Source organism: Electrona antarctica (assembly GCF_951216825.1).
Source record: "Electrona antarctica genome assembly, chromosome: 3".
NCBI lineage: Eukaryota > Metazoa > Chordata > Actinopteri > Myctophiformes > Myctophidae > Electrona > Electrona antarctica.
Window position 1 is genome coordinate 40,452,511 of NC_136808.1, and position 72,089 is coordinate 40,524,599.

The 72,089-nt window shown below is 42.0% G+C and overlaps 3 protein-coding genes across 6 annotated transcripts in view; all 3 read left to right on the forward strand.

Annotated features, from left to right (window-relative positions):
- The window catches only part of ap3s2 (adaptor related protein complex 3 subunit sigma 2), a 9,966-nt gene extending 5,649 nt beyond the window's left edge, over window positions 1-4,317 (forward strand). Inside the window, exons 5-6 of the mRNA XM_079497675.1 lie at window positions 2,146-2,253; window positions 3,505-4,317. Of these exons, the coding sequence (XP_079353801.1) occupies window positions 2,146-2,253; window positions 3,505-3,630 (234 nt within the window). The 3' untranslated portion in view covers window positions 3,631-4,317. The remainder of the gene's footprint in view (window positions 1-2,145; window positions 2,254-3,504) is intronic.
- A 14,346-nt stretch (window positions 4,318-18,663) lies between these two features.
- On the forward strand, window positions 18,664-50,313 carry LOC306920827 (aminopeptidase N-like). Of its 4 annotated transcripts, none has more exons than XM_079497743.1 (21): window positions 18,664-18,772; window positions 30,969-31,879; window positions 33,142-33,284; window positions 34,572-34,711; window positions 35,622-35,748; window positions 36,092-36,246; window positions 36,888-37,001; window positions 37,715-37,858; window positions 39,102-39,167; window positions 39,734-39,799; window positions 40,081-40,262; window positions 40,618-40,697; window positions 42,959-43,095; window positions 44,689-44,744; window positions 45,032-45,179; window positions 45,687-45,778; window positions 45,976-46,086; window positions 47,020-47,187; window positions 47,363-47,503; window positions 48,366-48,447; window positions 48,617-50,313. In XM_079497743.1, the coding sequence occupies exons 2-21, from the start codon at window positions 31,263-31,265 to the stop codon at window positions 48,767-48,769; spliced, it is 2,922 nt and encodes a 973-aa protein (XP_079353869.1). In that variant the 5' UTR covers window positions 18,664-18,772; window positions 30,969-31,262; the 3' UTR covers window positions 48,770-50,313. The 4 variants fall into 4 exon arrangements, with proteins under 4 accessions (XP_079353869.1, XP_079353868.1, XP_079353870.1 ...); XM_079497742.1 differs by lacking the exon at window positions 18,664-18,772 and adding an exon at window positions 28,405-28,592; XM_079497744.1 differs by lacking the exon at window positions 18,664-18,772 and adding an exon at window positions 28,644-28,784.
- Window positions 50,314-57,536: 7,223 nt separating this feature from the next.
- LOC306920491 (aminopeptidase N-like) overlaps window positions 57,537-72,089 on the forward strand; it is a gene marked incomplete at its 5' end in the record, with an annotated part of 25,586 nt that continues 11,033 nt past the window's right edge. Inside the window, 11 exons of the mRNA XM_079497281.1 lie at window positions 57,537-58,207; window positions 61,425-61,567; window positions 61,777-61,916; window positions 62,628-62,754; window positions 62,983-63,137; window positions 63,550-63,663; window positions 63,914-64,057; window positions 64,610-64,675; window positions 65,815-65,880; window positions 66,753-66,931; window positions 67,494-67,573. Coding sequence (XP_079353407.1) covers window positions 57,537-58,207; window positions 61,425-61,567; window positions 61,777-61,916; window positions 62,628-62,754; window positions 62,983-63,137; window positions 63,550-63,663; window positions 63,914-64,057; window positions 64,610-64,675; window positions 65,815-65,880; window positions 66,753-66,931; window positions 67,494-67,573 — 1,885 coding nt within the window. The remainder of the gene's footprint in view (window positions 58,208-61,424; window positions 61,568-61,776; window positions 61,917-62,627; window positions 62,755-62,982; window positions 63,138-63,549; window positions 63,664-63,913; window positions 64,058-64,609; window positions 64,676-65,814; window positions 65,881-66,752; window positions 66,932-67,493; window positions 67,574-72,089) is intronic.

Below are 72,089 nucleotides of genomic sequence, written 5' to 3' on the forward strand. Positions count from 1 at the left end.
GAGCTCAGCTGGCATCAAACTAAGCCTTGAGAGGTAAATTGTGTCCTAGCCGTCCGTATGAAGGCTACAGTATACGTCCACGACGTCAGATAGGGGTCAAATGTCCCATTTAAACTTTGACAATATGAAATGGAAGCATCATATTGTTGCTGTCAGGCAGAAACCTCTTATCTCCATATTGTTTTTGGTAAAAAGGGTAATGCAAAAGATCCACAAGCTTGAAACGTGGCGCAAAGCAACGCTTGTAGATCTGCTACTTTTGAATTTTAATCCTGTAAAGTAACAGTTTTGTTGTTTCCACCCGACAGAGACGATATTAGTGGCATGCTTCCACATCCCCATCTCTCTACAAAACTGACCTAGATGTGTGGTTGGAAGGGGATGAATTAGACGTGTGTGTGTGTGTGTGTGTGTGTGTGTGTGTGTCACACACACACACACACACACACACCATCTTGATTCAATTTCCCTGACAGGAAATTGTTCTCACATGGAGCAATTCAAGCAAGGAGGATTAGAGAGGAGAGCAGTGTGGAAGTTAACACACTGACATTCAGAGAGAGGACAGATACCCTGTTGGTCCTCTTCCAAAGAGAGACATGCACACATGGATTAAACAAGAATCAACTCTACCAGATGGACAAAGTCCACCTTTGCTACTACTGTTTGCCGCTGCCTTTCATTGAGTTACTGTTCTTTTTCTTTCTTCTCTGTTTTTTTTACTTTTGTATGTCATTGTATAATTGTGTTTCCTTTCTTGGTGTTCTGTGCAAAGCACGTTGAAATGTGAAATGCCTTGCCGTGCCTTACTGTAGGTGTTTTTGTAGTTTTAGCATTGCAGACAAAGTGTTTAGCATAGCGACAGGTGGACTGAAGTATTTATTTCAGTCCAACATTTGTATATCAGCTAATCTTCAAGGAACCTCAGTCCTCAGGAACCTGGCCACTGTCCAGTACAACCACTGACCGCTGTCTTCCGCTTACCACTGGGAGCTGCCCAGTACAGACACAGTCTTCCACTGACCACTGGGAGCTGCCCAGTACAGTCCCAGTCTTACACTGGCCACTGGGAGCTGCCCAGTACAGTCCCAGTCTTACACTGGCCACTGGGAGCTGCCCAGTACAGTCCCAGTCTTACACTGGCCACTGGGAGCTGCCCAGTACAGCCACAGTCTTCCACTGGCCACTGGGAGCTGCCCAGTACAGCCACAGTCTTCCACTGGCCACTTAGGAGCTGCCCAGTACAGCCACGGTCATCCACTGGCCACTGGGAGCTGCCCAGTACAGCCACAGTCATCCACTGGCCACTGGGAGCTGCCCAGTACAGCCACAGTCATCCACTGGCCACTGGGAGCTGCCCAGTACAGCCACAGTCATCCACTGGCCACTGGGAGCTGCCCAGTACAGCCACAGTCTTCCACTGGCCACTGGGAGCTGCCCAGTACAGCCACAGTCATCCACTGGCCACTGGGAGCTGCCCAGTACAGCCACAGTCATCCACTGGCCACTGGGAGCTGCCCAGTACAGCCACAGTCATCCACTGGCCACTGGGAGCTGCCCAGTACAGCCACAGTCTTCCACTGGCCACTGGGAGCTGCCCAGTACAGCCACAGTCATCCACTGTTGGGCACTGAACAGCTCCACTGGAGGAACTGGCGGTTCCAGTGCCTTATGCAAGGAGACTAGTAGTGACTAAAATGCATTTTCTGTTTGCTAAGGAGATGGGAAGACCCCTGTTACTGAACACATACTCTAGTCTATAACAATGATTGATATAGAGCTCTTTAACACTTAATTTAACCAAAATGTATAACTTAGCCACATTTAAATATTGTTCTTCTATCCATGATCATGCCAGAATGTCTTGCAACCTACACTCTGGTTTCTCATTACAGGAGTCGGTATGTGTGTACAGTATATTCCTGCACTATACCTGTATCCATTGATCGTTGTACATTGAAATTGATCTATTGAACATTCTGACTTTCAAATGTACATAATTTTGGTTTTGATTGTATTGCTGTATTATTGTATTGTGCTTTCTGCTTTGGCAATGTAAACGTATGTTTTCTCATGCCAATAAAGCCCTTTGAATTGAATTGAATTGTATGTATGTACTGTAACTGTACTGTATTGCTGTCTCAGGTCCATTACATCCTCCAGGAGGTGGTGATGGGTGGGATGGTTCTGGAGACCAACATGAATGAGATCGTGGCCCAGGTGGAGCTGCAGAACCGCATGGAGAAGTCTGAGGTAGGACTCCACTGACAATGCCACACTTGGAGTGTCACAAGCTTTACAATGAACTAAAATAACTTTAAACAGGGCCTTTAAAACAAAGAAAGCACCACACAGTGGTGACTGACTAGAGCAGTGGTTCCCAAACTGTGGTGTGCGAGCGCCTTCTAGGGGGTGCGCGGCATGAAAAGGCTAATGGTGGTGCTATGGTTTTATTTTAAATATATATTAACATATATATGGCAAGTATATGCCGAATATTGCCTATGCTGCATACTGTATATATATATATATATATATATAGGTTCATATATGTGGATAAATAGGAAATATATGTGTCTATATAGCTTATGCAATTTGTATTTCCATGTGGGGGGGTGCGTCAGCTAGGTCAGGAGGTAACGGGGTGCATGGCCAAAAAGGTTTGGGAACTGCTGGACTAGAGGATCGGCTGTGGAGTGGAGACACCAAAATCAGTAGGGTTTAAATCCTCTATCCAGCTACTATATTTTCACATATCAAGTTTATTTTGGGCTGAGTTTTTGAACTCCCAAATGATCTGGCAGGCCAGATTGGCAGATCTTTTTTTGAACTTTGAATCCTGAAAAGTAATAGTTTTGGAAATATGAGGTTTACACCCGGCTGCAACGATAAAAAAAAAGAAAAGAAAAAAGCAAACGGGGCATGAGAAGCATAAAAGCAAACCATAAAAGCCACAACAAACTGAGTAAAAATAAGTATAGCATTGGCTGCCATATCATGTTTACACCAAAGGCTTGTTTATTGCAACCACATTCTCACTCAATGCCGACTCAGTGGATGAGGTGATAAATAAATGAGACTGAAATCATTCTGGCTTTTCTATGTGAGGAGCCTCTGACTGCACAGCACAATGCAGTAAGAACTTGTGATTCCCGGGGGGCACGGTGGCGGAGTCGGCAGCGCTGTCGCCTCACATCTAGAAGATCCCGGGTTTGTTTTCCGCTGGGGATGCTGTGGGCACTGGGGGCGTGTTCTCTCCTCGTGTCCCCTAGGGTTAGGGTAGGTAACCTCATAAAAAACATGCAGTAATCCTCCTGTTACTGTTTATAAACTGCCTCCCCCTGATCAGCCGGGGTGCCTGATGGAGGGGAAAGGAACTACGTTACTGCGCTACGTCCTACCGGGGGGGATACTTTACAGGGAAAATGAAGAAAAGTGTGAAGAGGTCAGGTATGTTATGATGTGTGTTTTTATTTTATTTTCTCTTCTCTCATGCATCTTCAGGGCGGCCTGTCTGCAGCCCCAGCGAGGGCCGTCTCCGCTGTGAAGAACATGAACCTTCCAGAGATGCCTCGTAACATCAACATAGGAGACCTCAATATCAAAATGACCAGCCTCTCCCCTTTCTGACCAGTGGGCGGGGGGGGGGGGGTCTATGTCTGGGGCCAACTGGGGCTCATACAGGGGGGAAATGGGAGCCAATTAGAGCGGGAGGATCTTGCTGTATATTAGTGCTGGAAGGCTGAAATTCTACTGAGATTATGTTCTGTCCTCAAATACAGACAGCAGTAACAACGTCGGTTTTGTTGAACTGCTATTCTCATGATGTCACTTAGACTAGAGCACCTTTACAGTGTTTCAATTGGATAAGTCCCTGGAAGCAAACATGAATAAATACATAATATATAGCCTATATCGAATCAAAATGGACCAGGAGACAGTCTAAACTCTTTCTTGGTTTCACTCCTCTTTACGTCGTTACTGCTCTCTGTCTTTGCGGGACAATGACAACCGGGCAGAGAGACCAGCCCAGGTGTACCATTATAAATAGGTCCAGTTTAATGTTTTTAAGTTTGTTTTGTGTATGTATACTTTTGAACCACAACAGCTTACTTCTCTCAGCCATGCATTCATTCCGTCCCATATGCTGACATGTTTGTTTGTTTGTTTGTTTTTGTATTCCTATGGGAGATGAGCTGTGTGTATGTCAATTTTGAGTTCTGCTGTATGAAAGTTACAGGATTACTCCAGTTTTGGGATTTGCACAACGTTGTAAAGGTTTTTGCTGTAGCAGCATAAAACAAGAGTAATAATATATATCCATGTGTATTCCTTTTATTTGGACGATGTGTTTGCATTTTCCGTTAGCACTTCTGTAGTGTTGGTGTTTGGTTATTTATGGCGGTCCATCATTAATCGATGATGACTTCATATATCTCTGAGGTTGTATAGAGCATAGCAGTGGTGGCCATTTTGTTTACCGGTGCTGGTTCCACAGATTGAAAGCCCATTCATTCAGCCCATGGAGAATTCTAAAAAATATTTCTATTCATTATTTTAAGCATGGAACCAAAGGCTCCTGTGTAATCATGACCATAACGCATTTGATTCTGTGTCAAAAGATATTTGAAAATCGAAAAGCAATGTTAAAAGTTTTAAATTAGCCTTTTTTTGCTGCCACTTCTGTGCTCTATAAGGGTTTTCAGAGCCTGTTGCCCTCATGCCACCTCATGTGGCTGACACTGTAGATAGAGCTATTCACACCTTTCCACATGAGGGCCAGGTGTGTGGACAGACAGTCCTTGTGCATGCATTATCGTCTGCATTTCTCTATTATAGGCTACTGCCTACAATTGTGTTCTCTTAAGGGCAATACCACTTTGGTAGAGATTTGGGTTGTGTAGTTACCTTGCCATGAAGTAACTCTAAAGGTGGACAAGAAATAATAAATAATCGTTCCATTGATTAGAAATGATGGATTATTCAATATGCTCCTCATTGACGTTGTACGGTGACACTGTTTCTTAACCCATTCAGGACGGGAACCCCTCTTGGTGTTATTACCCTTCAGGACGGCAACCCCTTTTGGGGTTCTTGTTGCCATGTACAGTATATAGATAACATTTTTGTAATTTCTTAATAAATATTTGATGTTTTTCAGAAAACTTCAGGATTTAGCAGGCGTTTTTAGAATCGGCCTCAGTCCTAAATGGGTTTAAAAATAAAAATGTCAACTTGAAGATCCGGATCCCCAGATCCAGTTTTCCTCCTAATAAAAATAGCTTAATCAACAGGAGTGAAATTTTGTATTAAAACAATAACAAACGGTGCTGGGTTTTCTGATGTTAATTCTATATTGTCTGAATCAACTTTGGGGAACTGTTTCACTGTACAATGTAAGTCAATGAGGAGCATTTTTTGATTAATCAATCAATCAAGCAATTCTTTTAGATTTTCCATCTTGGAGTTACATAGTGGCAAGGTACCTACACAACCCACACCTCTACCAAAGTGGTGTATTGCCCTTTAAGTGTAGGGTTAAAACCATTGATTATTTTCTTAGCGATTATTTTCCTATTTCATCCCACGTGGGGATTTCCGTTTCCAGCTTCACCCAGCTGAGGAGCATGGGGGTTCAGTGTGTCTTGTTCAGGGACACTTTGACACATGTTAATAACAGATTAAACCAAAGGAACGCATCTCGATCATTTGTTAATGGAAAAATAGAATAATCGCTAATAAGATAACTGATAGTTGCAGCCCAAAATTAGATTATTTAAAAATATGTGTGCTTTGAAATCAAAATGCATTATGACCACATGTAATAAAACAAATTGTAGCACAAATCCTCGTGTGATCAACTCAACTGAAAGTCCAGAACTAATCATTCGGATTATGAGGGAAATGTTCCTTTAAAAAATATTACATTTTCCTTTACTCCCAGAATCGATTTTCTGAGTTGTCTCTGAAACCTAATTTTGGTTATTTCCACTCAATCTATTTTAACATTACCTCCCTTTGTCTCTGGAAGGATTCCTTGGAATGTAAAAATTCATCCTGACAAGTTTCCTGTCATACAGTAGGCTTAATTGTCCTTATACTGTGGGTGTTTTGATTGATTGATTGATTGAAGAATGTATTAACAGTTTGCAGAATTACAGTACATTTCAAGCACAAACTCAATACAAAGGCTGTTAACTGTGAGTGGACGACCCAATTAAGCATTACACTTGTTTCCAATAGGGTCCACCATGTTCAAATCATCAAAACATTTAGAGACGTACAAATAGACACTTCTATAGACAGAACAGGAATTCATCATAAAGGAGGTAAAAAGGGAAATAGAAACATATACAGTGAGGGGGGAAAAAAGGGGTGGGCGGTGGGGGGGATTCACGTTCAGCTCCGTTAATTTGTTTGTTTTCCTTGGAGGAGCTGCGTTGGGTCCCCAAGTCGGCTCCGTGGCCGTACCTTGAGTTGGCTGTGTGGCCGTGACCGTCTCTTGTGTTGTCCTTGCGTTGGGTCCCCAAGTTGGCTCAGTGGCCATACCTTGAGTTGGCTGTGTGGCCGCGACCGTCTCTTGTGTTGTCCTTGCGTTCGTGTTTGAGGGATTCCGATTTTACAGTGGCCAGTTTCGAATTGCAGCCGTCCGTAGGTTTGATTGATTGATTGATTGAAGAATGTATTAACAGTTTGCAGAATTACAGTACATTTCAAGCACAAACTCAATACAAAGGCTGTTAACTGTGAGTGGACGACCCAATTAAGCATTACACTTGTTTCCAATAGGGTCCACCATGTTCAAATCATCAAAACATTTAGAGACGTACAAATAGACACTTCTATAGACAGAACAGGAATTCATCATAAAGGAGGTAAAAAGGGAAATAGAAACATATACAGTGAGGGGGAAAAAAAGGGGTGGGCGGTGGGGGGGATTCACGTTCAGCTCCGTTAATTTGTTTGTTTTCCTTGGAGGAGCTGCGTTGGGTCCCCAAGTCGGCTCCGTGGCCGTACCTTGAGTTGGCTGTGTGGCCGTGACCGTCTCTTGTGTTGTCCTTGCGTTGGGTCCCCAAGTTGGCTCAGTGGCCATACCTTGAGTGGTAACAAGACAACTCACCCCTAAATTCACTTTTGGTGAGTTGTCCAGACAACTCACCCCTAAACGTGAAGACATCTCACCCCTGCTTTTTTAGGGGTGAGATGTCTTCACTTTCCGGGGTGAGATGTCTTCACTTTTGGCCACTTTCGGGGTGAGATGTCTTCACGTTTAGGGGTGAGTTGTCAGGACAACTCACCAAAAGTCTGACTGAATATGTAGCCTTTGAGCTATACTTTACTGAATATTTCACAAGAATATAACACAAGAGTCAAATGTACGGTCAAATGTCACCGGGGTGAGATGTCTCGTATTCTTCAACTCAGCCTCATAGTGGCGCTATAACTGGCCGAAAAGTGTTTTTACATCTATCTGCACGGATCTGTGGATAACTTTGTATGCCAACTCCCTAGAGGCCAAGGAAAAACCTTTGCCTGGAATTTTTCACATCTGCTCTTTATAGCGCCACCAGGAGGCCGACATATGTAAAACACATTTTCTAATATTACTCCTTCAGATTTTATCCAAATTTCATGCAAATCAGTACACATGCTCTCCATAGTCATGTGATCAAGAGAGGTTTGTTTGATTTCTCATAATCCACCCTCATTGGCTACGATTGGCTTCTAAACCTTTCAGGAGTAGCCCGCTTTGTACCCGTTTTGTACAAATCGCCACAACTACTCAACGCAGCGTCCGATTGTGGTGAAACTGTGCATACATATTCCCACTAGGCTTTGGAAGAAATGCCACTTGACAGTTTTCAAATCAGCCTCATGGTGGCGCTACAACAGGCCAAGCCGCGTCACACACACACACGCGCACACACACACACACACACACACACACACACACACACACACACACACAGACACACACACACACACACACACACACACACACACACACGTTTATATTGCTCCTAAACATTTTGCCAAACATCACACACACACTCCTATCCTCCTGGTGGAGACCTGTGCCCAGAAGGGCACTTTTTCTAGTGTTTTTCCTTTATTTTACATAACTAGATCAGTATCATAACTCTTGACATAGAGTTGTGACACTGATCTAGTTATGAAACTATGAAACCACTTTATAGCTACGATCAACAAAAGGAGAAAGTGGAACAGGATAGACCACACCCTTAAAGTAAGGACACAAATAACATCACGAGACACCGCGGAAGCTGAAATAGGGTAGGAAGAGGAACACCTGGGAGACGTCCCACATACCTGGCAGGAAGCAAAAGTCCAGGCCCAGAAGAGAGTGCGATAAAGAGCTGACTTCAAACCTCAAATCCATATATGGAGCTGGCCTATTCTGACATTCCATATGTTCCATCAAACCCTGTACACTCAAGACACGCACCATATATGGCCAGCACAGAATTCATTCCATATGTTGATCTGACCCCCCATGCCAAACGCCAGCGCTCGCCCAACAGTCTGCTGTCACCCAGGCGGATGCGTGCACGCGACCTCGCCCTTTAGGGCGAGGTTGCTTCTCGCCCTCAGGCGTCTTACTGGTGTACAGCACTCGAGTATAGCTACTTTAGTTACTGTCCACCACTGCCAGGCATGTAGGTGATGTAGGGATGGCGATAATGTAGGCATGGGGGTAGTGTAGACATGGTGTATGTATGTAGTCTAGACATGAAGGTATGTACGTACATCCAACTAGTAGTGCCCTGGTGCTTCACCAAATCTCACACAATCATCAGCTGTCTCCACGTGGTTTACTTTAAACGCTTAAACCTGCTATGCAAATGGACATTAGTTGCAACTGTACTTAGTTGCTATGATTCTTTTCACTATAGTCTACACCAAACCAAATCTCTTCGTCTGGCGAATGTTCCGCCCCGGAATAGTGTGTTTGAAGATGTTAATCAGCTGTATTTTGAACTCTGGGTGGGTCCTCAGACTTCTTTTTACAGATGTGAACAAGGACGACATTGGCTTAAAAAACAAACAAAAACAAAACAACAACAGCAGTTAATGAGGGTGAATAACTGTTAACCTGAACTCCTTACTGACAGGCATCACTTTGTTTTAAGATCTTTTTTATGGCTTTTTTGCCTTTATTTGATAGGTTACACTTACAGTAATGTGACAGAAAAGGGGGAGAGAGATGGGGGGAAGACATGCGGTGAGAGGCCGACGGGCTCGGGACTCGAACCCGTGGCACACCGTCAGGCTGGACTGCCTGCCTGGTGCCTGGACCACTCAGCCACGCGCGGCCCAGGCTGGCATCACAATTTCTAATCTGCTGGTGTCATACTGTCCAGCTACCCCGGCTTCTCCCATTCTCTGTAAATATGACGTATATTTTGTTGTGACTGGAGCTTTTACCGTTATGTAATATGCATGCATTTACGGTAAACGGGGGTGGGGGGGGGGGGGGGGGTGTGTCTACTTGTCTTTGTTTGTAATGTGAAAAAAGAACCAAAAAACTAAACAAAGAGCAACTTTGTATAACTCTTTGAATAAAGACGGTTAGAGGAAGTAGATGACATACATTATATGCGGCATACATTTTGAGCCGCATATAAAGGCTGGAAGCAGTGTGGTTTGCCTCACATCTCTGCAGACAATACAGACGGCAAGATCTGAAAGGTGAGAGAAGAAACACTATCATGTCTTGTCATATTATTATCAATCATATGTAGTTTAATTGTATATGGTTTGAAATTGCTCATATTTTCTTTTTTATTGTATCATACTGTACTTTTTAAATTTTCTATTCTACTCCACTCTATTTATATTCTATTCTTTTATAAAGAATGACTAATTATTACTTAAAAGAAAACTTTTATGGTCAATTGCTTTGTAATACGAGGTGTAAAGATAGAATTGAAACAGCTTTTAGCCATAGAACAGTTTCTTCTATAGAACCCTTTAAAGCCAAAACATTTTGCTTTAGTTTTTATCAGTTTTTACTTTTTGAAAATGCTAATTGTTTTAGTTTGTTTTTATTAGTTTTAGTCTTAGTTGGTTAGTTTTTTATACTTTGGATTATTTGTCAGGTGCAGCGTTGAAAAGATAAGTATTGTGTAGCCTATATATACTCTGTCTGTCCCCCCCCCCCCCCCTCCACACACACACACACACACACACACACACACACACACACACACACACACACACACACACACACACACACACACACACACACACACACAGGACATTGAAGATGAAGCCAGCTGTGTGTTTGCCTCTCCTGCTGCTGCTGTTCTTCTTCCTCCTCCAGGAGTGTGTGCTCGAGCCACAAGGTGGACTGAACGTGTACGTGGCTTACGGTCAGAACCTCCGTAGGTCGAAAAAAATAAGCAGTGCAACTGATGCCTACGTTTTACTGTTAAATAAATAAATAATTAGCCGTGACTGCGCACGTCTGTAGGAACCGATAGTTAGATCCGAAATTGAATTATGCCTACTGTAATGGGTGCCACGGAAAGTACAGACAACTCACCCCGCAATGTCAGAAAGTGAAGACAGCTCACCCCGGAAAGTAAAGACATCTCACCGGGGTGAGATGTCTTCACTTTCCGGGGTGAGCTGTCTTCACTTTCCGGGGTGAGCTGTCCGGGGTGAGCTGTCCGGACAACTCACCCCGACATGTCAAAAAGTGAAGACAACTCACCGGGGTGAGATGTCTCGTATTCCCTTGAGTTGGCTGTGTGGCCGCGACCGTCTCTTGTGTTGTCCTTGCGTTCGTGTTTGAGGGATTCCGATTTTACAGGGGCCAGTTTCGAATTGCAGCCGTCCGTAGGTTTGATTGATTGATTGATTGAAGAATTTATTAACAGTTTGCAGAATTACAGTACATTTCAAGCACAAACTCAATACAAAGGCTGTTAACTGTGAGTGGACGACCCAATTAAGCATTACACTTGTTTCCAATAGGGTCCACCATGTTCAAATCATCAAAACATTTAGAGACGTACAAATAGACACTTCTATAGACAGAACAGGAATTCATCATAAAGGAGGTAAAAAGGGAAAAGAAACATATACAGTGAGGGGGAAAAAAAGGGGTGGGCGGTGGGGGGGATTCACGTTCAGCTCCGTTAATTTGTTTGTTTTCCTTGGAGGAGCTGCGTTGGGTCCCCAAGTCGGCTCCGTGGCCGTACCTTGAGTTGGCTGTGTGGCCGTGACCGTCTCTTGTGTTGTCCTTGCGTTGGGTCCCCAAGTTGGCTCAGTGGCCATACCTTGAGTTGGCTGTGTGGCCGCGACCGTCTCTTGTGTTGTCCTTGCGTTCGTGTTTGAGGGATTCCGATTTTACAGGGGCCAGTTTCGAATTGCAGCCGTCCGTAGGTGCCCTTTGAGAGCGGTTTTGAAAGAGTCAAGGGATTCGCATGTCTTAATGACAGTTGGTAGGGCGTTCCACATTTTGGTGGCATAGGAGCGAAAAGAATTTAGTCCCTTGTTTGTGCCGAATCTGGGTTGTACATGGTTCGTTGCACTCCCTCTGGTGTTGTGGGTGTGGACTTCGTTAACATTAAGGAAGTATCTAGACAGGTACATGGGTATCTTGGTGGTGTATCGAATCTTGTGGACCAGACCCATTGCAAGATGCTGTACTCTGTCGTCGACCCTAAGCCATTCCAGCCTGTCGAAGTGGGCAGGGGTGAGGTGGGTTCGGGGGGCTAGGTCAAGTAGGAGCCTGACCAGTTTTTTTTGGGAAGTCTGGAGCCTGGTTTTAAGGGCCTTTGAGGTGCTGTGGTACCAGGAGGTGCATGCATAGTCAAAGAAACCCTGTACAAGGGCTCCTGTTAAGGTCTTCAAGGTGTTTTTGTTGACCAGTGAGGAGATCCTGTAAAGGAATCTTGTTCTATGGTTGACCTTTTTGATTACGTTGGTGGCCATTTTATCACCGGAAAGATTAGCCTCCAGGATGGAACCTAGGTAGGTAATTTCATCTTTACGTGTGATAACATTGTCACCCACTCTAACCAAGAAGCCATTTGCCTTGCTGAGATTACTATTAGAGCCAAAGAGAATGGATTCAGTTTTTCCCAGGTGTAAGGATAGTTTGTTATCAGCGAGCCAGGTGCAGATTCTACCGAGTTCAGAGCTGAGGGCATTTTCAACCTGCAGTTTGTCCCTGTCCGAGACCAGCAGTGCTGAGTCATCTGCGAACAGGAACAAGTTGCAGTCACAAGCTGAAGTCATGTCGTTTACATATATTAGGAACAGTAGAGCCCCTAGTATGCTTCCTTGTGGAGCGCCACAGCTCACTGTTCTCTCTTCAACTCGTATTTAGGTATAGAGAAATCTGCCCGTTTAATATTACTATGTTCTTTGTAGACAATTCAATTCAAAGGAGCTTCATTGGTAGGCCTATGAGAAAACATTTGTTTACATTGCCAATTCAGGTGTCACAACATAATTTGTATTCTAGCCAAGAAGAGACGTGTCCATGTCCATTAAGCCAAGATCGAGACCCTGTCTAGCATTTTTCAATTTCTTTCAAAAATAGCAGATGTACAAGCTTGCGGCACATGAACTTAAAGGGACACTTCACCCTTTTTGCAACCAATGTTATATGTTAATAACATATGTTAATGACGTTTAGAAGATTTAGAACACTTTCCTGGGGTCTTTGTGTGTAATATGGAAGACTCACTTCCATTCATATTATCGGATCTGGGAGAGTGTTTGGTGGATATTTAGTCTCCATACATGGGGATATTCGACTAGGACGTTGAGCTATATGAAATATCCGACTAGCACATTGGGTTATGGGATATCTTTAGTATGACAATTTTTGTCAAAGTTTTTTAATGATTTTACAATAAAGCATACAAAATACACATGACTTACAAAAAAGAAAAAGACAAGAAAAAAACAAACAAAACAAAACTAGCAGTCAAAAAAAAAAAACCCCAATGGACAACACCCCTCCACATTCTGTATTACCAATTACAAATTGTTAATGCAACCATCTTTTAATATACAAATAAAAGTAGTCCCATATTTCATGGAACTTAACTTTGACATTGTTCCTCCTGGCAATTGAGTATTCGAAAGATGCAGTTTCAGTCATAAGTTGGGTCCAGTCTGTGATCCCTGGCATAGCAGAGCTCTTCCAGTTTCTCAGTATCAACCTGGCTGCAGTGATAAGACCTGCAGTCACTAATGTTTAGTATGACAATAATTGACAATCCCTATTTGGTCCGGGTGGACTTAGTGCTGATATTAGATCGATGTGATAGAACCCATATATGGATAGATCCTATTGGCTTAGTCATCATGACAAAGCATAGTCAGATACTATAATAGAGGTCTGCTCAAGGTTAAGGGCAGAAGGCGAAGCATCTTGGTTTAAGTTCTAGTTGGACACCACTGCGGCAGGTTCTAACCTAAGCAACCAGCAATAGAGCTTTGAGCTATTTTATAATGTGATTTTAGATTTTAGCAGTGTCCATGCATGATGTCATGGACACTGGGCTCACTTCCTTCCTGTACTACAATTCCCATAATGCTTTGGTGCACTGCTCCTCCTTGTGGATAGAGACACACGGAGGACACACGTGGATAGAGACACGACTACAAATTTCACGCCCCCAAATGAGACAGCGGCCCCACATCTGGTCCGTTGAAATTCAACTGTAGTTAGCCTACTTTTAAAATAATACGAAATGAACTGAAGACTATACGGATGACGGATAATTATTTACAACAGATGTCTCTGAATAACTGAGTGACTTACATTTACAAGGTGATGAATGAATAAACAAAAGGAAGGCGACGTTTAATAGATAAAAATAAATGATATCTATTTTGTAATGCTAATTAGAAAGGACTGTAAATATATACCTTCAATAACCCAGCAGGGAGACCAAATACCGTGCTGTATAGGAGTTTCAGGTTTTAACTGTAATTCTTAGTAGGTAATAAAGTCAATTTACATAGAGAATGTGCTACATGGTTCAGATAATAATAATAATAGTAGTACAATACATCAATATAAGTATTCAATTGTTCAAAATATGGATCCGAACTGAACCCAACTCTTCACAGTATGTTACTGGCATTAATAGTGCATCTGACGTCAGTTGTTGATAAAACGTTCATTGGCTTGAGATAGTTCATTTCCGCAATATCCCACGGTGGTGCTGGTTGTCGAGCACTCATTGGACCAGCACATGGATGATGAGACTGGTATCATTGATGTCGCCTCAAACCGGGAGAGCGTGGACGCTGGCGTTGCCAGGCAAACTGTTGATAACTTTCCCTGCACTGTGAACTCTTAACAGAGAAATGCATGGCTATCTACTTTCTCACTGGGCACCAAGGTCAAATACATGTAGTCTCAAATCAAAATAGACCTTTCAGTATGCGAGTTAACTTGACTGGGGAAAGTCTAATAGAGACAGTAAATCTGAACTTGGCGTCAGGAAACCTATGTAAGTATGATAAAATAATATAAAGGATAATATAGGGCTGAGATGATTAGGCACGTGGATGGTGACATGACATAAATAGGATAAGGAGAACAACCCGGAGTAAACAGGCAGTAGGCTAAGAGTAAAATGATGATAAAAGGGCAAGATGACAAAATATGACCTATATGGAACACGGTCTGGGCCAAAGTTCTATCTGTGTTGAACAACAGAATATGATGGAGTGGCCAACTTGACATGACGTGTAAACAACATGTCAGAATTTATCTAACAACGTTGACAACAAGACTAACTCAAATCCCTAACCAATATCAGAGACAAAACTACAGCTGTGAACCTATAACACGTTGTCAACGAGAGCTAAACAGAACTGAAAACTAAACAAGACTAATCCTTCCCGGAGGGAGTAAACTAAAGACGAGCAGAACGAGAACACAAACTAACGAAATGAACATGACATGACGAAAATAACAAAACATAGGCGGCTGGAGGGAAGACCACGCAAAGCAGTGTTTCCTCGTTGAAGCGCTGACAGACTCAGCTTTGTAGCCAGGTAGCCAAGACTCTGAGGTGCCACATGACCGGTTAGCCGATCAGGTTCCAAGCATTGGTTAGCCAGGCCCCCCTCAAGATGGCAACTCATTAGGGACACATCACTCATCATCTGCAGGGACGACAGGAACAACAAGCAGCACCAGACATAATAGGCGTATTAGGCGACCCTAACCCAGTAGCCTATACAGCTAGACAAGCCTACTAATAAAATAGATATAGATATTATATAATAATAATATATATAGATATAATAGCACTATTAATCGAACATAATAATACATACAGCCACATGCTGTTACAAGATCATTATGTCCAAAACAGCTATGGTACTTTTCAGGATTCGAAATTCAAAAACAGCTAAAGTAGCAGATCGACGAGCTCAAAACATGTCGCTTTGCGCCACGTTTCGAACTTTTGAATGTGGATTTGTATGTGGATTTGCTACTTTTTATGTTTTTGTGTGGCGCTGTAGTCTGATCCAGTTAAAATACGGAGGTAAGAGGTTTCTGCCCAACAGCAACAACATATTCCAATTGTGTTACAGATGTCCAGCTTTGTGAATAAACCTGGCATGGAATTTAATTCCCCCTGGGTTCAGAATGCCATGGTTCAGCACAAATATGTAAATGTTCTTTTTAGGACCGGCCAAGTCCCTGCTGTGTCCTCTATCCTACAACTCTTGCCAACATCTGTTCTCTACAGTCAGATACACAGTCTGACCATGTTTGGACCTCTGAATGTTAATATAAGGTGTGTGCAGCTCACAACTCGTCGCTTCGTGAAACGTTGTGAGCTTGTAGATAGTCAATTTTCAAATAACCAAAGTATGTATAGGGCTGAAGTGGTTAATGTGTGTTTTGTAATAATAATCTGAATCTACAAAGTAACTGAAGTTTTCAAATAATTGCAGTGGTGTAAAAAGTACAATATTTGCCTCCGATTAAATGGAGCAGAAGTACATAATTAGCTAGCATATTGAAAATTCGAAGAATCAGAATCACAATACTCTCAGTAAGCTAAAAAAATACCTCAAAATTGTACAGTACAGTACTTGAGTAGATGTACTTAGTTACTTACCACCAGCGGACTGAGCGGGTGTGTCGTGTGTGCTTGTATAAGTAGAAATGCAATGCTTATTGTATCTCGTGGTGGACAGTAATGGCACGAAACAAATGTTATTCTCCTGTGGTTCGCGGTCCGCCGGTTCGCCTCCAAAATCAAACTTTAATGGTCAGAAATTAGAATCAAAGTGAATTGACTATAGACAGTTTTTAGATTTTCTGGTGATTTGATACTGTACATTTGTAGCTGAAAGAGTTTATGTTGGGAGTACAACGATTGGAACAGACCTGTGGGAGTAGGAGGAAGGAAGGCAGGCACTCAGACAGTTTAAGCCCTTATTTTATTCACAGGGTGCAAGTAAAAATTTACAACGTTTCGATGTATCGGTCACATCTTTGTCAGGTCATGGACCTGTGGGAGTATTGGAAAGCTTATATTCAATCCCTGAGACAGAATGTTCTCAAATGTATTATAGATGACATTGACCCAAAAATAATGAGACTGACCTTTTGCTGACTAGCTTTGGAGGATTTGTGGCCATTATCAACTCTTCTCTGCTCTTTGACCAGTGGTTAACTACTGCATGGGTTTTCAACAGGTGGTCCGTGGACTGATTTGTTGATTTGTTTTAAATGTTCTTTCCACTAGTTGAGAAACCGTGAACTGCATGACCTGTTGACCTACAGTATGATGAGCCCATCCATGTAGTCATTTACTGACAAGTTGGAGTTCAAGAAATTCAACAGAAAAAGGGAGTTAGATTCTCAAGAAGGGGGAAGTGCACCGGATTGTCTGGTTGAGTCATTATTATTAGGACATTTTACCAGTAGTAGTCAATGTTAGAACCGGCGAGAAGATACCAATTTGTAAATTGAAAGGATTACATATTTAATAATGATAATAAGGACTGTATTACTACTTTACTTCGATAACAGAGCTGAAACTCCGGAACTATAAAAATACTTTTGAAAGTAATCAGAGTACAAATAAATACTAGGCAGAGAGCACTCAGAGAGCACCACAAATCTAGGCAGAGAGCCTTTAAAATGGTTTTAAACCTTTTAGATTATAAAGTTAATAATTAGCTTTAACAGGAATACTTTTGGAGAAAGGAGAAAGATCAATATCAAAATGTTACCTTAAGCAGGAAATACTCTTAGAAAAATACCTTTAAATACCCAATAGAATAAAAAAGAAGTGAGGTCCAGTCAGGAGTATATATATGATTTTCGCCAATTCATTTTAGTTCGGAGAGTACAGAACAGATCCACATACAGCCAATTACAAAATGTCTCTCTCCGTCTCGCAAAATGGAGACGGCATATATATAATTTTAATCAAGATTGAGAAGGCACAGAAAGCAATGTGTCAAATAACCAGGGAAGTTCGTACAATCACATCCTGTCAAAACCAGGAAGCATAATGCATGGGATATGTAGTTTAAGGGTGACTTTGTAGTCCATAACTTGGTTCTAGTCAAGTTAGTTGGAGACTAGTAAAGTTAAAGGGAGACTGCTTGTCTGCTACGGGAGCATACAAACTCAAGGGCAAAAACATGTTTTCCAACAGGGAGGAGATAAACGGGAAACAACAATTCTATATCTTACCCGCAGGCTTAAAATCAGTAGGACACAGGGCATGAAGATACAAAGGCCTAGGGCACATGTACCGATTCATAATTATTGCAGGGCATGGGGCATAAGATTTAAGTCATTGGGAACATGTAAACAAATCCACAAACAATTAAATCTTAATAATTCCAAATTATCCATCAGTCAACGGTTGAGAAACAATGGGATGCATAGCAAGTGTTAACTTACAAAACGCACGCACGCAGGCACGCACACACATACACACACACACACACACACACACACACATGGTTTTAACCGGTTAAGCAAAAACAAATGTAACACTTGTGAGCAGGACTCCTTGTGGTGTCGGCTGATGTTTGGTCATGCTTTGTTTTCCGGTAAGGTAACATTATATTTACAAAAAGTTAGTGATGTGACTGGCCTCAGCCCTGAGTCACTTGGCCACCGCCGGTCAGCCGGTCATTCTCTGTGAAACCCTGTGTACTGTATTGTCATATTTAATATGTAGGTGTCCGTCTGACCGACCTGATCCTTCTGTACATTCTGTACCATTAAGCATCTTCTCCTGTAAGCTCTCCCTAAAGCTTCACTCACAATGAGTTCACTGCTGTTGTTGATACAGCCACATTCTTTCAGTGACCCCTAACACACACATGCACACGCACGCACACACAGACACACTCCCCCAATACAGCTGAAGTTCAGGGAAGGTTTATTTTGTGTGAAATACAGAAATATTATTCACTCCCCATTGTCAGATCCTTCACTCATCCACTGCTCACTCCCTCCCTCCATCGGGAGAAACCTGCGGTATAGCCACTCTCCTCCACCCTTCATCTCCTTCTCTCTACCCCTCCCTCCTCCTTGCAGATGGAAAACTGTGTTTCACATCAGCTGGGATCATTATACAGATCAGAACCCAAGCCCACTCTGCTCACACAGACACACACACACACACACACACACACACACACACACACACACACACACTCTCAGTCATACACACGCCTTTGTACAAACCACTGCCTGCATCGGACTGCCATCTCCAAAGACTCGGTATGTACTCTTTCTTTCACGACGTTCACGTGTTTGAAAATAAGAAAATAAGAAAAAGATGTTTGTCCAGGGGAGAATGAAAAAGAAAACCCCCTCATCACAGGCAAAGTTGAAGGGAAGCTGAAGCTGAGTTGAAGGGAAGCTCAGTCAGCCTGCTAACATTTAGCTTGAGTATAGAAAATATAACAGTTTACCAAGTTAACACAAGCATAATTATTGCTTGTGTTCATGTGTTAACTCCACTGTGTCACCGGCCACAATGTTTCTTTTTAGTAGTCTTCTCTCTATGGCATATTGGACCAGTGGTGGAAAGTAATGGGTAAAAAGTTCTGGTAGATTTCAGATTTTCGACACTTTTACTGCTACTACATCTCTGAGGCAAATATTGTACTTTTTACTCCACTACAATTATTTGAAAACTTACTATACTTTGTAGATTTGGATTATTATTACAAAACACACATGAACCACTTCAGCCCTAGTTAAACTTTGGCTATTTGAAAATAGATAGTAAATACAAGCACACAACGTGTCCCAATGTGATGTGTTGTGAGCTTGTAGATCTGCAATTTTCAAAGGATTTTCATACATTCTGCATTACGAGTACTTTTACATTTGGTACTTTTAGTATATTTTTTCCACCACTGCATTTGACTATGTGGGAATCTATACGGTAGGTAGGGTATGAATGAACTGCCAAGTTGCACGCTTCTTTTGTTGTGCAGTTTGTGGTTTCCTGCTGAGAGTTTGAGTCAGTCAGCCAGCTTTTAAAGGTTTGGTATGTTGAGTGGGTCTCTTTATGTTTGTTTGTTTTTTATTTTACCATGAAAGGGAAAATGGCATCACTGGCAAGTTGCATGAGTCAAGTTGAAGGACGTCCTGATGTACACAGATGATGTGACATCTGCTGAGGTTTTGGTATGTCGTCTTTTTTCTTGACCGACTACTGTATTAGTCAGAAATAGATTAACAACATATGGTACAGCCAGACATTAAAGGATAACACAAAAAAGCCCTGGGGATTGTAGTCCTATGTATTCAATGTATGATATTGTATGTGAAAAGTAATGGCATTTGTTCAAGAAGAGGCTGAACAAACACCTCCTCATAATGTGACTGTAATCCCATAAAGCTCAAGGACTTTTAATCATCCATCATTCAGTTTATATATACCCCTGACTTTGGCATTAAGAGTGGAACTGATGTGTGCCAGACTGCTGCTGCAAAAGGTTCAGTTTGTAACCATTTCCTGAGTATAAGTAGTAAGTCGTCAGGGTAGTGGAAAGTAACTACAATTACATTTACTCAACTGTACTTACGTACACTTTTGAGGCAGTTTTACTTTACTAGATTATTTACAAATTTCAATACTTTTATTTCTACTTCCATTACATTTCAGAGTCAAATATTGTATTGTAAGTCTCTAGTTACTTTGATTATTATTACATACGTCAACAAGCCCACAATGTGTCACTGTGGGCTTGTAGATCGCTAATTTAAAAATATTTGTATGCATTTTTAAAACTTGTGAAATGGCTACACTGAGTACTTTTACTTTTTGATGCTAATATGGATGGATGTGAGTCCATCAGCCAGGCAGCTGCAGATGAGTGCCATGTGAACATCCCTTATATTTGATTAGGAGTTACTTGCCAAGACACATGCCTGCATGTTGCAGTTCCTTTGTCCCCTCAGAGCAGTCTTTTGTGATCAGTTGTTTTCCTTTGACATTCAGCATGCAAACTGGATTGACTGGATTTGTTTAACAGCTAGTCATTGCAAATTTTGCATTTCAGTTTTGTCACATTGAGTTAAGCTCTGAAGTGTATGTCAGTCTCGCTGTGCTATTAACTCATTTTGGACAGAAGACATTTTTCTGCTTTGCTGAACAATGGCTCCTGCGGCTGCCAAATAGCCTCTGTCCCTGTAGGAATTAGTCACAATTAATAACAGTGTCCATAAGGGGAAAATGTTATGATTTGACCTGCTTAACCTTATCTGTTTGACTAGGCCTACATACTACGTACTGATTCTACATAGTAAAACGTCATGATCGGCTCAATCTTTATATCTGCTTCAGTGGTGCGCTGCGTCATGATTCAACATACAAAATGCTCAACAGATCAAGATCATAACGGTTACAAAAAGGAAGAAAGGAATGGGAAAACAGTGAGATAGAGCAAATCACACACAAAAACAGCCATCCCACTTAAAATCCCTGCCACAAACCCTGCCTGGGATCCAGGCCCACTACCTGACAGCAATAATTCTAAAAGGCATTTAAGGTTAACAGCGACAGAATTCCACTCTATCATTGACTCCTTCACATGGCTGTGGAGGTCTGGGTGTGGGTGCGTTTCACACAGTACACCATGGCACCGAGGAACCCCCCCCCCCCCCCTCCCCGTCAGGTGATAAGAAGCGGCCTGCTCACTCCTCATGCATTGAAGGAAGCATGAGCTCAGCTCAGCGCCCAGGATTACATCTTTTAGGCAATTGGCACCGGGTGAAAAATGGGTTACAAAATCGTGGGATAAAAAAAGAAGAAAAGAAAAGTTTGAGTAAAAGTACTGGTATCAACATTTACCAAAAGTAGAACGTACTCATTATGCAGAATGTCCATCTCATACGTTTTCAAATGTCTGAAAATCTTTTGAAAATAGCAGATCTACAAGATCACAGTGTCTGTGTGAGCTTGTAGATCAGCTATTTTCAATTGGCCGAAATGGGGAAGTAAGTTTAACCTCGGGCCTAAGCCATTGATTAGATGGTGGACCAGAACACAAATGTATCTAATTTAGGAACTGTAACAAGCGACAAATCACCTTATATAAAATAATTGCTGTATTGCTATTAAACCAATTAATAAAGGTGTGTGGTTTAACTACAGATAGAAATGTGTGTTTCATCAAATGTTACAGGTGCAGATAGACATGCTTGTGTAATCATTGTGTTCAGGTCCCATTGAATGTGGCACTCAGAGCATATTTATTTCATTAAAATGTTCAAAAAGAAAATTGTATCTGGAGACAGACTCTTCTTAGAACAAAGGGAAACCGTGTCTTGTTTAAAGTATGTAAAAGACAGTTGTGGTTTGTTTGTTTTTTGAAAACAAAAGGTTTTCATCTAAGATTCTAAAGGAGAAAGTTGACAGTGAAAACATTCATAGAAGAATGGAAGATACAGTAACTACTGTGTGTATGCTCATTCTACCGGTCTCATCAATGTAAAGCCATTGTCCATTATCCCATTGTGTGCCCTTGCATTCTTTCAGAATAGCGACGTGGAGTACCCATCCGATTTCGCACAAAAAAATAATAATACAAAAATATATATTCTTTTATTATTATTATTTATTTATTTATTATTATTATTATTTTTCCAAGACGTCTCCAGACATCTTGGGCACACCATGCGATAATTCTAAAGACGCCTGGAGACGTCTTGGGCACAAAATGTGTTTTAAATAATCACACTCGTTTGAAGTGAGGGGAGCTCTTATCATTCATACATCATCATACATCATCATCCATCACATTCTGTGCTCATACAATCAAATCATCACAAATGTAATTCCGGCCAATCAATTTTGGCATCTTCACTTTTCTGCCCTCACTTTTATCTTCAATATGTACTTTGCTCAGCCAATCAAATCATCAAGGGTAGAGTGTTGAAGTGTCCTTGAGCAAGACACTGAACCCCTAATTGCTCCTGATGTTCTGTTTGGTGCCTTGCATGGTTTCCGCCGCCATCGGTGTGTGAATGGGTGAATGTAATGCACAATCTATGTGACCAGTCTAGACCAGTAGTTCTCAACCGGATGACAGTAAAGTGACAATTTTAGGACTTAAGACCTATATAGCAGATCTCTGTGTCGCAAACTTGTAAATCTGCTATTTTCAAATAGCCAAAAATTATAAGTGGTTAATGTATGTTTAGTAAGTAAAGTTTTCAAATAATTATAGTGGAGTAAAAAGTACAATATTCGTCTGTAATTCGATTCGATGTAATGGAGTAGAAGTAAAATTATTTAAAATGGGAAATACTCTAGTCTAAAGTAAAAACATACCTCAAAATTGTAGGCCTACTTAAATACAATACTTGAGTAAATGTACAGTATTTACTTACTTTACACCACTGGTGACAGCTTGTGTGTCATTCATTTTACTACAAGTTGTTGAATGAATGTTGGCAAACATGTATTCTACATCTGTTGTTAACCATTCCCCAAAGTATTTTATTTATCTTTTATCTTCTGGAGAGACATAATTTCTCAGAACTTGTGTGTATGTGACAGATTCATGGCTGTGTGTATTTGGTGAGTTGCCTAGCAAAGGGATGCGGTGTAGTCACATTTATTTCTGTTACAGAACATCAGTTCATCCTGGACACACCAGGTGTTATTGCTTAGAAAACAGTTCCGTTCTGAAAGCTCGCCCCAAAGAACACTCGCCCCCATTTTTTGCACAGACCGTTCGCCTCCAGCGGTTCTTCTATAGACAAATCCACAGAGTGCTGCCCTTCGTTGCTCTCTCAGTATTGCAGTTTAACTGAGGTTACGTTTAGGAATAACTTTGAGGTTAAGCATGGTTTTACTGAGGTTACGTTTAGGAATAAGGCTAAATTTAGGCATAGTTTTAGTGAGGTTACGTTTAGGAAGGTTAGATTCTGGCATAGTTTCACAGAGGTTACGTTTAGGAATAAGGTTAGGTTTAGGCATAGTTTCACTGAGGTTACATTCAGGAATACCTGGTGGCGACATACCGAGACCGCCGGATTTGACCCGGGGCGAGCGTGTTTTGTGGCGAGCGTTCTTTTACTCCCTAGATACTAGATAGAACAACCACAGAGTCAGGGCCAAACATTTCCCCCTGTCCAACTGTTTAGCAGTCCTTAATCAAGGGGTTCCAACAACCTGTGAGATCTATTACATAGCCGAAGCCAAGCCCAGCGAGGGGCAGCAACAGGTGTCCAAACAATACATAAAATACTGTATAAGTAACTAAATTGGCTCTAACAGAGGTGGCCTTTTCTCATGGGTGGGGAAATCGATGTGTTGAGTGAAGTTGAACAAATCCAGAATTTCCAGGAATTCTGATTCAGTTGTGCAGACAGAAGAGTCAATGTGGATGTTGAAGTCACCAAGAAGTGTGACAGCTAGATGGGGATATGACACAGAGCTGTGTGAGGAATTCTGACTGGTCGGAAAGAAAGATGTGATTCGGTTTGAGTCGACAAATGACTGCAATGACCAGGCCGGGTTTGGGGCCGGACAATATCACCAGTTCCAAAGTTCCACTCCTCTCTCCCCTCCCTCTCTTCTCCCCTCACACTCTCTCCTCTCCTCCTCATAAAAGTTGTCATTCCTTCACTTCTATCTCTTTTCTTTGCTCTGTCTGTCTGTCTGTCACACCAATTTCTACCTCTGTTCTACAGTACATGATCTTTCCCCTTAATTTGTTTTGTCCCCTTACTGTCCATCCCCTCCCCCTCACACCTTTCACTCCCCTCCTACTCCTTTCTCTCCCTGTTTCCCTCCATCTTCCTCTTCTATCTTCCCTCCCTCCTCTCCTCTCCTCTCCTCTCCTCTCCTCTCCTCTCGCCTCCATATGTTTTAATACAGTATATCATCCAGTAAAGTAGAAATACCTCCCCAAGAGCATGGAAAGAATCGCTAGTAATCACTTCTATCCGTGGCATATGGATACTGCATCAGTGCGATGAATGTGGGAGCACGGAACGGAAGAAATTACTCCTGTTCTCAACTCCCAGTTTGACCGTTACTGAGTTCCTGGCTCTCCACGGTCCATTAATATGTCATTCTTATTCCTCCACATTCATCGGGCGTGGGACACTTTTCTCCCCCTTGCAGAGACGAAGAGCTGACATATACTCTGTGTGCGAGTTAAAAAGACGCCAAATGGACGAGACGCAAAAAATGAGCCAAAGGCTTGTTTCCATTGTGGTCCATTAAACATTCAACACTCAAACGAGACAAAATGAAAATGTCAAAATATACAGTTTTAAGCAATTCACAATAATAACATAGAAAGGGGGCGGCCAGAGATAGGAGTCTGAGATCCAGATAGGAGTCATGCTGCCCAGTCCCATGTGGATTCCACAATTCCTATTTATTTATTTTTATTGACAAAAATTACCCATACATGATTCTGAATAATGTATCATCTATGGCAGTACTAGCAACACATTTTGCCAGATACATTTAAGATACATACACACATTTATTCAGATAAGCGCTACATTGAATCAGTTTGAAGCCATTTGTGTCAATATACAGTTCTGCTTTTGTATGTTTTGAAGGTCAAGGTATAGGGCAGAGGGCAAAGAAAGGTCATCAGAATTCATAACATGGAGGGGCATGGCATACAGTACCAGTAGCTGACTGGATAAATACAGTCCATAACAGTCACAATGTAGGTAGTCGTTTTACCGTATGTCACACTTTGCCCTATAGTGTGGGTAGTGTTTGCCGAAAATATAAAGCACATGTAGGAAGAACAGCCAAACGTTGGAGAAAACTGTCAGACAGAGACCTTGGATGCAGAGAAGTCTGTTCTTTATTCACCTTTTCACAGACCATCAAAACTGAACGAAGGTATTTACATAGCAACTGGGCAGGTTGGCCCTAGGTCCTCACACCTCTGCAGTCCTGCATTGACTGACTGGCAGTGGGAAGTCTCCCTACTTATATAGGCTAAGCTCCTCCCACGGACCATACCAACCCTAAATTGATTCCACAATTTCCCCAGTTACTCAATGTCCAGAGACATCACATTTCATATACACACATTTAAAGTGTTACATAATATTCCACACATTATATACACAACGATAAACTCTAAACAAACCCTCATACTGTTGGTATGTTCACCACACCCCACAGCTGATAGTTGCTCCCTGCAATGGAGTCAACCAATTATCAATCAACTTGAATCAAGCATCAAATAATATATATATAAAGTTCAATTCAGTGTCAGTGGCACAGTGAACTGCCACACCGTAAAATGATGATAATATATCCAATAACCAGTGGAAGAGGCGTAAATATATCATCACAATAATTATTAATTAAAAACCAGGCTTTCCTCAGTGAAAGCATGGTTACGCCAGGTTAGGTCCAATCTGGTGCATATGGTTGTGATTGTGACATTAAAAAAAGTTTTTGTCAGCTCAATTGCACCCAAAAAACCTGAACTTTTAACATTCAGTAGATTTTCTGTGGTCTGGGGTTTTCTAGCTCAAATAAGTGCTCTGATTTTCCTGCTGTTTGTGATGTCACATCATGCAAATCCCATATATGTCTATGGGATTTGCCAGCAGATGTCACTGTTATCACTGTTTTCATTGCAGCTCAAAAGGCTTCCAAACCCCAGAGAAAACTGCAGACCACAGAAAATCCACTGAATGTTCAAAGTTCAGGTTTTTTGGGTGTAATTGAGGTCAAAGTCTCTTTAACATGCACAGTGTTGTGCTGGTTACAGAAGAGCTGTGATAGTGAAGTTCACAGATAGCGGTTCTTGTACGGGGAACAGGTTCATATTCCTCATGTTTACGACGGCACGTGTGATTATTACACACACAAACCCCAAGGCCTTTCACACAGTGATCGTTATCCTGTGACAGATTCAGAATGACGTGTTCCTAAGTCTGCCACTACATTTCATACAAGACATATAGTCTGGGGCCTGGGCCATGCTCAGTGGTCCAGGCACCTTGGCTGGTAATCCAGTCTGGCAGTGTGCCGCGGGTTCGACTCCCGATCCCGACGGCCCTTACTGCATGTCTTCCCCCCATCTCTCTCCCCATTTCCTGTCAGCCTACTGTCTGTCCCTCCATAAAAAATATAAAATAAAGGCGAAAGCCACAAAAAAACAAACGTAAAAGACATTAGTCCGGAGAATCTTACAGTGACTACAACTGTAGAATGGGCTTTTAACACAACGCCATTAAAACTGGGAAAGCGTCTGTGCAGTTTCTTCAAAATTTTCAACAATATTCTCTTCTGGGGATCGCTGCTACAAAACCTTTTCAGATGGGGGTCCACGGCACAAAGGTTAATTTGACAACTACAACTACTATGCATTTGCACTTTTGCAGAATCTGCCTCATGCAGGTCTTTATGGGTTAGAAGGATATATTAAAAGAACCAATATTAAACTGCCACGTGTACGCCATTTGGTGTTTTCAGTGTCTACGGTAGAGGGTGCTCTTCTGCAACCTATGAGTGATCCTAGGACTTCCGAAGAAGAAAACAACCGGAAATAACGTGATCTAAAAAAGTCTAATATATATCTTCTTTCTTTTGAAATATTTGGTGTTTACATTAAAAAAGGATTGGTAAGAATGCTCAAAAACACTGGCATTGGCTGCAGTGTTCTAGAGAAACTTTGGCAGTGAATGAGTTTAAGGAATTATTAGAGTCAGAGCCATTGTGCACATGCAGACATTCCTGTGATCCTACAAGGATCATGAAGTTAAATAGTTATAATTGAGACCCTGGGCAGTAATTCCACCAGAGCCTTCTCTTGTTCACGGCTTCCCTCTGAATGAAATAAAGATGCTCACCCACTCTCGTTTCTTTTGAACACAAAAACATTCTCCGTACAGCAGGGAAATTAAGTCACCTGGGATCCCCTTGGTGTAATCTTCTCTACCAGAAATATGTGACTTGTGCCCCCCACCCCCAAGAATAACATAGTCCCACACAGAAGTTGATCTGGCTTTCCACTGCCGCAGCACAGACTGCTCTGTTGTATTGTGTTGTCTTGCCTCTGTCCTGTCATGTCATCACAAATGGTCATGACAGCCATTCCTTGCAGTACTTGATAATAGTTGAGTATATGTTCTTTATATGTGACTGGTGCAACTGTGGATCTTTCACTGTTGGCACTTAGTCAGAACTCCCTCTGATAGTCATCGATCCCACCCATATGAACCCTTGTTTTTGTTTTGTTTTTTGTGTGCGTGTGTCTCTTGTACAGTATGTAGTGTTATTACTTTTGTCATTTGTTGTCTTGTACTGTTTGTTGTGTTATGCATTTAACAAAAAAAATCTAAATAAAGTATGTAAAAAAAAAAAATGGTCATGACATCAGAAAGTCTGCATATATGAGACAGCATTATTATCATGCAAGGAATAAAGGAATACATGGCAACTTAAGGGAGTCCACACAAAAGTCAAATGTTAAACACATTATTGTTCTAAATTAAGGAAATAAAGCAATCAGTCAAGTCTGACGTGTATGGATTTATGGAGTGTGCTGTGTGTGTTGTAGGCTTTAAAAAGGAGTAAGGCCCCAACAGGCCAGGTGGCAGCCCATGCAAGCACAACCTGTTTCAACCATAGAGTATTAAAAGGATAGAGACTGATCTGGCGCAAAGCTCCGCCCCCTCCGCTATTCATGTCAGTGGAAGTTGCTCAGTGGCGTTTTGAAGCACCCGGAAGACTGCCGGAAGTACCGTCTCAGAACGTCTACTTCCGCATTTGACCACCAAATTTTGGTGGTCAAATGCGGAAGTGCAACCGAGCGCTCAATGTTAAAGCCCAGCTGCACGGGGTTTCCCGGTCATGAATACACGGGTCCGCCTGTAGTCCCTCCTCCTACCACTAGGGAGGAGAGCTTCAACGTTGAATAGCCTCACTGGCCCCTTGGTTTCAACAAGGGAGGAAGTGAGTGAGAGGTAATGGTTGTTGGAAGGAGGTCCTTGTATACCTTCCCAAAACCCAGCTGGACCCAGTTGGTCTGATGGCCTTCTCCACTCTGTCCTAATTGCTGCCGGCTAGCCAACATTGAGCCAGGTCTGTCAGCATTGTGTGTTGTTATAGGAAACAGCTTCTCTTGCATCTCTTCTCATCGCCACAATAGATTCACATTCCACACTATTTGGCAAATAATTGTTTTGTACAGTCTCATCAAGCCTATAGTACCTGGTAGCTTTTATTTGTTGTTTCTCAGTTGTGGTTCCAAGCGAGCTGAGGCGATGCCAAAAGGTGATGTTGCTATTGAAGGATATGAACCCGCAAGGCCTTTCCTACACCCTAGCTGTGGCAAAGATGGTGGGAGAAACAATGACGTTTCACAGATAAAGTTTGATTTATCTGTGTCATGTGGGTTTAGGAGCCCAGAAGTCAATACACTCTAGTGAGATATAGCAACACTAGAACAGAACACTCCATAACTTTCCTGTTTTTATTGATCATAGGAGATTTGTGCGGATGTTGAAGTCACTTGGAGTGACTGCACAAACGGGACTTCGGATCTATGGGCAGTCTCTTGGCGGGGCGTGGGATTTATTTGCTCTTTAAAGCACACTTGAGTGTAATGATATTTAAGGGCGACCATCTTTAAGGCATCTAGAAGTCTCATATAATCCCTTTGGGTGGTGGGTGAAGATCCATTGCGAGTTGCAGGCACGGAAAACACATGCTAACACAACAGTCTGAACAGTGATATGTTACCATGCATTCTGAAGTTTATTACACACGAGTAATATATATATATATATATATATATATATACACAGTAGGGCAGTAGATCTATGACGTCCCTAGTAGATTATGGAAACCATGATAAGAACAGAATGAGCAGGAACACGCTTGCATCGCATATATTGTATGTACAGTCAGTCCCTCTGATACAGTGGTAGACAATCATCATGTCATGGTTATCAATATGCTTATGCAGCTATATCACAACAGCTTGAGTACTCCAAACTAACTGGACAGATATGGACAGTGGAGTTACATTTGCTTTTTTCTTTAAAGTGTTTTTTTTGTTGATAATAAAGAGACAAATCTCTCCATAGACAGAGGCTGAGCTGGGTGTGTGACTGACTGCACACCTGTTGTGCATCAATCAGTTATCCCCACACACTACTAGAGAGAGATTGAGTGTCTGTCTGTCTCGAGTCTCTTGACAGCATCTACATCTGCTCACTCTCTAGAGTGAGATTGATTAATCCTGTGTGCATAGATTAGGTCAATTCACAACAATTTATTACAACATGTAACAAATTACATGTCTGTAGGCCTATATTCAGTGCCAATGGTTTAGTTAAACACTTCCATTACAGTAGATATGTCACAGAAGTTGTTTGAAACACCCCCCAGGCCCCCATGTACATTGTATTCTTACTTCCTTCACAGTCTTACTAATGAAGGTCAGAGTTGTGTTATAGATCCAGCTCCAGGAAAACCCTGCCCTCGCTGCTCCGAAGCCATATAGATATGGTGCATTCACACGGGCAGATGAGACGATGCAAAGGCGCGTTGTGAGTTGATTTGGAGCAGCTATGTGTATCATTCCGTCTTTGCAACGTCATGTCATTGGCTTCCATTGACAATGAATGGTAGACAGCATTGTTAAATCTGCCCGTTTGAATGCAACATTAATGATGCAGAAAACCCCTGTATGCCTTATTAGCCTTAGTAGCAAGTATATATGTTCCTCTTTATCTCATGTCTCATTGTGATAACTTGTAAAGTGCAGCTGATATAGTTTTTATCAGTAGTACTTAGAGAGGATAGGGAAGTGTGACATTTAAAACAACAATCTGTTGCCTCTCTCTGCTTTTTGTTGTCTTTGACTCAGGTTGCAGATTAATCATTACATGCAGTTTGGATTACCAACTATAAAATTCATTGATGTACAGCTTTATCGATTCCCCTTTAAAATATGATTCATGTCTTCCTGTATCTCCTATCTACCTTACCTTAATGATTAAACAATAGAAATAAGATACAACTCTTGATTGCCAGCAGTATCTCTAAGATACTTGACTTTTATAGAGTCCATTTGTTTATTAAGTCCAGGTGACTCACTAGCAACAATGATCAACGCGCATGTGAGCTTCTAAAAGTGCATACTTTACTGATAGGGCTATATTCTATCTCCTGTTTATCAGCTTAGCTGACATACAGTACTGGCATCTAATTGGTAGAATTGTCAAATTGTTCAATAGTTTGGTCCCTTCTCTGCTTGCTACACTGGCATCTTTAGGGCCCAAGCAGTATTTTTGTTTTGCGAGGTGCTTGAACATTTTGCACACACATCAGAAGTGGTGAAAACAAATTGTATCTGTCATTCTTGACAGATACATGACGTCAGAATAAAGCGCCGTCGGTATAATGACGCTAACCCTGACTTAAGTCTCCTTTCTTTCCATCTCTTCCCAGGTATAATGGGAAACGATTGACTGCCATGCAAGTTCAGCCATCATCAATCCGTTAAGACCTCCGCCTCCAGAAACCGATTCATCCTTAGCTGAACCCAAGGATCAAATGCCACCACCAGTCCCTCCACTCTCAGCGTTATAGTCTAAAATAACAAGGAAACAGAGGAGTAGACTTCTCACCCAGTTTTAAACAATAACTTACCAATTAACCGAGAGAGACAGAAAAGAGACCAGCACATATTGGCTGTCCTGCAGTCCCCTTCAGCTTTCTGCACTATAACCTTCTCTAGCTACCATGGGGATGGGGATCTATGTCAGCAAAAACAAGGCACTACTGCTGTTGGCTGCCATTGCTTTGGTCGTGATCATAACACTGTCAGCGGTCTACGACCGAGAGAAAGGCAGGAACGCGGCGCTTGAAGCGGCGATGGGGAGCAACAACGCTATTACACCTACTACATCAACCACGTCCGCTGCCACCGCCACTCCCTCCGGCCCCAAGGACCCCTGGGAGCTGTACCGACTTCCGGTCTCCCTGTCACCGGTCTCCTACAACGTGACCCTGTGGCCTCGCCTGGAGCCTGACCCCGAGGGCGTGTACGTCTTCAGCGGCCACTCTGAGGTGCTCTTCACCTGCCTGACAGAGACTGACCTCATCCTCATCCATGCCAACAAACTCAACTTCACAGACTTCCAGGGATTCCCGGCGAGGCTGACCGGCATCAACGGAATGTCTGCGCCGAAGATCCTGAGGTCCTGGCTAGTGGTAAAGACAGAGTACCTGGTGATTCAGCTGGACCGTGCGCTGCAGGTCGGAAGGTCGTACGCTCTCCACACACAGTTCAGGGGAGAGTTGGCCGATGACCTGGAGGGGTTCTACAGGAGCGAGTATGTGGAGGACGGCGTTAAGAAGTAAGTACTGTTACTGTAGCACAGTGGCTTTCAACCAGTGCCTGGGAAATGGAAAAATGGGTTTAAAATCACAACTACCGGTAGGTGCTCGGTGGCACAGTGGTAAAGTGCCTGCTCACCGCGGAGGTTGTGGGTTCGAATCTACCGTGGTGCATCTGGCTTTGTCGACTGTACAAACACTGTTGGCCAATGTTCGGGTGAGGAAAGCCGGGCGAAAGGGTTGATATTTGTCACTGCACGTAATCCTACGGGCTTGGGAGGCACCTGTCAGCAGGGACTGTTTGGTGGGAGGAGTAGGACGAAGGCTCTACTTCCGTATACTCATATATTACACGTTATACTCGTATAATTTCAGCAATTAGATGAGTCTACGTACAAATTATACAGGTAATATACTGTATTATATCGTCTCTGTTGGGTGGAAACCTCATACTGTAGGCCTATATGTCCAAAACTGTTACTTTTCAGCATTCAAATTCAAAAACGGCAAAAGTAGCAGATCTACAAGCTCAACACGTAACTTTGAGCTTGTAGATCTGTAGCCCGTCTCCGGACCCCCCGGGTTGAGCTCCTTTGGACCCCAACCCATAGGGTCCGGTATCACCAAAGCAAAGCTACATGATAATTCTCAAACGCACAATGACACCGTTGCGTTTGATTTTGCTGCGCTGTTCGTGTGTGATGCTGACATATTCCAAAAGAAGCATATATCTGCTATAGGAGCCAACGGAAACATCAATGAAACTTTCCTTTGGCGCAGAAGCCGTTAAGTATTTTTAAACTTTGCTTGACCATTTTGGCAGCTCTGAAATTCTCTCTTCGGTCCTTCCTTGTTGACATCTCGGTTGGCTAGCTGCGCGTAGGGAGGCGCAGCTAGCCAACCCCGATGCTGGAGGCGGTACAATGGGATGTCAACAAGGAAGGACGAAAGAGAGAATTTCAGAGCTGCCAAAACGGTCTGACAAAGATTAAAAATACTTAACGGCTTCTGCGCCAAAGGAAAGTTTCATTGATGTTTCCGTTGGGAACCGGGGGGTCCGGAGACGGGCTAGTAGATCTGCTACTTTTGATGCTTTTGTGTGACGCTCTAGTATGATCAAGTATAGGGCATCAATTTACGAAAAACATAAGAGGTTTCTGCCCGACAGTAACAATATTTATATTATGTAATTATTTTATATTATTCATCCCTAAGGTGAAATTACTATAAAACATTGTTCATTGGGTAAGGTAATATGTTCTGTATTTTTGTATTTCTTCAGAGTTGTCGCCACTTCTCAGATGCAGGCAACGTACGCCAGGAAGGCCTTCCCTTGCTTTGATGAGCCGGCCATGAAAGCTGTCTTCAATGTGGTCCTCATTCACGACCGTGGTACTGTGGCTCTCTCCAACAGCATGGACATAGGTTGGTTTCTCAGTGCCTTATACGGGTTCAGGATTTGTAGAGTGCACCCCCCCACGAGTTGAGAGAAAAGCATAGGACAAGACAAAGACTAGACTAGGACAACAAGACAACAAGAACTAAGTCACACTGTCAGTCACAACAGGAGGGAGTAGACAACTAAACGCAAGCATATCACAAATCCCTAGGGTGGGGGAAGCAAAGGCTCGGTCACCTGTCCTTACTGTGCTAGGACTGTGGCATCTTCATGTACAGCTGACTGTCAGATCTGAGTGACCTGAAGCTAGGAGATTGGTATAAAAGTTCCACAATATAGGGAGGTGCAATTGTTTCGACAACCCAAGACCATTACAGGCTTTGGACACAAATAAGAGAATTGCACCTTTTGTGTGTGAGAAGAAATGTTCCATTGTTCAAGATTAGAAGAGTATAGCTCAAGAATACAGAACAGCAGTGTTCATTTTTTTCAGTATATTTTGATTTAGTCTTAAGGCCTATTCATAGTTTGAGTTTTCGGTGAAGAGGTGACCACCGAAGCGGTGGTGACCAGTGACCACCGAAGAGGTAACCACCGAAGCGGTGGTCACCTCTTCACAGAAAACTCAACTATGAATAGTATTTAGTCATTTGAATAACACACCATTAGTCTTAGTCCTATTTAGTCTTCTGAAAAACTTTTATGTCGCATTCACACCAGCATGCTATACTGCGATTAAAACGAATCGTGCTGCCTAAATTATATTGTATTGCATAAATGCCTAAATTGTAAATTGCTGCGTATTGTCGGAAAGTGTGCTTTGTTTGGCAGGTGTGAAGTCTCATTCGAATCCTGAAGCGCACCAAAGAACCGCATTCTACTTCGCATATCATATTTATCAAATACTTAAGGTTACACACACGAACAAATTAATGCAGTGTAGAGATATGGCCAGTACAGAATTGAATGTTGATCTGACCCCCCAGCTCGCCCAGCAGTCTGCTGTCACCCAGGCATGTATGCGCTTCTCGCCCTCAGGGCATCTTACTGGTATTAATATGATTATGATAATCAGATGCCGGATGTTTGTCATCAAGACTCATTTTGTAAATAATAATTAGAAAATTCCAAGTAGAAGCTAATGCTATACGCCAGCTTAATACCTTTGCCGACTTCCAAATAATTACAATTGCCACTTTACTGGGTCAGTTTAAAGTGGAAGTGTTTGGAAGTCAGAACCACTGCACAATTAGTATGAACCCAGCTCTCGTCTGTCTGTCTGTCTGTCTGTCTGTCTGTCTGTCTTGATGCAGAGACTGTAGAAAAGGTCATTGATAGTGTTGCTGTCACAGTGACCACATTTGAACCCACAAAGAAGATGTCCACGTACCTCCTGGCATTCATTGTTTGTGACTTCAGTTACGTTGGATCTGTGCGTGACAACGACCTGACGGTAAGATGTGAAGCCTTTTAGTCAGTGGTGGAAGAAGTACTCAAGTAAAATATAACTACTCTGTTACAAGTGAAAGGCCTGTGTTCAAAATGTTACTTGAGTAATGGTACAAAAGTAGAAGCCAAAATTAAAAGTATTACAATGTTTGAAAATAGCTACTAACCTCGCATCACCAGGCTTTCCACCTCCAGAGGAAAGAACCAGGCTTTCCACCTCCAGAGGAAAGCCTGGTCTGTGTTTCTAAATCGCCGTGTGATCCTGTCTAGACCACATGGTAAAAGAGAGGGGGGGAGAAAGAAACTCTTATTCCCGTTTGTGGTTTCCAGCTTTTTCTGCGTCGCTTTGTTTTGGTCCCCCATGTTTGTTTTTAGTCTCGCAAGTCGCTACGAGTTGGAATAAAATATGGATACCAAACTAACTCTTCCAAGACGTATTTGAAGAAACTTGTCGGATTCATACGCGACATCAAGGATTTTATTGGGTAGGCCCTAAAATGTCGATGTCCTTGATCACAGGGGATTTTGGGTACTTCTGATTCCGCTTTGTGGTTTCCTGCCTGATGACAAAACAGTACTACAACATGACGAAAGTTACCATCCGCTCCCGACCGGATCATAAACCCGAAAAGGATGATAGATGATAGTCTATCTATGAAAGCTATGAAAAGGTTTAATATGCACAGCACAATGTTATACAATATATAGTGGGGGTCCCTGCTTCATCTCTCTCTCTCTCTCAGCTAAGGGTCAAACCTTTGTTTATACACAGGCAAACTGAATGTTCTTCAAAAGAACACAATGACCACATTTCCGTAAAATAATACAATACAACAATGGGACTACAATAAGATAATAGCCTAGCTTTGGTTCCATTATTGGCTTATATAACATCTTTAAATAATTCTTTACAGGTCAGGATCTGGGCTCGTAGGAAGGCTATTGACGAGGGACAGGGGAGCTATGCTCTCAATGTTACTGGACCCATTTTGAAATTCTTAGAGAATTACTACAATGTACCTTACCCACTCTCTAAATCAGGTAGGCTGTCACAACTCCACATAACACATGTCTCATAGACACCTTTAAGTCCATATAGTAGGCTACCATAAATTATGTTTTTAGCATGCAATACCTTACTATATTCTAGTGGTGTGCTATATGGCTTTATATGCTTTTATATGAAATCTGCAAATATCAAGATTTTATGGAAGATGCTTCTGAACATATTAGCTAGTTCGACCACATTGAGAGCTTGTAGATGGGCTATTCTTGCTGCACAGAATGCTTCCATTGAAGACATGCAGGCTTCTACGGAATCCAAATGACTGTAATCAGTCGTGGCTGGCGACTGAGAACTTTAATCCATGAAATCTCTCTCCAGATCAGATTGCTCTGCCAGATTTCAACGCTGGGGCAATGGAGAACTGGGGTCTGGTGGCCTACAGAGAGACAGCCCTGCTGTATGACCCAATCAAGTCCTCCACTGGGAACCAAGAGAGAGTCGTCACTGTGGTCTCACATGAACTCGCTCATCAGGTACACTTCATCTACATCGTGCATTTCCCGTCGGTGTGTGTGTTGGTTGGTTGGTTGGTCGGGGTGACAGAGCACGTGACATTATGTGACATTATCAGGGATGGAGCACATGACATCACGTGACATCATCAGGGATGGAGCACGTGACATCATCAGGGATGGAGCACGTGACATCATCAGGGATGGATGTCATCAATATTAAGCCCATATTTGGAGATCCCTGATGCCATCAATATTAGCCAGCAACTCTACATCTGACCTAAAACCTCAAACCCTTAGATCTCCATATATGGAGCGACCTGTTCTGACATTCCATATGTTGATCCTTCCCCATCTATCCTTCCTCTTCAATGTCTCCCTTTTGACTGATACCTGTCCATTTAAACTCTAGACGGGCCTGCCCCAAAGTTATTAGTGCAGTCGCGCCCGGCAGCCGGCGAAAACTAGAGTTCTTAACAGGCCAGAAAATTAAGATCTTATGACCCATGCCACAGCGCTCGCCCAGCAGTTGGATGCATGCACGCGCCCTTTAAGGCCCTCATGCGTCTTACTGGTGCCTATGAGGGCGGATTTTGACAATGCTTTTCAATGGGAACAGAGTGGTACCGTTTTTAAACTATCTACTGTATTCTGTTCTTCAGTGGTTTGGTAACCTGGTGACTCTTCGGTGGTGGAATGACCTGTGGCTGAATGAAGGCTTTGCATCCTACGTAGAATACCTGGGAGCCGACCACGCTGAACCCAGCTGGAACATCGTAAGACCAATTCCTCTAGGAAACTTTCAGGACACTTTGACATGTTTGCGCTCACAGAACAGCTAACACAAATCATTGTCTGTTTCGTTTGAGCCGCTGGTGGGGCTCAAGGTTGGTCAGTCCCCTTCTTTTTGTCAGGTGAAACCTGACATGAAATGCTTACATGAAATGTAAGCGACCACTTCAACAATTCACCACCTTTCACCACTTAGTTAGACAAACATACATGTTACTAAAATAATAATCAGACTCATATGGGGGGGGGGGGGGGGGGGAACACAACGGAGACAGCGCACGCAAACAACTGCCGCGAGGCGTGAGGTTGTGACACAATTACACACAATCATAAGTAATATGGGGGGACACACACACACACAACAGACAGCACTTCTTTCACCTGACAAATATTACTACAGTGTATCATTTCTTGTTTCAAAATATGACAGGTTTAGGCATAAGGTGATTATCTTATATCTAAGTCTGAATTCATGAAGTCTGGACTTGAACTAGCCCTTATTTTGACTGCCTGGGGTATTTAGCAGGTGTGTGTATATATACAGTATACCTTGTATGCCTTGCTGCAAGACATTTGACCCATTCAGCCTATAGGGAATTGTGTAGTGAGAAACTTTTCCTTACCTTACATTTGTCTTTTCAACATCTCTACCATCTTGTGTCTGGTCATCATCTCATCTTTCCCCTCTCGTTGACAGAAGGAGCAGATCGTTCTGCAGGATGTCCACACGGTATTTGCTGTGGACGCTCTGGCCTCGTCTCACCCACTGTCCCGTAAAGAGGAGGAGGTCAACACTCCCGCACAGATCAGTGAGATGTTTAACACCATCTCGTATAACAAGGTAATCCATTCATGATCCACTATAAGAAGTTGCTACTAAATAAGCAACCAGGTCTATGAAAACGAGTCTAAAAGAAGTGACTTCAGGCTGCACTTAAACCTACAATATATGGATTGGCTATTTGCCGATCTATAACTTCACAACACATCGCGATATGCGACGCGCTGTGAGCTGAAAAAAGCAATTTTTAATATATTTCAAAACATTTTAACACAAATCTGGGACGGGGCTCTGTGGCACAAAACCATTTTCAGATGGAGATTAGGGATAAATGCATACAATGTAGGGGCCCATGACATGAACATATTTGAGAAACACTGGCTTAAACAACATTAGGATGCAAGCCCAGAAAAATGCAACCCGCAACTACCAATATTTGCAGGCGCCTTAACAGAAAAACAAGCCCAAAGTCGCTTATAATAAGCGGACATGGCAACACTGATGACAAGCGTTGCCCTGATGAGCATTAAAAGGTCGTTTAAGTACATACACACACCCGGATCATTATATTTGTATAATTTGGACTGAACAACAAGTGGACTGAACAACAATGCCATTACTCATATACTGTAAGCCCTATGTTGTACAACAAATAGCGACAATAGGTGAGCTGCTACTTTCACTACTTTTACTTGTTGTTGGGGTTTTTATGACATGCCCAGAATATCCCAGAGTCTCATTCATCATGACATGCTTTCTCCATGTACTTTATAACAATTGTTTGTGTCACAGATATTTCAAACTATGTATAATTTGATGCCAAAAAGACCTTTAGGTCTCAATGCGTCGCAATATGTTCAGAAGCATCTTCCATAAAATCCTATAGTCTTGGATATTCCATGTAAAAATCAATTTGTTCACCTGGTTTGTAGTATATGTATGAACGGCAGGAACACTATTACTAGAACATAATTTTCCATGTTAAAGATGGGAGTGTTGTCACTATATCACAGTTTTTTGTGTGTGTGTGTGTGTGTGTGTGTGTGTGTGTGTGTGTGTGTGTGTGTGTGTGTGTGTGTGTGTGTGTGTGTGTGTGTGTGTGTGTGTGTGTGTGTGTGTGTGTGTGTGTGTGTGTGTGTGTGTGTGTGTGTGTGTGTGTGTGTGTGTGTGTGTGTGTGTGTGTGTGTGTGTGTGTGTGTTCGCATAGGACTTGGTCATACAAACATTTTTAGTCAGATTTTATTTTCACTTCGATGCAGAAATCAGTGACCCTGATTTGACATGTTGTTATGCTGTTTCCCAGGGTGCAGCAGTGCTGAGGATGTTGTCAGAGTTTCTCACAGAGCCTGTGTTTGCTAGAGGACTTAGTGTGAGTACAATACATTTTCTAAAATTAAAAAAATAATAAATAAACAGGAAAGTGCTTTACCTTTGCGAAAACGTACATTGTTGTTTGTCACCAGTCAGCGTGTAGATTTAACATCAACACCATTACATTTGACTAAATACCAGATTATACAGTATTAGACATGTAGTCACTTTTATAGCTGCAATACTTTGAATGTATCCATATATTGCATTGTTTCTCAGTTACTGGGTATTTTTTGGATCGCACCAGAGTAGTACACTTCGAAATCTAAACCAAAATGATACAAGCAAAATGTTTATTAGCTAAAGTGCTTCTTTTTTTTGTTGCTCATTAGCATTTCAAGTGCATAGATTATAGATAGAAGAAAGAACCTCCCTTGGAGTCTAGACACTGGTGGTTGCAGTACAGATGAACCACCTTCCCTTTCAGCTCCAGGACAAGTTGGAAGGGGATGGAGGTGTCTCATTGAATCACTATGCCTTGAGTAATACAGTATACTGTATGTTGTCTGTTTGAATCACTATGCTTTCAGTAATACAGTACATATATTGTCTTTGTGTCTCTAGTCCTACCTGAATCACTATGCCTTCAGTAACACAGTACATACAGACCTGTGGGACCACCTCCAAAAGGTAGGTCTCAATTCAAAGATGAATTTGAATACATAAAAACATGTCTTGATAGATTAATGTTTATGCTACATTCGATGTGTGTGTAGGCCTATGTGTACATCTAACTATCTACTACAGGGAGATGAAGCCCCACTACGAATTGAATTGAGTTTCAGATTAAACTTTTTCATAGATGTTTCATAGACTTGTTTGACAGCACTATCATCAGTGTGTGCTGGCGTGATGTCAATGTGCTGTGTACAGTATGCTGGATTGATCCATTCATCACTTATTGTTCACAGGCAGTAGACGACACCCCAGGCACGCACCCCAGGCCTCCTCACACAGTCCATGACATCATGAACCGCTGGACTCTTCAGATGGGTTTCCCAGTTGTGACCATCGACACACGGACAGGACGCATCACACAGAAACACTTCCTGTTGGACCCAGACTCTCCAGTGGACAGACCCTCTCCGTTCAAGTAGGAATCCGTTTAATCTTTTAGAATGTACCATCGTTGCTGTCGGACAGAAACATTCTATCTCCATATTCTAACTTTTTGTGTTTTTCTTTTTTTTTGTAAATTAATTCCTACTTGATCATACTACGGCATCACACAAAAGCATCAAAAGTAGCCGATCCACAAGCCCGAAAAGTGGCGTGAAGCGACAGGTTTTGAGCTTGTCGATCTGTTTAATTGTACCGGATTAGAACTCAGATAATCAAATATTCCATATATATACTTTACAGTATATTATGTATAACTGCTTATCTATGTATGCATATGAACATGTATTAATGTACAGCATGTACTGTATGTGCTGTCCTGTCCCTAGTTATGAGTGGATTGTACCCATTAAGTGGATAAAGACTGGCGAAGTGCAAGAGCAGACCTATTGGCTCGATAAGAAAGACGGTAAGACCTAATTCACATAAATAGAACAATATCTGCATGTTCCACTTGTTCAACGTGTTGATCTTTTGATCGAAACTGAATCGCTAACAAACAACAAAGCATTCTTTTTTGGGGTGCTGCTACTGACCTTATTATTTTTGAGGGGCTCCTATATTCAGCTATTAGTGTAGATATCCGTCCTACACAAACATTAAATTCCCATTGACAATGAATGGAGAATTTTACATCATAGTGTCTGAACAAATCGCTTAGTGTCTGTTTTTGAGGGGCAATAGCCCCTCCTATATACAATAAAGAGAAATTTTGAGGACTAAAACAAACATTAGCACCTGCTTAAACAAACATTATGTTGTAAGATGATAAGAGCGCCCCTCACTTCACACGGGTGTGATTTTTGTATTACACAAACATTCAATTCCTGTTGACAATGAATGGAGAATTTTACGTCATAGTGTCTGAGCAAATCGGCATGGTGTCTATTTTTGTCCTACGCAAACCTGACATTGGAATGTATTGTGCATGTAACCATCTCCCTTATCTAATATTTAATTCTCATGCACAGAAAATGGCCACTTAAGCTCTATGGGCCCTATCCTATCCGCTAGCTAGCACTACCCACAACCCGTGAATTATGCATTTAGCAGCTTCCTTCCACTATCCATAAACGGAATCTTGCGGCCACACTACCCAGTACCCACTATACATTATGCCGACTCCTTTATTTGCGGCTGGAGGTGTGTCCGTGCGGGCGTGTTGATGTGCTTTTCCTATAAGCGCATAGTGGGCCCTCAGACCACCCGCAACGTATGCGCACCTGTAATGGACAAGTCGGGAGTGGAGCTGCCTGGACGCAGAACATTCACATCTCGTTCTCTCCTAATTCTCCACGAAACTCTGATTCTAATTTTCCTACTGTATAGTCAGCAGAAGTGAGTGTCATTGTGTAAGTCTATTCAAAGAAGAGGATATTTGTGCCGTGCATTGTGCGCAATTGCATTCGGTCTGTTCAGTTTCCTTAATTCATTGTGCATGAAATACTGAATGGGTTACAATAATATAACATTCTATATAATCAGTAACATGTATGTGATATGTACTATCAAATAGTTTTATTGAAAGGCAAGCAAGGGCTAGAGAGTATCAAACTAACGTTGGGTTGTCCAATGTTAGAGCACCTCAATGCGGTTCAGAGTAAAAACTCAGCTGGACACACAAAACAACGTTCTGTATCAAATATAATTTTATTCGAAGGCAGCAACGCGTCACTCTTCCATGGGCAGAGAGGGTGAGAGCCAAGATTGCACTGGGGATAATGGGTAATGGATATTGGGTTTTGTTGTGCAGTCTTCTCTTAACGGCAACGGCATGTGGTACAGTGATTGGTTTCATTATTGTAACGCCCAAACCACACCTATGCATAATGTAACAGGTAGCGGAGGTGTTTTAGGGATAAAGGCTGGTGTCCAAGATAGCATTTTTTTTACAGGGGAACGCCCCTTCCGCAATGCTAAATCCCCAAATGATGGGTTGAGGGACTCTGACGATAGGACAATAGGGCTCCATAAAGTATATATCCCTGGGGGACATTGGTCAATGAAGTGTATAGGCCTATACCCTATAGGTTTTAAGTGTTAAGCCCATACTTTGTGCGGTGATGTTGTGCAAAGACAATTTAGATGGATTTAATGTAGGCTCCACACACTGTCTTCACAAGGAGTTTATTTTATTTATTTTTTTGATATTCTTTTGGCTTTTTCTGCCTTTATTGATAGGTTGAAAGTAGACTGACAGGAAATGGGGAGAGAGATGGGGGGGATGACACGCGGCAAAGGCCGTCTGGATCGGGAGTCGAACCTGCGGCACGCCGTCAGGCTGGCTTAGCAGCCTAGGTGCCCAGACGGTTGAGCTAACCGTCCCGGCCCACAAGGAGTTTATTACAGATACCTTCATCGGGTATCTGGATCATATACTGTACCTGATGAAGGTTGTTTAGACCGAAACGTAACACGCTAGTTTATTGCTCTAAGTGAAGACAGTGTGTGGGGTCTCAAGTTTCATGCCTTAATTGCCTGTGAAAAAGGATGGGTGACAGGGGTGCATTTTAATGGCAGGTGTAAATGTAGTACAGCTAAATCTAATAGGCTGTCTGAACATGAATCCAAATTGGAGTTAATAATAGGTGTATAGGGGGCCTCTGACTAGCTCAAAGTAATTGGTATCTTTTACAGGGTTTCTTTTTATCTTTTCTGTTTTCTTCCCAGATGTTTTCTTTCCGATGAGAGTGTCTGGAGCAGCAGACTGGGTGCTGGCCAACAGTAATGTCTCTGGTTACTATAGGGTTAACTATGACCTGGACAATTGGGAACGCCTGCTCCACCTGCTCAACACCAACCATCAGGTCAGAGCCATAGCCTGTAAAAACATATGGACGAGGGAGCCCTTTAGAGTATATATTCTAAGAGGGAGCCCTTAGAGTATATTCTAAGAGGGAGCCCTTAGAGTATATATTCTAAGAGGGATCCCCATTGGGTTTCTACAGACCCGCTTTGAAGCCACTTATTCTGCAAATTCAGTTCCACCATCTTAGAACTTCCGGTCCAGAAAAGCAAACGGAAACGACTGCTATTGGCTGCAACCGCAGCGAGGGCAGGTCTTCTTCACTCGGTCGAACCAGCTAGAAGCTCTAGAAACATACCCTATACTTGATTATTACTTAATAAAAATCACACCCGTGTGAACTGAGTGGTGTAAGGTCTTATATAGCCTGATCAGCTGTGGTCTGACGTAATGTCTGACGTAATGAAATCACACCCGGGTGAACTGGGTGACCGTAGCAACCATGCTAATTTTTTCTGCACAGACAGACAGACAGACAGACAGACTAACAAAGCCAGTTGTAGGAGTGGTTTACACCACTCAAAAAAATACATCACAGTATAAAACACATACAGTACAGTAGAAAAGAAAGAGAAGAAATAACAGGTTATGAGTAAGTTAGGAGTTATCATAATTTATTATAGGTATGACGTAAAAACATAAATCCATAAATGTCTTTGATCCACAGCACATTGAAGAGTTGAATATTATGAACCGAGCACAGGCTTACATCAGTCATGAGTGCTTACAAAGACTTTCCATGCTTTCTCACATGACTTTCTGCTGTACATACCAGACTCTCAAATCAGGCATTTTATAGGCTGGCTGTCCTACTGGAATGGATACGGCATTCTGATTTTATTGATGTGTGGCTTCCAAGGGTGGCCTGATAATGTAAAAATCACACCCGTGTGAACTGAGTGGTGTAATATAGCCTGTCTGACGTAATGAAATCATGTCTGACGTAATGAAATCACACCCGGGTGAACAGGGTGAACATAGCAACCATGCTCATTTTTTCTGCACAGACTAACAAAGCCAGTTGTAGGAGTGGTTTACACCACTCAAAAAATGAATGGGACCATAATTTAATAAACTCATATCATGATAATTGAAAAAAAGACTGAAAATGTTTACTAAGGTTATAAAGCCAGCAGAAGGGGAACTGGCGACATCTGCTGGGCCATTAATGAGAACTGCAGGTGAAACATACTATTTATCTTTTGTGGGATACTGTAATATGACAAAGTAGGGTATTCATTCATTTACAGTAAGGGCTTTCTGCCTGACAGAAACAAAATAATATACGTATCAGGTTTTATTTATTTATCAAGCCATAGCCAGTATTTTTTTTGGGGAGACCCCATGGGTCCATGCCCAGGATACACTGGCCGTTGGTGGGAACCACTTTGCACATGTCAAAAGTAATATTCCGAATGAATGCTTTGGGTCATGTAAACGAAAAATACTTTCATTCAGCTTCCATGTAAACCGTTGGGTTGGAATCTCTGTTCGGAATGAGTTATTTTTGAAGAGTGAATAAATATTGTCCATAATATACTGTAAACACAGTCGGTGTAAGTGAGAGTATGAAAACCCTTCTAATCATCTTCAGGTGATACCAGTGATCAACAGAGCTCAGATAGTGGATGATGCCTTCAACCTGGCCAGGTGAACAAGCTTTTCACTTTCATGCTAGTATTTCTTTTCTCTTTCAAAGTTTTCAATATTCACTAATCACTTATCTATCTCTTACTTAGTTTCACTTGGATAGGAAAAAAATAAAATAAACTACACTTTTGAGAAAGCGTCCAGGAGTTGAAATACTGATCACATTTTCACATAATAAAGCTATTCATCTGGATGGACAACTAAGAAAAACAGCTAAAACAAGTTTAAACCTAATGTGCACATTTTCAAGTTGATTTCTTTAAACCCATTTGTTTATTTGATCCTAGAGCTAAAATCATCAACACAACGTTGGCCCTGAGAACAACCAAATACCTGTTTAATGAGAGGGACTACATCCCCTGGGAGTCTGCACTGAGGAGCCTCAGCCATTACATACTCATGTTTGATAGGACCGAGGTCTATGGAGCTTTACAGGTTTGTACTTGTGGATTCAAGTTCTCAGTTGCCATGACTGATTCCAGTCATTTGGAGGCATTAATGCCAATTAATGTTTTGTCATTTGATTTAACTTTATTCCATTACTGTATTATATTACTGCTAATACCATTACTTCTAATACTGCTACTATAGTACTAGTACGGTAACTATAACTACTGTATGAAATACTCAATGTTTGATCAGAATGAGGAGCCTGAATGGGGAATACTATTTCTGTACTACTAGCAGTAAGATAATCACCTTCATTTTTTACCTTTTTGTCTTTACTTAATTATAAGCACATCTTGTGTTAAAGTAAGAAACCAGTGCAAACCACCAAGTGTAAATGGACTTGTTTCTGCAAACCTACTTGGCGAATGAAAGTGACATTCGCTGCTGCTTGGTTTGATGAAAATTAGGAATGAAGATATTGTGAGGTAAATGTAAAAAAGAAAAGACTGGTACCCCAAACTATTGGTAAGTTAGTTTGTTTGTTTGTTGTAGGCTTACCTCAAGAAACAAATAAGACCTCTCTTTGAGCACTTTAAGACAGTGACAGAAAACTGGACCAAAGTACCAGAGGAACACAATGACCAGTAAAAGCACGCACACACACACACACATCCATGCATGCATGCATACATACACACCCCTCTACAGGAACACATACTGTAATCTGTATACTGTATACTCACTCACTCACTCACTCACTCATGTTGTCATGTACCATATTGAAAATGTGGTCCTAATATGTAACTGACGGCTTAATGCTCTTGTGTTTGTGTCCTGTCAGGTATAATGAGATTAATGCAATAGCAATGGCCTGCAGCATGGGAGTGGAGGGCTGCCGAGAACTCACCAAGGGCTGGTTCAAACAGTGGATGGATAACCCACAACACAACCTGTTCGTATTTAACTCCACTATCTCTCTATACAGCATTGGTAGAAGTAAACAGGAAAAATGTCTTAATGTTTTTGTCGCATTCCTGGGGCAATAATTCAACATTTGCGGTGGGAGCACTGCAAAACTATTTCAGATTTCCGATCACGTGATCGGATCGGGACAACCCTAATAATAATAGTTTGTCACTGATGAGCCTACTGATGATCCAGGTTCAAAGAGAATACGTTTTAAAGATGGTTTTGCTCTTAAGATTGGTCTCCTATTAACTTCAATGACTTCAATTGGTCAAATATTGGATTATAGAGGGTATGCGTGTGACATCATCATCATACCTGGAAGTTATGCGGGAACACCTGAGTGGCAAAAAACGTTCTGGCCTTGACAGCCCATACATCCAAACAGAAAAGTCCTATTTGATTGCATTAAACGATGTTACTTTTCCACTCACTTTGCCACTCGATTTGCCATTGACTTTATGCATGTGCATACCCTCTATTGGCAAATGTGAAGTATTCCTTCAAAATGTAGGATGGCAATACGGTTAATTATCCACCTAATCCTAACTGGCTGATATAACCGTTTTGTATAGATTTGCACCATGACTCAACTCACAGCCTATTGTATCTTCTTGCATGGGACAAATGTGACCAAACGTTTGACTGGTACCTCCGTCCCCGCATGCCACGAGAGTCTGAGCCGAGCGTTGCCATGTCCGCTTCAGCCAAATCAGCGCATTTTGAGTTACAGGTATGTCCCGAAAAGGGACAGAATTCGTAACTCATACCCCCCCTCTAGTCATGTGTCGTCGTGGGCTACCCCCTTCCAGTCATATCAAACACGTCCCAAGAAGTCACCCGTTTGCTGTCTTGGGAGTGAGAATGCATTGCATGATGACCACCTGAACGTCCCTATGTTGTCATTGTGCTGACTCAGCATCCACCCCAACCTGAAGCACACAGTGTACTGCAGTGCCATCGCATCCGGTGGTGTGGAGGAGTGGGACTTTGCCTGGAGGATGTTTCAGAACGCCACCGTGGCAACGGAGGCTTCCAAACTCCGGGCGGCCCTAGCCTGTACTAAAGTCCCCTGGCTGCTCAACAGGTACTGCGAAAAAAATAACACCTTATTTATGGTGCATTATACCACAGTACAAAAGAAAAACAAATACACGATTCACTTCAAGTCAGACCTGTTGGCTAGTTAACACACCATTCATGAAGCTAGAGTAATATTTGTGCTGAACTAAACCAAAGCCAACATAATGTCTGACTTTCAGGTATCTGGAATACTGCTTGGACCCCACAAAGATCCGTAAGCAGGATGCCACCTCTACCATCGGGGCAATCGCTGGGAATGTGGTGGCCATGCCTCTGGCTTGGAACTTCATCAGAGCACGGTGGAGCTACATCTTCCAACAGTAAGCCTTCAGACTGTAAGGTGTAGCAATAAGTGCTATTTATCATGGGAAATATTGATAATTTTATGAATGACATGACAAATGCATAATTTGTATAAAATATATTGTTTTTAACCAAAGATTAAGGAATTATGCAAATCAAAATATCCATACAACCTGCATTAACATACCCATGATGCCTATTGAGATCTTGAAACTCTATGATGTCGGTTAATGTATTAGGGTAATGCAGGGTATGTAATATAGGGTGTATTAGGAAAAGCATTGAAATCAAAAGGCAGACAAGTTCTCTCAAATTAACACGTTTATTAATATAATTCCTAGATGTAAGCACAAGTGAGAAAACGCTGGGCATTTCTGCCTGACGCACCTCCGACAGTGCCATGGTTCCTATTTACATGCTAATGTTAAGAACCACTGAAATGGAAACTATTATTATACTATATTATTCATAAAATATTATTTCTTACAAGAAATTATTATTTCTAAATAAATACAGTTATTGCTACAAAGGTTTTTGTAGCCAATTATCTTACCGAGACTGTATGAACAGGTACAGTAGTAGCAGCTCAGTAGTATTTTAATGGCCAAAGCTTATAGAGTATTTTCGGTGAAGAGTTGTGGTGTCGAGGGAGAAAAAAAAATCTCCCCTCAACACCTTTACCGAAAATAGCCAATCTGCTTTTTTCTTCGGATGTTTGCCACAGAGCAAGTGGCTGACTTCCTCTCAGGGTTCCAAACTCGTCTTTTCAAAGGAAGCGATTCATTTTTCCTTCACTGGTAGAGGTTTGAACTAAGAAACGACTAAGAAACTAATTTCTTACTACTTAGGAATAAACTGTTTTGTCCGTCTGTCTGTCAGGTATGGCGGAGGATCCTTCTCCTTCTCTAATCTCATCAATGGAATAACAAGGAGATTCTCCACAGAGTTTGAGCTCAAGGAGGTATGCACTGTAGCTCGATCAGAATAATACAGGTTAATGGGTGCTTAAGAATTACTACAAACATCAGGGCACAGCGCTGGATGTCTGGATAGGGTGTCAGTATTGTAGGGTTCATTCATAAAGAAGTTTCTGCCTATATTTCTCTGTCTGTTTGTGTCTCTCTCCACAGCTGAAGCAATTTAAAGAGGAGAACCTAAACGTTGGGTTCGGCTCAGCGACTATGGCCCTGGAGCAGGCCATAGAGAAGATCACAGCCAACATTAGATGGCTGACAGAGAACAAAGCACAAGTACTGCAGTGGTTAACTGATGAAACCTCATGATCGAGACCTCATACTGTGCTGCTCATTGTCTAGGTCCAGTTGCAAACGGAATATTTTTGTTTTAATCCTGGTAGTCGGCTGACAAAACATTAGCCATTTGTCTTGCTGACTTTTTTACCAGCTGCTGTGTAAGCACAGCTGGTCAATGTTGTCTCTGCGGTTCTTTCACGCCCACTTGCTGTAGTTGAGACCTATGTTTGTCATTGGCTGTACTGACAACCTATCGTCCTGATTGGCTGCCTCGTCTCTAGGCAACCACACACTTTTTGCCTCTAGACGACCTCTCAGCCATGGGATATAAGGCAGCAGCTGGTAATTAATTGATGTCAACAATTCTTTTTTTTGTTTGCTGAACAATGAACATTGACGGCAGGTTCAGCACAGTCTTATAGCCGACTACAGCAGGGTTCTCGGAATCATAATCAGTTACACAATTACACACACATTCACACCTGGGAGTCTTCTACTGTTGACCACTGAGAACTATCCAGTACAACCACAGTCTTCAACTGTTGACCACTGGGAACCGTCCAACAACCATATCGCTATGTCGTCCTCAGACAAGCCAAGGACACCCAAATGTATTTGTGCTGTATTTGGCCAAGGAATTGATGTTCAAAATTAGCATAGGGCCTATCATTGTTGTCGGGCAGAAACCTCATCTCCACATTTTAACATTTTGTGTTCTTTCATAAATTAATGCCTTAACTACATGATCATACTACGCGTCACACAAAAGCCTCACAAGTAGCAGATCTACAAGCTCTAAATGCGTTGCGAAGCGACGTGTTTTGAGCTTGTTGAACTGCTACTATTTTTGAAAGTGACAGTTTTGGACATATGAGGTTTCCACCCGACAGACGATATCTACAATCTATCGACAAGCTGTGATCTTGTAGATTGGCAATTATTTTTTTATCTGAATGTTCTATTATGACATACCCAGAATAGGGACACTACAGTACGGTTGATTTGGTTAAAATACAGCAGAAATAATATTTTGCTGTTCAAAATTGTAGGGAAAGGTCAGTCTACATAAATGTAGTTCTATTTTATTTTATACCTGTGTTGCATTCATGATCCATCCCGTTGACCTGAACTGAACGGATGTTTGTTTGTTTTTATTAAATATCTTTCTTTTTACCCCATTTTCTCATTTTCTTTTACCCTCATTTTATTATGTCCTCACTACTGTTGAGGACCCCCCGCCCAACAATTGCCGCCTCGGCCCGTAGGATAACCTACAGGGAAGAATATCACTCACCCGCCCGGCTTCCCTCCCCTGACCACGAGCCAACTGCATTCTTGTGGGTTATTTTTAACTATTAGGTTTTGGAAACAGAAGTTTGTGAAAATCCAGAAACCAGATTTTATGCTCTCTTACATCAATACAGATTTTCTGTTCTTTTGTGCAGATTGTGTACATTGGATGTGTGTATTTCTGTATGTGTGTCGGTGTAAACAAGTGTGTTTTTATACAGTGTGTATTCATTTCCCAGTGTTTCTTAAGTGCACAATATATTGAATAAAGAGACTGATTTTTATTCTGTCTCAAATTACTGCAGTTTTAATATTGGTCTTAAAATGAATTTTGATGAAATGATGCTCTAATGTGAATTGTTGGAATCCTATAACGTGTGTGTGTGTGTGTGTGTGTGTGTGTGTGTGTGTGTGTGTGTGTGTGTGTGTGTGTGTGTGTGTGTGTGTGTGTGTGTGTGTGTGTGTGTGTGTGTGTGTGTGTGTGTGTGTGTGTGTGTGTGTGTGTGTGTGTGTGTGTGTGTGTGTGTGTGTGTGTGTGTGTGTGTGTGTGTGTGTGTGTGTGTGTGTGTGTGTGTGTGTGTGTGTGTGTGTGTGTGTGTGTGTGTGTGTGTGTGTGTGTGTGTGTGTGTGTGTGTGTGTGTGTGTGTGTGTGTGTGTGCGCTTTCGAGCTTGCGGATCTGCTACTTTTGATACTTCTGTGTGACCTATAGGATCAAGCACAGTAGCGCGTTAATTTACATATGGAGTTAAGAGGTTTCTGACCAACACTAAACAGAGAAAAACAAATAGATTTTAATCAAATGCAGATGATGAATCAGTCAGGAGTGAGTAGAAGTCAGGAGTGCAGAAGTCAGCAAAACCACCAGCTCTTTAGAGTTATTTTTACATAACTGTCATTATGACTATGAGGAGGCTTCCAGATTCCAGTAATTTGTGCTTACATCACCACCCTGCCATGAGTGCTGTTAAACACTGCTATTCCACTCCTTGAAGCATTGCATCTCCTTGTATGTGTCTACCTTCCACTAGACTGTGTATCTGACAGCATGGATCTTGCAACTCTATCATTGTCTCCACCAGGCCGAAGCCATGGGGAGAGAGTATGTTTTGCTGTCTCCACCAGGCCAAAGCCATGAGGAGAGAGTATCTTTTGCACTCTGTCCGTGTGTCTGTCCGTCCATCCGTCCGTGTACAGCTAATCTCTAACTGCACACACACTCCCTGGATGCCAATGACTAATACTGCCCCAAATTCTTCAGAACGGCAGATTTTTGCTAAACACATTTCATTACATTACTCATACACATTTTATCCATACATCATGTACATCGGTATACACCTATGTGATCAACACGGATCTGTCCCATTTCCCATATTCCATCCCGATTGGCTAAGATTGCCTTTCAAAGCTCGCAGGATTGGTCAGTTTTTAACAAAATGCCACAAAACACAACGTGCGATTTCCGTGAAATTATAATATACAAGCACATTTCCACTAGGCCGAGGACTAGGACTAGCCTAATGGTGGCACTATAACAGGCCAATTCCTGTTTTTACCTGTTATTTCTCATATTCCACCCTGATTGGCTAAGATTGCCTTCCAAAGTTTTCAGGAGTGTCCCGTTTCATACAAAATGCCGCAAATCATGAACGCAGTGTCCGAGTGCGATGAAACTGTGCACGCATCATGGTGACGCTATAACAGGCCAATCATGTTTTTACATTATAACTGCACTGATCAGCGTAAAGCTTTCTATGCACACTCCCTATAGGCCAAGGAAAAACACCTGCCCTGCATTTTTCAACTCTGCCTTTTAGAGCGCCACCAGGAGTACGACTTATGTGCAACACTTTATTTTAATAGTCCTTCAGATTTTATTGAAATATCACGGTAGTCGGTACACATGATCTTTTTAGTCATGTAATCAAGCCGGGTCATGTATAATGTATGCCAGCCATTTATTGAAAACAGAACATGCATTCATCTTCCTAACATCTTCAAGCATTATGAATACTGTTACCTCACAAACTATCCTATCCTGGTGGAGACCTGTGCCCCGAGGTGCACTTTTTCTAGTTCCTTATAATTTGCTCCAGAAAAGAGCATCAGCTAATTGCGGTTCAGCTTCATGTCCTGTCAAAGTGCAAAGGCTATATCGTTGCTGTTGGGCGGAAACAACCTCCATATTTAAATCTCCATATTTAAACCGTGTGCGTGTGCGTGCGTGTGTGTGTGGGGGGGGGGGGACCAGTGTTGTAAATGACTGTTGATGCTTACTCTCCTCCCGGCTTATGTTGTACATTGCTGTGAAATGTAAACATGGTGCTTCTCAATAAACAGAAGTTTAAAAAAAAAAAAGAAGAAAGAAAGAAAAAAGTAGCAGATCCACAAGCTGGAAACGCGTCTTGGACACGTGAGGTTTCCACCCGACAGAGACGATAATATGTATGTATAGTAGGCTATACATACTGAGACTGCCACTCCTCGGAAATAACACACATTTTCGACAAAATATGAAATAGCCCGAAGTCGTTCTACACTACAGGTTAACCACATATCGTCGCTGTTGAGAGGAAACCACCTAACTCCATTATTTTTTCATAAATCAATGCTATTGAACACCTGTTATGTCGTCTGTGTGTTGGTTAAAAAAATATTGAACCAATCAAAAGTATTGTCTCTGCTCCTATACGGAGCAGAGACATGGAGAACTACAGCGGCCACCATCAAGAAAGTGCAGGTCTTCACTAACAGCTGCCTGCGGAAGATCCTCCACATCCGATGGCCAGACACCATCAGTAACACAGAACTCTGGCAGAGAGCAGCTGCCAGCAGAAGAGGAGATAAGAAAACACCGATGGAGATGGATAGGCCACACCCTACGAAAGCCCGCAAGCACCATCATTAGACAAGCTCTGACATGGAACCCGCAGGGCAAGCGGAAAAGGGGTCGCCCAAGAAACACCTGGCGCAGAGACCTGGAGGCAGACCAAGACCATGAAGATGAAGATGACCTGGAACCAGCTGGAGAGAACAGCCCAAGACAGAGATGCCTGGAGATCGCTTGTTGACGGCCTATGCCCCAGAAGGGGTAGCAGGAGTACGTAAGTAAGTAAGTAATCAAAAGTATTAAATAGCGATTCGGACAAACCTCTTAACTCCATTGTACCCTCAAACTCTCTGCTAAAGCAGCCAACTCCACCACCTCTCCCCCTCTCATGCAAGTAATTGACAATTTAAAATTGTGTGTCTTGTTGTAAAGACCCATCCCTTATGGGATTATAAAACATTCACTTCCCACACAGAAACCTATTTTTTTTTACATGAAAAATCACTTCTCGATAAGAAGGTGGTGAACATCACACCAATCTGTTACCAGAGTGGTAAGGTGATGTGTCTTGATCTCTATGTGATCAAGACACATTTTAGAGATAAAGATCTCTATGTGATAAAATGCCGATCTCATCAGAGAATTTCACAATGTAATTTGGGGCAGTTTTGCTTCACACACACAATTCATATTGCGAATAGTGAATTGTAGAATAGAATAGTACAGCTTTAAATAATGCTAAATACCATTGGTAATTAAATAATCTGTTCAAGTTCGTCCAGTAGCAAATAAAGATGAAGAGTATGAAAAGTTGAAGTAAAATCAATAAAATAAATAAATGTGCATAATTATGCCTTAGTGTCCTCCAGGTCAGTGGTTCTCAATGTGGGGTCCTTGGGGGGGGGGGGGGGGGGGGGGTTTCCAGGTGGTCCCCAGCAAATTTGGCTGCATCAGATATAGGTACATCTGCTATTTTTGAACAAAAATGAAGAAATATTGGAAGTATTGGAAAATGTTTTTTTTTCTTTCTTTTATTTAACACAAATCTTCTTTTCTGCATGGGGGTCCTCTGCACAAAATATCTTTGAGATGGGGGTCCGCAGCCGAAAACAAAGCATTTTGGGGGTTCGCAATCGTATCACATGAAAAGGTTTGAGAACCACTGCTCCAGGTGTCCAAGTGTTGAGTGGGAGATACTAGCAACTGCATCATCAGTCCTCCTTCCTTGTTTATAAGCAAGCTGCCAAAGGGTTTAACTCTGGGTTTACGTCAGTTTTTTGTAGACAATATATTTTTAAAAACATTTCATCACAATTGAGGTTAGAGTGACAGGCCTATAATCATTGTTCTCAACTGGGAAAGAATTCTTTGGCACTGGAGTAATAACAGTTGTTTTCCCCCTTAGTACAGTGCAGACAGTGTGCGAGTATAGTGAGCACTATTCAGCACAGGTTTTTTAAAAGGCAGGCAGAAATCCTATCCGGTCCACTGGATCTTCTTAGTGCATAGCTGACAGAACAGTGTTGCCATTTCCACTCATTGTAAGCGACTTTGGGCTTCTTTTTCTGTAAAGTTGCTTGTAAATGTGCATAGTGCGGGTTGCGTTTTTGGGGGAGCTTGTTCCTATAGTGTAGTTTCTTATTTGGGCTTGCTTCCTAAAAAATATATTATTATTTAAACCAAATCTAATATTTCCTGTCATGGGCCGCCAAATTAATATGTATTTTTCCCTAACCCCCCTATCTGAAAATGTTTTGTGCTGTTTTGTGTTGTTTGGAAGATCCCAAAATTAACACATTTATTTCAAGATTTCATTTTTAAATACCGTAGCCGATCTACAAGCACATCGTATATAGCCGATGTACTGTAGTGCTCATGTGGCCTAGTTGCTTCTTTTGAGCTTGTCTTTCTAGACCTGGTTGCTTATTTCTCTCTCAAAATCTGGCAACACTGAACAACGGTGACTGTACCTTGCAGCTATCCAACTCAGGCTTTACAAAGGGGGCTTTCATGTGGAGAAAGCTGATCAAGGATCAGCATAATAATAAGGCATCCCAATGCTTGTTATGACCCTGGCTGTAAATGTCAAGAAGAACAGAGTCGTAAAATGTGTGATAGAAGAACATTGTATAACGCTAATGACCCTCTACTGAATTGCTTTATCATTACAGTGAGCTCACCATTTCTTATAAATGAAATACTATCTCCATTACTACTTCCCTGTCCCTTTGCACGCATTGGTCTGCTGTTCTCGACAATTCATTTTCCTTGATCCGTTAGTTTAATTTCCACAAAAATTACACCATGATACACAACTGTTATTGTTTGCATACACGTCACCAGCTTGCTACTGAAGTCGTACATAATATTTGTATGTGTATTCTATGATTTAGAATGCATTACATCATGACGTATTTCAGAACATTTCTCTGATGCAAAATAAAAGTTGTAATTGTTTTGTAGACACTAAAGTTATGAGAACAAGATACCACAGTATGTCATATGAAATGGGTTTTGGCACTGAAAGTAAGCAGAACTCTGCGCTACGTTCCCATGGATCTGATCCAGCTAAATCCCTTTGATACAGTAAGTGTGGTTCTACTATCTCCACTAATTTGCATTGCAAGTTCTTATCAATGGGAGAAAAGGGAGATCCCGCACACTGTCTTCACAGTGTGCGGGATCTCCCTTAGTTTCCTGTCTCAGTGTGAGAGAAATGCTTGTGGCTGCCAGAGGTAATACTTTTCAAGCTGTTCTTCGGAACTTAATGTATAGATTCATGTGTGTGTCTCTTGGATGAGTCTGTGGATAGTATCATACAGTATACAGTAAGGACAGTAACTCTGTGAAGAGCTGCACTAGATACTCCTAAAGCCTTAGGAGACATTGGCTAAATGGCCTGTCCAACATGTTCGTTTCAAAGAGAAGAAGGTAAAAACATCTGCACTGGTTTCAACCTAAAAGCTCTTCATCAGGCAAATATTTGACTAATGAAGACCTTCATCAGGCAAATATTTGCCTAATGAAGACCTTCATCAGGTAAATATTTGCCTAATGAAGACCTTCATCAGGCAAATATTTGCCTATGAAGACCTTGCTCCATTAAAGAACATATGTTTTGGATATTTTTAGCTTCTTCTCCTTTATTCTTGCCTTGATGTCCAGCACCTGGCATAAATACATGGTACCGGATGTGCACACATGAGTCTCCTCTGCGTAACATGTTTGTTTGGACTGTTTGTCGTTGCATGCAATTGTATGTTTGAGTCTGTAATAAAGATATTCATTCATTCATACATGCATGCATTCATTCGTTCTTATCAACAAAAAGTGAAGTGTCATGTCACTGTAACATTCACTGTGCCTGAACATAGTTTCATATCTATGTAGACTATTGTCATTGTATTGCATGTATTTCTATACTTCAGAATCCACAGTGAAGAATGGCAGGGAGAACGGGGGAAGAGTTTGGTAGCATGAGCAAGACACACACACACACACACACACACACGCACACACGCACGCACGCATGCACGCACACACAGGCACTCCAAGCATGCATTTTGGGCCCTCCCAGATATTCCCAAGTCTGCAAAGTTTACAAAGCAGTGTAAACAGAAAGGATTGCACCTTCCTCCTGAACGGACTAGACTACGTCCTCTCGGTCTCATTCATCCATTATGGAGGCTTCAAGTTACCTAGTTGCTTTAAAGACGTACATTTAACACAGCTTTCTAGGAAGTGAAATAAAAAACAGATGAGGAGTACAACCAGATATCTGTGGAACTACTGGCTGCAGGGGAAATCTCTTGAAGACTCTGAGGACTGGGACTCGTTTGGAAAGCCCAAGATTTATTTTTGACCAGCTGAAAAGTTTGTGTATCAGTACAATGACTTTTAATACATTACGACCTGAGGCCAATTCTACAACTGCCTTCTAAATCCGTAGTTCTCAAACTTTCTTTTTCGTAATTCATGACACTTTTCAAGAGTTTTCAAAAGTTTTTTCAAACAGATGTACAAGCTTGCAGCATGGCACGAAGTAACGCACTGTGATCCGGTATTTTTGAGCAAAAATCTAAAATTACCCATGGGGTAGCTTTGCCGGTTTTAATGCATGGACTAAAGAGGTTGGTTTTAAGATGAGCCATCCCAGGGGTATAAAGTTCACACAGATAGGACATTGCTCTTATCACATTGATTTTTTTTCATATTTTTTTTTACAACACCTAGCCTGTTTTTGAACTTTCTGCCCGTCGTCACAACCCAGGGGGATGACCTGTTTGTTATCTGCTGGACGTAAATCAGTGTCCATAAATATGCAGCGGATTCCTCCTCCTCTCCCTCTCTGCTCTCTGGCTGTCACTCTGGCAAGAGGCAACAACATCATAGTGGCTTTGAAGTGTCTCCTTTCTGACACCTGAGGTTGACTTCTGCGACTTCTTCAACAAGGCCGAGATGACAGAGTGCTAGCAGTTGCCTAAAGCGCTCCGTCCCATTCTTTTGATAAATACTTTTGGACTAATGATTAGCCACCTGTGGGTCTGACAGCAGTGAGTGGTGACCCTATCTGGATGAAAGCTGCTGTTGGGAGACCCATCCCGGAGAAGAAGCTCTGTATTGTTGTTATTACTTGGGGGGAGGAAATCCCATAACTGACCATCATCATCATCATCATGGGTAAAGGATTCTACATCAGCAAAGTAGTGGCGTTGGTGGCTGCCGTTGCCGCCGTAGCGGCTGTATCCGCCATCATCGCGCTCTCTGTAGTCTACTCTCAGGAGAAATCCAAGAGCGACGTGAAACCCACCACCACACCTGCCACCACACCTGCCACACCTGCCACCACACCTGCCACACCTGCCACCACACCTGCCACACCTGCCACCACCTCCACCGCTGCCCCTGCTACCACCCCCTCCGGCCCCAAGGAACCCTGGGAGCTGTACCGTCTCCCAACCGCCCTGTCGCCGGTCTCCTACACGGTGACCCTGTGGCCTCGACTGGTGCCCAACGACGCAGGCATGTACATCTTCAGCGGCGACTCCGCGGTGGTCTTCACCTGCCTGACAGAGACCGACCTCATCCTTATCCACTCCAACAAGCTCAACCTCACAGAGCTGGACGGGACAACGCATCAGGCCCGGCTGACGGGACTGGACGGAGTCGTGGCGCCGGGCATCGACAGGACCTGGCTGGAGGTCCCCACTCAGTACCTGGTGGTCCAGCTGACCAGTAAACTGGAGGTGGGGAAGTCTTACCAGCTGGACACAGAGTTTAAAGGAGAGCTGGCTGATGACCTGGGAGGATTCTATAGGAGCGAGTACATGGAGGATGGACATAAGAAGTAAGTACATGTGTTACAGTTATCTTCTTTGGTATGGCTTGGTTTTGGGGAAGTGTATTCAGGCATTTATTTTCTTAATTTTTTTGTGATTTCTTTGTCACATTTTGTTGTTCAGCTTAGTTTGGTTCAGGTGATTTATTAGCTTAATATAAGGTAGTTGTAAACTTGTAGCAGCAGCAGCAGTGGTTGTAGTATCAGTAGTCATAGTATTCTGACTGAATGAAGTTCTGTGGAATCCCATTAACTGAAAATAAATCTTGCTCTCTCTCTCTCTCTCTCTCTCTCTCTCTCTCTCTCTCTCTCTCTCTCTCTCTCTTACAACTTACAACATGCTCAGCTAAACTGAGCTAAAGCAGTATCCATGGCTGATTTAAGAACGGGAACTTGCAGCATAGGCTACTGTCTTATGTTCATTAATAACTATGGCTTGCTTTGGTTTAGTCAGTTTGGGGAAGTGTATTTGCTTAGCAGCAGCAGCAACAGTAGTAGTAGTAGTAGTGTAGTCATATAGTAGTAATATATGTTGTGGTGGTGGTACTGTATCAGTAGTACTATAGTCTTAGTAGTAATTGTAGTGGTTGCAGCAGAAAAGTCATATTAGTATAGTGCAGTAATGGTACAGTAGTCTTGGTAGTAACAATAATAGTTGTAGTGGCATAAACAATCTACATTTCTTCTGCCAGCGAGGCAATCAAACATTTATATGGGTTTAAAAAAAAGAAAAAAGAAAAGAAAAAAGAAGAAGAATTAGGGTGTGGAATCCCATTTAATCTGCACCATGTAACTTTCCTCTTCTACCCTGGATTTGAACCCAGATCTCTGTGCAAGTTCTGACATTTTTACCATTGAGATAATAAATAATAAATGTAAACTTGCCCTTCAGATCCTTTGTCTAAGTGACTGAGACATGACCTTTGACACAATCTAAATGTGTCAATAGAAGAGCAGTATAATAAGTAGTATAGACAAAATACAACCACCCCCATTGAATACATTATATTGTATTAACATACTCTACCTTACAGATTGAACACATTTACATTTTATTCATATAAGAAAAGTAACATAGTGAGGCTTTAACTGAAAACAAATCATGCTCTCTCTCTCTCTCTCTCTCTCTCTCTCTCTCTCTCTCTCTCTCTCTCTCTCTCTCTCTCCCTCCCTCTCCCTCTCCCTCTCCCTCTCTCTCTCTCTGTCTCTCTCTCTCTCTCTCTCTCTCTCTCTGTCTTAAGAACAATATAACTTACATGCTCAGCTAATCTGAGCTATAAAGCAGTGACTGTTAATGTGTATATAAGTGCAGGGTAGGCAGGTAAATTTGGCCATGGAACAGTTTTTCAAAGCCATATAATCCATTGCTAATTTAAGGACGTAAATTTGCAACACACTTATCTTGTATATAATTGTATTGCTATATAAAAGTTAATAACTAAAGATTTGTGTGGTTTAACGTCACACTGCTCAAATCTGTAATCAAGCGTTATAACAGATGCAGATATAAAATGCTTGTGTAATGATATATGATATGATATAGTACTTTATTGTCAGTTCGTTCTGTGCACACCACATCCTTGATTGTGGCACTATTAGGACATTCATTGAAAAGTTAAAAAAGAACATCTGGAGACAGTTATAGTATGCTATTCCTTCTTTTCGAACAGAGATAAACAAGCTCTTTTACTTTTCAAGGTCTCTTCTTAGATACAAAGAGAAATTGTGTATTGTTTAAAGTGGTGTGGTGTGGTAAAGTTTGAAAGTTGTTTAGTTGTTTTATTTTGCTTTACAGCCACTTTAAGTCTTAAACAACTTTCAAACTTTAAAAAAAAGAACACAACATGTATTGGTTCTATCCAGTATCATCAATGCAAACTAAAGCCGCAAAGCCACATCCTACCCAATGGGAACCCTTTTTTTCCTTTGAATTCGCTACTGAATCTGAGATTACTGTACATCCTATAACTATCGGTTGCCTTATCACCTCCTAATTTCTATCTATCTACAGTATCTATCTATATGCACATGAAACTTGTCCTCTGCCTTTACCCAATCTATCAATGTTGCCATGTCTGCTTACTATAAGCATCTTTGGCCTTGTTTTCCTGTAAAGTCGCTTGAATATGATTAGTTGTGGGTAGTTGATTGATTGAATACTTTAATAACAGTTTATAGTTAGTATGGGGGGGGGGGGGGGGGGTTCTAAAGTGTAGTGTTGCCTCCTATACATGGTGTTTAAACCAGTGTTTCTCAAACATTTTCATGTCAAGAGCCCCCAAATTAATAAGTATTTGTCCGCAGACCTCCTCATCTGAACATATTTTGTGCCAGGGACTTTACAAGCTCACAATGAGACACACCGTGACGCGTTGTGAGCTTGTGGTTTTCATAAACCCGGTTGCAACACTGAATCCTATAACTACTAGAGCAGCGAGCAGTATACTTGGGGGGGGGGGGGGGGGGCAATTAGGGGTTAAGAGTCTTGCAAGGGACACACATGGACACATTGCCTGGCCTTGAATCTAACAGTCGTATATTATAAATGAGTAACAAAAGAATTTGTCGGGTCATATATTACCGCTGGCATGCCAGTTGTGGCCCATAGGCCACCTGTAGTTGCCCAACACTGGTTTAGTGTTTAAGTCTTCTGCCTTCATACCTGTGACCCATAGCTACATAGAATGGTATCCCTTGCTATCGTCTCTCTTCCGCCTACTATTGGTGTCCCAGTATATCCACACAGTATACAAACCAGTGGTTGTAGCTTCTGGCTACAACCACTGGTTTTTAATTTCGACCCACTGTTCACTGTTTGGGAAAAAGTGAACTATAGGAATCAAATGAAAGGAGGAAACAACGTAAAGAAGGGGCATTTTCAACATTAATCACATGCTTAGACGAGAGCTAATCTTACTGTACTGTAGATCCTGGTGGCTTGGCAGTAGATAGGCAGGCCGCCACCACAGGCATCAATCTGAATTTGAGACTATAACTTGGGATCTTGTGCTGCATGTTTAACTGCTGCCTATCTCTCTCGCTCTCTCTCTCTCTCGCTCTCTCTCTCTCTCTCTCTCTCTCTCTCTCTCTCTCTCTCTCTCTCTCTCTCTATGTGAATATACCGTACACTCCTGTGTTAATGTAATTCAGAAACACTTACAATTAAAATGAATTAACACATGGTTATTGGTTTGCCGTGTACTAAATATATTATTCTTTATTGCAGAGTACTGGCCACCACTCAGATGCAGCCCACAGATGCCAGGAAAGCCTTTCCCTGCTTTGATGAACCCGCTATGAAAGCTGTCTTCCACATGACTCTCATCCACCCCATTGGAACTGTAGCGCTAGGCAATGCTATGGACATCAGTACGTTTGCATTTGAAATTTTGAATCCTCAGTGACCAACTGACCATGTGAGCTAGTTCAGGCAGACATACTCGAGAGGTTTCACACATGCACTTTATGTGGGTGTATACAAATGCATTATTGCTTATCTTTGATTAGTTACTACGTGTAGGCTACAGTAGTTTGAGACCTAATAACTGCTCTTCCTCTGTGCCCTTATTTCCATACAGAAACGGTCAACGTTACTTTTGACAGTGAGACTTTACAACAGACCAGTTTTAACGCCACCGAGGTCATGTCCACCTATCTGCTGGCCTTCGTTGTTTGTGAGTTCAGCTTCATCAGATCTCCACCAGCAGACGCTGTTCTGGTAAACTTATACTAACATTAGCAGTGATGTAAATAGGTTTTCAATGTAATGGGTCCTGAGACAGTATTGCATCCCAGGACCCCCGGAGGTTGACATGATTGCATCCTTTCTCAATTTAGTGAGTTCTGTGGTTCTGCTCGACCAACTAGTTAATTACCTTCACCTGGTGTGCCAGGTCTAAATTTGTCCATGATTAGACAGACAGCATTATAGAACGTTGTAGAAAGGCGAGAACCACTATTGTACAGTACTGTACTGTATTTCTTTTGTATTTTATTAGGCTGTAATTGACAGATGCATGCAGCCAAGTGTATAGAAGATTGAATATGGGTTTGACATGTTTTACAGATTTAGTTGAAACACAATCCTTAACGTATTATTGATGGTGTAGAGTAGACTCAGAGCCACGTTTCCACCTCAACATGACAGAAATTCTTGCTTAATTTCATAAATAAACAGGCCGAGTTGCCTAGTAGTCAGACTCGTGTCGTGGGTTGCAGCTGTAATTAGAATTACTTAGTATACTAATTAATTAGTATATTTTCAGGTGAAATGTCAGTTCAGGATTTTGTTCAAAACTCAATGTTGCCCTCTACTGAACATAATGCAGAGGAGACTGGAGTGTATATTGTATAACCAGTTGTGTTTACTAAAAACTAATTGAAGAATTAGATCTCTCACTATATTATTAACATGTTGCTGTGTATTCAGATTAGGATATGGGCTCGGAGAAAGGCCATAGAAGAGGGACAAGGAGACTACGCGCTGGAAAAGACAGGCCCCATACTTTCTTTCTTTGAAGGCTACTACAACTCATCTTATCCCTTGACAAAATCAGGTAAGAACTCATGTTCTCTAAATACTACTAGACACACATTGCCAAATGATCAGAGTGAAGCATTGAGAGACATGTGAATCAAATTATCAACAATAATCCCATTCGAACTAAAGAATTGTTGTCGTGTTTCAAAATACTCGTACTGAAGTAGTGCTTTAAATGGTGATACTGAGGTGGCCGGGGCCTGAGCTCTAGGCCTACTCATTCATGTTTTCCTCCATGTTTCAGACCAGATTGCTCTGCCTGACTTCAGTGCTGGAGCGATGGAGAACTGGGGTCTGATCACCTACAGAGAGACAGCCCTCCTCTACAACCCGGCCATGTCCTCTAACGGAGACAAAGAATGGGTGGCTACAGTCATCTCCCACGAGCTGGCCCACATGGTACAAGGGCCTACTCTTTGCTCTTTTGAAAAAACCTGACTTAAGACAGAAACTTCACATTTACTGCTGAAATTAAATTAGTTCGGCTCTGTCCAGACTACAATATGACGTTATTCAGAGGTCCGGGGGGGGGGGGGGGGGGCGTATGTAATATGAATCAATACAGAACAACTACGTGACATATTAATCGGCTAAAGTGAATAGTTTGTTTAGAAACAAGCTGTGACCCAGTCCAGCAAAGTGTTTCTTTCTCCATTTCTCCCCCTCGGCGATCATACTACTCTAAAAGTGTAGTATGCATCAGCCTTGAGTCTAACTTGAGAGTATGTTGAAGAGCAGAAAGGAAGAAAAGTAGTAACAAAATCTTTGGCATAATGGTAAATTTGTTCTAATCTGACCATGTTCTCCTCAGTGGTTTGGGAATCTAGTGACAATGAGATGGTGGAATGACCTATGGCTGAACGAGGGCTTTGCCACCTATGTCTCATATCTGGGAGCCAATTCTGCTGAACCAACGTGGGGTGTTGTAAGTCCTGCTGTTTCTAAGTCTCATGAATACACCCCCCCAACACGCACGCACGCACGCACGCACGCACGCACGCACGCACGCACGCACGCACGCACGCACGCACGCACACACGCACACACACACACACACACACACACACACACACACACACACACACACACACGTGTTATGGACACATACAGCGTTATGGGCCAGAGCTAACGCAAAACCATGAACAGCAACTCTTGCTGTGTTGTTGTCCCTCCAGAAAGATCTGATAGTTGTGGATGCGGTGCATAGTGTGATGGGTGTAGATGCCCTGGCCTCCTCTCACCCTCTGTCATCTAAAGAGGACGACATCCAGAGACCTGAACAAATCAGTGAACTCTTCGACTCCATCACCTACAGCAAGGTACACACCGCACGCACACTTTCACTCGTACATTTTCGAGGTTTTTGATTATTATTATTATTATTATTATTATTATTATTATTATTATTATTATTATTATTATTATTAATATCTTTCATAAATCAGTGCTATTGAACACCCTTTACGTCTGTGTGTTGGTTAAACTGTCTGCTAAAGCAGCTGCCTCCACCACCTCTCCCCCTCTCATGCAAGTAATTCACAATATGTAAAGTCACAATACCAACTGCAGTATTGCATTGTTTTAAAAAATAAAATAAATTCTTCTTCATTTCCTGAAATGTTTGTATTTTTTAATTCATGAAAAATGAACATTTTGGATTTAGGTGGTTTCTCCCCGACAGCAGAGAACAACAGGTGTTAAGCAAAGAGCCTGAGGTTAACTTCACGAAAGCCTCTGAGAAAGGCACTGGGACATTCATTAATGTGCAAACAGACTATTTGCTGATCTGAAGGCCCATTCGAGTGGCCATATGGAGTATGAGTGTTTCTTTACAATTGAAAGATCTTTAAATGAGTTCATGTTGTTTCCAGGGGGCAGCAGTTCTCAGGATGCTCTCAGACTTCATCACAGAGGATGTGTTCTCCAAAGGACTCAGCGTGAGTATTATGGGACAAAGATTGAAACATGTTTCAAACAACTCGCGACACTAAGTAGTTCACCCAAAAGAATGGCTTATCTATCAATTACATACCCCATGAAGCCTAGCCTGGCTCCAGCCCTGAATTGCTAGCCACGCCCATTAAAAAAAAGAAAAAAGTTCTGGCGATGAAGAGAATTGAAATGAAAATCCAGCGTACAAGAAAGTAGTGTCAGGCTACATGAAGCCTTCAATTCGTAAAGATTTTTTGGTGTTACATTCCTGAGCCAGTACTTTGATGACCAGCAGAGTCGACTCAATTGAATCTCCTACTGACCAGGCACCCCGTCATCATATTATTGGCTCAGCAATGTGAAGAAAAGAAAAAGACGAATTCAAGGCTTCATGACATGGTGTGTGTAATTCACCCTTTGTCTTCGCACCCATTGGTTGCCGTTTCGTGGTTGGACAAAAATCCTCTCTCTCCATCCATTACCATTGAAATAACATTTTTCAGTTGCTTACAGTATATTGATATTCTGTGCACTCAATTGTTATTTTAAACTTGGATGTCAGTAAAAAGGAACAGGTTAGTCAGTCAGGGACCAATTACTACTCCTTTAAAGGGACACGTCACCCTTTTTGCAAAAAAAAAATATATATGTTAATGACGTTTAGAAGATTTAGAACACTTTCCTTTTATGTGTGTAATATGTGGTTTTAGATATTTTAGATTTTAGCAGTGTCTATGATGTCATGGACACTGGACTCACTTCCTTCCTGGACTACAATTTCCATAATGCTTTGGTGCACTGCCCCTCCTTGTGGATAGGGGGAGGGCTGTCTTACTCAGACAACAGTGAGCCCAGTGTCTATGAGCTATGACATCATAGACACTGCTAAAAATACAATATCTAAAATCACATAATATTACACACAAAGACCCCAGGAAACCCCCAGTGTTCTAAATCTTCTAAATGTCATTAACATATATTTTTTTGCGTGTCACAGATCTTTATACAGCAAGTTGCTAAAATACAGTTTAATCGTGAGTGACACACTATACCTGTACAGTAGCATGCTTTAATATTGTGCTGCATTAAGAAATTAATTCACTCTCACACCTTTTCCATATTAACATTGTTCATCTCTCTGCAGACTTACTTAGACACGTTCCAGTACAACAACACAGTCTATACAGACCTCTGGGAGCATCTACAAATGGTATGCCCTTTTTCGTAACGAATAGTTTTTTCAGTTTTCAACATACTGTATGACATACAAGAGGAAAGTTACATAGTGCAGCTTTAATGACATACAGTGTATGTCATTAAAGCTACACTGTGTAACTTTCCTCCTCTACCCCGGATTTGAACCTGGTTTCCTGCGCAAGTGCTGACATTTTTACCTTTTAGCTAATAGAGCTTGCCTGCTGAATCAAGAGATACATTGAATCTTTAAATTCATGTCAGATCCTGTGTCTAGGTAAGGCATGACCTTTGACACAATCTAAATGTCTCAGTATAGATGAGCGGGGAGACAACATATTGTTATATTGTATTATACTTTACCACAGATTGAATAAAATTACATTATATTAATTACAAAAAGGTTACATAGTGCTGCTGTTCATTGGCTGTGTCAGATGTGATGGACTGTAAAGTTTTGTGTCATTAAACTGCACATAACACTGGAACAAGTCATTTTGATATCTGCAAATTGCTAGACCATTGGTTTTGTTAGGTTTAACCCATTCAAACTGGGAAAGCATCTGTGTAATTTTAGATCATCCTTGGCACGAAAACATTGGCAACTACTTAAGTGTCCCCCGGGTTCTATGTTCCCCACGTAGCCACTTAGGGTTAGGGTAAAGTTTAGGGTTAGATTTATTCTTATGTTAAGGGTTAGGTTTAAGGTTAGGTAAGCAGGGAACAGAACCCAGGGAACATAGAACCTAGGGAACTCTAAGTTGTTGACATACTGTGACAGTAAAATGTGTGTGGAATACAGTATCCAAGTGGAAGGGGGGCCCAGAAGATGTTGAAGAGTGTATGATCTCCTGTTCTATTGTGAATATACCGGTACATGTGCTATAGGCAGTAGACAGTGCTTCTCCCAGCCTGGGGTTGACCTACCCTGTGGAGGAGATCATGAACCGCTGGATCCTCCAGATGGGTTTCCCGGTTGTGACCATTGACACCCGGACAGGAAACATCACACAGAAACACTTCCTGTTGGACCCAGACTCTCCAGTGGACAGACCCTCTCCGTTCAAGTAGGAATCCGTTTAATCTTTTAGAATGTATGAATGTATGTACCATCGTTGCTGTCGGACAGAAACATCCTATCTCCATATTCTAACTTTTTTTTATTTATTTTTGTAATTAATTCCTACTTGATCATACTACGGCATCACACAAAAGCATCACATCAAAAGTAGCCGATCCACAAGCTCAAAAAGTGGCGTAAAGCGACAGATTTTGAGCTTGGCGATCTGTTTAATTGTACCGGATAATTAGCCTGGCATGGCCAGACTAATATCACTGCATAGATATTCTCTAATCTCCCCAGGTTTTATTTTTTTACTGTGGCAGATTTGTCTGGTTTCCACTACAGGCTACCGGATTAGTACTCAGTCAGGGTTTTAGTTTAGGAAGATGTTTCAGAATTTGAAAACGTATAACTTCTGTAATGTATTTTATACTTTTGTAATGTATTTTTTTTAGTATATTCCATATACTTTACCGTATGTATACCTGCTTAATGTGCTTATTTATTTATGCATATGAACATGTATTAATGTACAACATGTATTGTATGTGCTGTCCTGTCCCTAGTTATGAGTGGATTGTACCCATTAAGTGGATAAAGACTGGCAAAGTGCAAGAGCAGACCTATTGGCTCGATAAGAAAGACGGTAAGACCTAATTCACATTAATAGAACAATAATATCTGCACGCCGGTACATTACGTTCCACTTGTCGTGTTGATCGAAACTGAATCGCCAACAAACACATAAATAAAGCATAATGAACAGCATGCTGTTGCTGACCTTATTATTATTTATGTTGAACTTGTGTTTGTCCTGCACCTGACACTGAAGTGGATGTGCATGCAACCATCTCCCTTATCTAATATTTAATTCACACTCATGCACAGACAATGTTCACTTAAGTGGGTGATGTGAACCTGATGTGCTTCTTCTACCGCAGTGTTAATTTCGCCGACTAAAGCTATGCAGAAAAATGTTCATCTACAAACAAAAACGACATGGACATTTTTGGGAGGGACTAGTGGGGAAACGGCATGCGCTGTGAGCATGTAGATCGGCTATTTTTGGTACAGTATAGTCATATATAAATATTACAAATCAGGCATTTCGTCACCACAATATGTTTTAGGCGATTGATTGATTGAATTGACTGACATTTTTATTCAGTGTTACGAACCATAATTGTCTAGGGGTTTTACTGCCCGTAACATGTGAAAGAACAATACAGCTCATAGAAGTGTATCTGCTTTAATACACAAAATAAATACAAAGTGGCTTTGTGCATAATGAAATGACGAACAGGGTAACTTACATAGCAGAGTGGGGATGAACAGATGGACAAACACACTCTAACAAACAGACAAATGAAGCTACAACTAACACCTAACAAACACTAAACGTAAAGACACTCAGAATGACAGATAAATGGCCATAAATTGCCAAGGCCCACAACTGCCAATAATCACACTGTTCTAACTCACTAAGCTTCAGGATATCCGTACAAGCACTATCAGAATCAGATGCCATAACATTGCGACGAAGTCTTATACTCAAACCATGCGAAAGCGAGCAATACACTTACCATCGGCCGCAGCCTCCACCGACCCGCACAGGTCTGCTACCACAAACAATAGTAGCAAACCACATAACCAACTGAAAAGAAAAAAACCTTTGAATTGTTATTTAAAGACCGGACGAGATCCCATTTATGTTACAAATCATAAGTCTAGGGGTAAATGAGTGGGTAACATACGAAGGGGGAGCAGACACCAGGATCAAAATACGAGTATTTATTATAATAAGTATATATATATAATAAATCAAACAACGTATTTATACAATAATGGCTCACCAAAACAAAAGATACAATAAAGAAAACACCTTTCCGAAGGGTGTGCGGAAACACATTTAACAAATAAACAATAAGGTAGATATTTCAATAGTCAGCGGTGACACATTGGTGGTAGCGGATCGGGAGAAGGTCCTAGCGACGTTCCCCCCGAGCTGTCAGATGCAGACTGGCTATATAGAGCACGGCGCATTCCTGGCCAAGGAATGCGCGCGACCGGCAGCCAATCAGGGAGTCAGGCGTTGATCAGACGCCTGGCTAGAGCCGGCCCCTCGTTGGTGTACTACAAGGCAGTAAACAGCCAATCCAACCTGGAGTGGAATATAGAACACATATAATATAGAAAGCGCTTTCTATCCCCATATGTGTTCATAACAAGTCTACTGGATGTATAGCCATAGATATATATATATATATATATAATAAGAGATATCAAAGATAGGTCCAAACATATATATACAATATAACTATAACAATACCCCCAGTTACCTCATATAGATATATACATAATATTAACAATAAATATATATATCTATACTACATCATATTAAACAAAACTAATCATAACAAATCATAACACACACGTGACCGCAGTTCATGTGGTCAACCAGGGTCCAGAGTGACCAATGTGCTGGACAGCATGACCCCAGTAAGGAGGCCTGTTCCTCTCAGCAGCTCTGCAGGAAAGCAGAACAAAAGCCCCATCCTTAAACCCCTGCCACCCAAATCCAAGTCAAAGACTCAGTCCACACTGTTTAACATGACAGCATCTAAGATTGCACCTAAGGCAGCTAATAAGAAGCCTCGGGAGAACTCTGAGCTGCCCGCGGATATGCCGAAGCGAGCAGAGGTCCCGCCTCCTGCACCGACAGCGGATAACGGTGAAAACAGGAAGCCAAAGACAGGCTTCCAGCTGTGGCTGGAGGAGAACAGGAAGAGTATTAAGGCTGACCAGCCTGACCTGGAGGAGACCGACGTCATTAAGGAAGCGATGAGTCGCTTCAGAACGCTGTCGGCAGAGGATCGACTGGCATGGACAGAGAGAGCCAAAGGTACTCAGGCCGGAGATACGGATTTGAAGAAAAGAAAGAGGGATGGAGGTGCAGAGAATGATAACATGGAAACGAATGACAGATAAGTGGACGGCTGGAGGGAAGGCCACACGCTGGTGTGCTCCCACACCACACGCAGCAGTGTTCCCACCCCGAAGTCCAGACATGGAGTGAGCTTTATAGTCCAGGAAGCGAGGCCTGAGCTGCCACAGGACCAATCAGAGGGCTGATCAGGCTCCAAGCCAGGCCCTCCTCAGGACGGCAACACATTAGGGACACAAATGCTCAGCACCTGCAGGGGACAAAAGCAACAACCAGTACCAGGCAACATAATAGGCACTCCTCCTAACCTAGTACCAGCTAAGCCAGCCTACTAATATAGATATAGCGATGATAGCATCAGCTCTATATATACTCATTAATCACCAAACAGCCAACGGCTGTTACACCCTCCACCCTAAGAGAGAAACTACATCCTGTGATAGTCTTCTCTAGACCGGACCTTCCGTGTAACAACTTGACCCATTGCCCGGTTGGACATTCCACACCTTCAATCTCTGTGCCACAAGGTATGAAGGGCACAGATGAACACGGAAAACAAGCCAACAAGCAAAGGCACATCAGAACCAATGACTTGCCTCCAAGACTCATTAAACAAGGCTTTGTGGGAAAAAAAAACAAAAACAGAACACATAAAACCAATTCACTTTGGTACGTCAGGTTACCACGTAACCCTTCTCATGTTAGAACTAGTTTAATCACTACACAGACCAATATGGTTTAAGCAAAACCACATGACAGATTAATCACATTCAGATCACCACCCTTCAAAATCTCAACCCTTAATGCGTAAAACAAAAAAGGATATCCAAGGATGAATCTGATTGATTACATGATGACTAAATTTGATTGGATCCACAATCACTTAACTTGTACGCCTGGTCCTACTCAGGACCCCTGAATGAGCAAGCCATTGAATTTGGAGGTCTGCCACACTCACAACGCCCACACGAGGGCAGCGTTTAACAACCCTCAAATACAACTGCTCTAATACTCTGTAGAGTGGAATAAAGACGCTTTCTCCACAATACATACTGAAAACCTTCAACCTGTTCAAGGCACTAGCCGACACAAAACACAAGCCTTTACACCCAACTGTGTAAAGTGACAAGTGCTATCGAAAACCGTGGCAATAAAAACACATGCCTGAATTCCACTTTACGTCAGGGCAATGGCTCACCAAACCCCTTCAATTATTTATGAATCCACGAAAAAGTGTAAAACCACCGGTTTGCAAAAACGAATTTGGTTTCTGCTCGCAAAAATCCGACTATTTCTAAAAAAAACAGCGGCGCGGACGCGCATCGAAAAATGCTACAAATATACTTTAAAGAAGCCTCTGAAGCCTCTACAACATCATGGCAAAAATAGACGCAAAAACGCAGCCTGTCCATAGCAAATAGCAGTGACAAGAAACGAGTATAGTACCTGAACAGTTTAAAACACCATATATCGACATCACATTTTGTTGTGGTAAATGCCTTGCCAACTAACAAACAATTACCCAAACTACATTCAACTTGGTACGTAAGGTTATAAAATAACCTGTCACACTTTCAGAACTAGTTTGAATTACCCACCAACGGACCAAAAACGAGGTATGAAAAACCCACTTTGTTTAACTAACCTCTACGGTTGAATGCACAACCACTAAATGTACCTGAGTCCAACATAGGACAACTTGAATGAAAACAAAAAAAAAAACGCTACAAGGTTTGACTGCTGCCGTGGGTGCCAGCCTCTGCAGTTTGCACACACCACGACACGGCCAAATAAACATTTCACTACATTTCATATCCACCCTCGTCAGTATCAGGTTATGGATTTCAGAAATACGAACGGTGCCATCGCAGCACCACTGCATTATATCAAAATTAGTGCGATACCAGCACAACTGAACAGAGAGCAAAAACAGCTATATGACTCGATTTTCTGCACCATTATTTAGCATGTCAAGCTCCTCACGGGTTAAGCCAATCTTCCCGTGGCAGCAACACATTCGACACAAACGCTGAAAAAGCAGACTTCACTCTCACCTTCTCTGCAGCAAACGGGACCAAGGCAATCTCTGGGTGGTGGGGCTTAGAGCAGGAGCACCGCGCTCCAGACCGGCATTTCTCTCCCGTGGCTGTGTCATCAGGCCGGGGAGCAGGCGTCGCAGCCGGCGCCCTATCAGGACTCACCCCCCAAAGGGTTATCC

Excerpts from the sequence above, each read along its gene's own strand:
- LOC306920827 (XM_079497743.1), top strand. The coding sequence starts at position 31,263 with ATGGGGATGGGGATCTATGTCAGCAAAAACAAGGCACTACTGCTGTTG. Across the intron at positions 31,880-33,141 it reads GTGGAGGACGGCGTTAAGAA|AGTTGTCGCCACTTCTCAGA; the intron begins GTAAGTACTGTT and ends GTATTTCTTCAG. Across the intron at positions 40,698-42,958 it reads TTGGCTCGATAAGAAAGACG|ATGTTTTCTTTCCGATGAGA; the intron begins GTAAGACCTAAT and ends TTTTCTTCCCAG.